General features: G+C 37.8%; 3 protein-coding genes across 4 annotated transcripts; 2 read left to right on the top strand and 1 right to left on the bottom strand.

Annotated features, from left to right (window-relative positions):
- Positions 1-28,892: 28,892 nt before the first annotated feature.
- LOC104247009 (vesicle-associated membrane protein 711-like) lies at positions 28,893-34,007 on the top strand. Its single transcript, XM_009802938.2, has 5 exons — positions 28,893-28,999; positions 29,335-29,581; positions 31,489-31,679; positions 32,866-33,029; positions 33,633-34,007. The coding sequence occupies exons 2-5, from the start codon at positions 29,365-29,367 to the stop codon at positions 33,721-33,723; spliced, it is 663 nt and encodes a 220-aa protein (XP_009801240.1). The 5' UTR covers positions 28,893-28,999; positions 29,335-29,364; the 3' UTR covers positions 33,724-34,007.
- A 1,366-nt stretch (positions 34,008-35,373) lies between these two features.
- Positions 35,374-40,755, bottom strand: LOC104247010 (protein FAR1-RELATED SEQUENCE 6-like). 2 transcript variants are annotated; one of them, XM_009802941.2, is made up of 3 exons: positions 40,487-40,755; positions 38,363-38,514; positions 35,374-38,248 (listed from the first exon to the last, which is right to left on the bottom strand). In XM_009802941.2, exon 3 carries the CDS (start codon positions 37,546-37,548, stop codon positions 35,527-35,529), a length of 2,022 nt encoding a protein of 673 aa, XP_009801243.1. In that variant the 5' UTR covers positions 37,549-38,248; positions 38,363-38,514; positions 40,487-40,755; the 3' UTR covers positions 35,374-35,526. The 2 variants fall into 2 exon arrangements, with proteins under 2 accessions (XP_009801243.1, XP_009801241.1); XM_009802939.2 differs by having other exon boundaries at positions 35,374-37,539.
- Positions 40,756-50,276: 9,521 nt separating this feature from the next.
- LOC104223171 (ER membrane protein complex subunit 7 homolog) lies at positions 50,277-55,198 on the top strand. Its single transcript, XM_009774544.2, has 7 exons — positions 50,277-50,398; positions 51,032-51,075; positions 52,013-52,121; positions 52,644-52,707; positions 52,799-52,915; positions 53,010-53,118; positions 54,774-55,198. Exons 1-7 carry the CDS (start codon positions 50,325-50,327, stop codon positions 54,866-54,868), a joined length of 612 nt encoding a protein of 203 aa, XP_009772846.1. The 5' UTR covers positions 50,277-50,324; the 3' UTR covers positions 54,869-55,198.
- The last annotated feature ends 16,891 nt before the right edge of the window (positions 55,199-72,089 follow it).

The raw sequence follows: 72,089 nt of genomic DNA, 5'->3' as shown, positions 1-72,089 counted from the left end.
GTGCCACGTCTAGATCAAGATTTTCACCAAGCTGATACAATATGGGGAATTGCAGAAGAGGAAGCATTAGCTGGGCTAAAGAATCTATTCTTGGAGGATGAATACATGGACTGCGGTACAATAATTGAGGAGGAAAAGGAGGAGGAGGAAGAAGGCCTCACTATTCAGACTGTGAAGAAAGGAGATGTTCTCAGGAACTAGACCACCACACCATCCCGGGCCCACCGATCCCTAGGTAGCTTGGTAGATTTTATTCCTATAGCCATTTTAGGCATTTAAGATTTTCAATAATTTGTTTTTAAGATTCACTTATTTCAAAATAAATGCTCGATTCATCGAGTTGTACTCGTTTGGATATTAATCAAATGCATTGCTCTTTATTATTTATTGTTATCTTTCATATTTTTCTTTCTACAGCATTATTGTTACTTTTCCCGATGAATCGATGACTGTGACATGTAATGAGGAAACTAAAGATGAGAATAGTGACTCGGATGAAGAAGATGAGATACCTGAGAAAGTTATCAGGGAGTTTAAAAACTTTGAGAATAAGCCTAAGTCTAACCTGGATGAGACCGAAGCAGTAAATTTAGGGGACATCGAGACCGTCAAGGAGACTCGCATCAGCATTCACCTATCACCGACAGAGAAAGATGAGTACATTCGTTTCTTAAAAGAGTATAAGGACATTTTCGCATGGTCATATGATGACATGACCGGTTTAAGCACGTCCATAGTGGCTCACAAGTTGCCTACCAATCCCATGTGTCCTCCAGTGAAGCAGAAACTCAGAAAGTTAAAATCAGACGTGAGCCTGAAAATCAAGGAGGAAGTTACCAAGCAGATTAAAGCCAAAGTTCTCAAGGTGGTTGAGTACCCAACCTTGTTCGCTAACATTTTGCCAGTTTCAAAGAAAGACGGGAAAGTCAGAGTATGTGTTGACTATCGAAATTTAAACAAAGCAAGTCCCAAGGATGACTTTTCACTGCCAAACATACATTTCCTAATCGATAATTGCGCGAAGCTTGAACTCCAATCTTTTGTAGATTGCTTCACAGGTTATCACCAGATCTGGATAGACGAAGAAGACGCGGAGAAAACATCTTTTATTACACCATGGGGGGTATACTGTTGCAAGATGATGCCATTTGGTCTAAAGAATGCTGGGGCTACCTACATGAGAGTCATGACAACCATCTTCCATGATATAATACACAAAGAAATAGAGGTGTATGTGGACGACGTCATTATCAAATCCAAGAGGGCCGCAGACCGCATAGCGGATTGAGAAAGTTCTTTGACAGGTTAAGGAGGTACAATTTAAAGCTGAACCCCGCAAAGTGTGCATTCGGGGTTCCCGCGGGAAAGTTATTAGGATTCATTGTCAGCCGTTGAGAGATCGAGCTAGATCCGTCTAAAGTCAAGGCTATTTAGAAGTTACCACTGCCTAGGAGCAAAAAGGACATGATGAGATTCCTAGGACGTCTCAACTATATCAGTTGCTTCATAGAATAGTCCACGGTCATATGTGAACCCATCTTGAAGATGCTGAGGAAAGATGCCGAAACAAGCTGGATCGAGGATTGCCAGAACGCTTTTGACAAAATCAAGGAGTACCTGTCCACACCACCAGTTTGGGTCCCGCCAGAGCCAGGATGACCTTTACTACACTATCTATCTGTATTGGATGGAGCCTTCGGATGTGTTTTGGGACAACATGGCGAGACAGGAAGAAAGGAGCAAGCCATATATTACTTGAGTAAGAAGTTCACGCCTTACAAAGCACGGTACTCTCTGCTAGAGCGCACTTGTTGTGCTTTGACTTGGACGGCCCAGAAGTTGAGGCATTACTTCTGTGCCTATACTACATACCTCATATCTAGGATGGATCCTTTGAAATACATATTTCAGAAACCCATGCCAACTGGAAATTTAGTTAAGTGGTAGATATTGTTGAGTGAGTTTGATATCGTCTACGTAACTCAAAAGGCAGTCAAAAGGCAAGCATTGGCAGATCATCTTGCTGAAAACCTGGTGGGAGGAGAATATGAACCCTTGAAAATGTATTTTTCTGATGAAGAAGTGTCGTTCGTAGGGGAAGACATTACCGAAGCATACGACAGTTACAGGATGTTCTTTAACGAAGCTGCAAATTTCAAAGGAGTGGGCATTGGAGCATATTTGGTATCAAAAACCAGTCAACATTATCCGGTATCTACTAAACTCAGATTTCCCTGTACCAATAACATGGCAGAATATGAAGCCTGTATACTAGGACTCAACATGACAATCGACATGAATATTCAGGAGTTGTTGGTAATCGGTAATTTAGATTTGCTTGTGCACTAGGTACAAGGAGAGTGGGCCACCAAGAATTCCAAGATATTGCCATATCTGCTCCATGTACAGGAATTGAGAAAGAGATTCACGAAGATAGAGTTTCAACATATACCTAGAATTCAGAATGAGTTTGCCGATGCATTGGCTACCTTGTAATCTATGATACAACATCCAGATAAGAATTTCATTGATCCCATCCCAGTAAGAATCCATAATCAGTGGGCGTATTGTGCTCATGTTGAAGAAGAAACAGATGGAAAACCTTGGTTCCATGAAATCAAAGAGCATTTGGTAAAAGGAGAGTATCCGGAGCATGCAAACCACACTCAAAAATGCACACTCCGGAGATTGTCCAATCACTTCTTTCACAACGGAGGAAACTTGTACAGAAGAACTCCTGATTTGGGATTGCTAAGATATGTCGAAGCAAAGGAAGCTTCTAAGCTACTTGAGGATATACATGCTGGGACCTACGACCTGCATATGAATGGTTTTGTCTTAGCCAAGAAGATACTCAGGCCCGGTTACTTTTGGATGACCATGGAAACAGATTGCATCCAGTACGTCCGCAAATGCCACCAATGTCAAGTGCATGCTGATATGATAAAAGTACCGCCAAACGAGCTCAATGCAACAAGCTCACCTTGGCCATTCGCCGCCTGGGGAATGGATGTCATTGGTCCAATAGAGCCCACTGCTTCAAATGGGCACATGTTTATTCTAGTGGCCATTAATTACTTCACAAAATGGGTAAAGGTTGCATCTTACAAAGCTGTGACCAAGAAAGTCGTCGCAAATTTTGTCAAAGATCGTATTGTTTGCCAATTCGGAGTTCCCGAGTCCATTATTATTGATAATGCCGCCAATCTCAACAATGATCTAATGAAAGCCTTGTATAAAACTTTCAAAATCAAGCAGAAGAATTCCACAGCCTATAGACCTCAAATGAATGGAGCCGTAGAAACCGCCAACAAAAATATCAAGAAGATACTAAGGAAGATGGTAGAAAACCACAAATAATGGCACAAGAAGTTATCCATTGCTTTGTTGGGATACCGCACCATGGTTCGCACATCAACCGGCGCAACTCCCTACATGCTGGTTTATGATACCGAAGTTGTCATCCCAATAGAGGTAGAGATTCCTTCTTTAAGGATTATACAGGAAGCCGAACTCAGCGATGTAGAATGGATAAAAAGCCGCTATGAACAATTAGCCCTTATCGATGGAAAAAGAATGAACACAATATGTCATGGTCAGCTTTATCAGAATAGAATGTCCAGAGCTTTCAACAAAAGGGTCAAACCAAGGCAATTTGCACTAGGACAGTTAGTGATGAAGAAGATCTTCCCCCAACAAGATGAAGCCAAAGGAAAATTCTCTCCCAACTAGCAAGGTCCGTACATTGTTCACAGGGTGCTGACAGGAGGAGCACTCATACTTGCAGAAATGGACGGAGAAATTTGGCCAAAACCAATCAATTTAGACGCGGTCAAGAGATACTATGCTTAGACTATTTGCATTTCCTCATCTGATGTAATTGAACTACGCTTGACCTGATTCCCGTTTAAGAGGGGATATGTAGGAAGCCTTATGGGTTCGGTCATATAATAATAAAATTTCCATTTCCCCCCAAAATCAGAAACTGGGGCAGAATTTTGAGGAGGACCCTCGAAATTCCGGAGCAAGTCCAGCCAACGCCAACATATGTTAGACGGTCAGAAATTGGTTAAGAAACTGAGGCAGAATTTTGAGAATCTCAAAATTCCGAAGAAGGTTCAACACGGCTCATTACCCGCAAACAGCCAAAGGATCATCTACCAAACTGGGGCAGAATTTTGAGGATGACCCTCAAAATTCTAACATGAGAAAGCTGCAATGTCTCTAAAATGTGTTACAGTCACTAGTTCATCTAAAAATTACTTAATATATCAATATGTTTCTAAAATGACTCTATTTTATCAATAATTGCATATTTTCAAAAACTCTATTTGTCAGGCGTTACCTAGGGAAACTTGAAGAGGCCTTTAGAATGGAGCAAAGCAAGGCTAGCGGACAGAAGCACGCACCAACCTTCCCTCATAAAACTTACAATTTTTCTTTGAACGCATGCACGTTTGACGTAGCGATAGCATTCGCAAACATGTATACACAAAGCAAATTCACTATCAATCCAGCCACCAGACACCAAATATATCTCCAACTAAGAAATATACTACTTTTATTTGTTACTCGCTCTTCGCATGGGACTAAGCCTTGTCCCGCATACTTGCATGAGGCTAATTTTTTCCTCCATATCTGCATGAGGCTAATCCCTGCCTCCATATCTGCATAAGGCTAATCCTTGCCTCCCTGTTTGCATGAGGCTAATCCTTGCCTCCATATTTGCATGAGGCTAATCCTTGCCTCCGTACCTGCATAAGGCTAATCCCTGCCTCCATATCTGCATGAGGCTAATCCCTGCCTCCATATCTGCACGAAGCTAATCCCTGCCTCTTTATTTGCATAAGGCTAATCCTTGCCTCCATATTTGCATGAGGCTAATCCTTGCCTCCATACTTGCATAAGGCTAATCCCTGCCTCTATATCTGCATGAGGCTAATCTCTGCCTCCATATCTGCATGAGGCTAATCCCTGCCTTCATATCTGCATGAGGCTAATCCTTGCCTCCATATCTGCATGAGGCTAATCCTCGCCTCCATATCTACACGAGGCTAATCTCTGCCTCCTTATTTGCATGAGGCTAATCCTTGCCTCCATACTAGCATAAGGCTAATCCCTGCCTCCATATCTGCATGAGGCTAATCCCTTCCTCCATACCTGCATGAGGCTAATCCCTGCCTCCATACCTGCATAAGGCTAATCCCTGCCTCTATATCTGCATGAGGCTAATCCTTGCCTCCGTGTTTGCATAAGGATAATCCTTGCCTCCATATTTTCATGAGGCTAATCCTCGCCTCCGTACCTGCATGAGGCTAATCCCTGCCTCCTTATTCGTATGAGGCTAATCCTTGCCTCCATATTTGCATAAGGCTAATCTCTGGCTCCATACCTGTATGAGGCTAATCCTTGCCTCCACACTTGCATGAGGCTAATCCCTGCCTCCACATTTGCATGAGGCTAATCCTTGCCTCCACATTTTCACGGGACTAAGCACTGTCCCTCCTTACATAAATATTGCTCTATTCTGGTACTATCTATTTGTTTTTCAATCGGGCTAAGCCTTGCCCTGCATTTCACAAGACTAAGACTTGTCTTGGTAGCATCGTATTATTGCATCTCATGGTATGAAATATCGCCAATCTATCCAAAGGCGTCATAGTCTAAAAGGCATCATCCTCATAGTCGGAAGACACTATGCCATGGCCTGAGGATCCCTCAAATTTGCATATCATTATTCAAAGGCATCATGGTTTGGAGGCACCATCTTCATGGCCCGAGAACATCATTTCATGGCCTATGAATCCCTCACTAAACAATTCATGGCCTAGGACATCATGGTCTGTGGACGTCATCCTTAACCGTCCGAAGACAACTTTCATGGTCCAAGGGGAATCTGCATCATATTTAAAATTTCGCACAAATATGTGTCCGTAGCATCATCTGCAGGTGACCAGCAAGAAACCACTATCCTACTAGGAGCGACCTTACTCCAGTTCCTTCAAACTATCTCAAACTTAACCGTTCACCATAACCACTTTTGCATCCATTCCAAAATCTCGCGTCCATTCTTGTAATGACTTCATCGGTATATTCCGCCGATGAATCCAAAACTACACATGGCCTGATTCCTATAAAACCAGGGATATGTAGGCAACTCAAGACCGGAGTCCGGCCTCTGTCTTTCAAAAATACCACTTTTGGTCAATATTGGTCATAATTTCTTTACCCGAAAACTCTTTCATCCTTTTCGGGTAAAGAGGAATAGCTGTTGATACCCAATTTTTTCTCACATATTTTAAACATGTATATATACTTTGAAAATAGTACATATGCAGTTATAAGCATGCATAAGTTTTTTTTATAATTTTTTCCATAGTTTTAAAAGCTCCAAATCAATTTATTTCTTCTCTTTTAATATATAAATATCCAGTAATTATCCTTCAAATTACTTTTGTGATTATTTAGCCAACTAAATTCATTATTTATGTCAACATAGTATTTAAATATTTTTAGTGCATTTTTAGTAATTACATTTACATTTTTTAGGCTAAATTGCACATCTTTGCAATAATAGTCCATACTAATGTATAATTACATTATTTATGCACAAAATGGTCTTTTATATTTTTAAAATGTTAAATAAATATTTTTAAATTATTTTAGTACACAAAGATATGTTTTGGTATTCATTTATTATTTTTATAAATTATTTAGTTATTAAAATTAGCTATTTAAAATTTGACCCTATTATTATTCAAATTTGACCCAATACCCAGCCTAATTTTTTTAACCTAAACCTACCCAGCCCAAAACATAATGCCCGAACCCGGCCCCAATCTCATTCAATCTCGGTCGTTGATCATAGAGATCAACTACCACAACTAACCCTTTCCTTTTTTAACCAAACGCCCCCCAAAACCCGGCCATTTCTCACCAACCGCCACCCTGAAATCCCTTTCCTCTCCAAAATCTCTCAAGCCCTAACCCTAATTTACCCACATCGCCGGTCATCTGCCGTCTTTTATGGTGTTTCCCCACCAGCATCAGGTCTGCAATGGCCCCTCTTATGTTGGTATTGACATCTCTAAGGTCCTCGAGGGACCAGGGTCAGTCCGCTTGCATCTATGGCCCTTTCTCACTGGTTTCAGGCTATTACGGTTTGATTCTGAGTAAGATCTTCCTATATCTATAGGTTTCTAAGCTTGCTTCTTCACCTCTATGTTGTTCTTCTCTAAACCCTAATTTCTTCCTTCTGAACTTCTTAGATCTGTACAGATTTGAGATGGTTTGGACCTATTTCATATGAGTTTTACAAGAACCTTTTGATTTTTTTACAAAAATCGTCTGATTTTTCATTTTCTCTAAACTAGGATTTCCGAAAATTTCTTTTTCGAAAACATTTGATAATTTTGAGTGTTTAATCTTCTGTTTCCTATATGTTTTAGAAGATTTCGTTGGGTTTGCTCTAACCTTAACTCGTTTATACTAAAAGCCCTAATTTTTTGGCATTTTTTGTTTGGTTTCTGAGCTACTTGTGTACTGACTTTGTCCTTGCTTTGGTTCTGTGATTTTTCTTTAGCCAATTAGATGTATTGTGATTTTCTTATCCTAATATGCCTCTACTGAGTTTCTTGGTTCAACTTGTTTAATGACTCTATATGTCTATGTTCATTCCGACTATTCATGGTAAACCAATATTTTTCTCCTTAAATCAGGGTTGTTTTGAATTTTGATTTACCAATTTGCTTAATTAAAAAACTATGTGTTGAGCTTGACTATTCCTTCCTTGCCTGTTTGGATTGTCTGCAATATTTGCTGACTCTTTACGTGATTTTCTCGTGAACCCTGGACAATTCTGAGGTTCTTATTTTGGTTTGATTGAAACTCTTTTCCTTAACAAAACCTTTGATTCTTAATTCTCTACTCAGTTTGATTGAACTTGTTGCCTTAATAGTTTTCTCTTGCCTTATTTGTTATTTGTTGATTCTTGCTAATTATTTCCTTAATTGAACTCATGTTCATTCACCCCTAGTTACCTACTCTATACCCAAGCCTTACTTGATTCCCTTCCTTAAATATCTATCATGCTTTTACCGTTGATTGATTATCCCTTGATTAAGGGGAAGACTTACTGATTTTACGTATGTGACTGATTCTGTGAATTTCCCTAATTGCTACATAATTGATCCCTTATCTTATTTTTGTTTAACTCTTGATTACTATATAACTCCCTCTTATTTTAACTTTAAGACACGAACAATAGTTCAAAACTACCATTTTTACACTCTAAAAGGCTCTCTCTGCTTTCCTTGCTACTTGTGATCTTTGTTGTTCTAGCCGGCTGCAAGCCAAGGCTAAAAATTGCACAATACCTTTCTCACATCTTGTGTTTTTTATTCTTTAACTAGGTATGCTTCTGATTAATTTTAAGAATCAAAACCTATGTGTTTACTTACTGATTTAGTCCATATGGCCTGAGTCCATTCTTGCCCCTGTTTACTGCTTACCCAGCATGCCTAATACTGCCTATTCAAATTTGTAATTACCATGTTTCCACTTTACTTGCTTGTTTGCTATCTTGTCTACATATGAAACTAAGCATGTTTGACTGACTACTGTTTATCTAGCATGCCTAGACTCTACCTTTGGGTAATTAGCATGCCTTTACCTGTTAATACTTGTCTAGCGTGCCCATCTAAGTCTTTGCCTGTTCTGTCTTCACTCCTGCTAAGTTAATTACTCTCCCTAGAATGGCTTCAACATGTTTCTGTTGTGATCTTTGCTGCATGACCTGCATTCTACCTACTAGTTCTATAGAATCCCTCAAAACTCTATGTATCCTGTTATTTGTGTGCTCTATTAAGGTGTACTCTCTATGTTCCCAATCCTTATTTCCTTGTGTGAAGGCTGCTTGCCAAAGTGCTCCCTAAAACTATTTGTTCTATGACTTGTGTTCTGATTGCAAATTGTTTCTTTACACTTTCCTCAAAATGTTTTATCACTAATGGTTTTCATAAGTTCTTTTTAGTCCTAAGACCTTTCTTTTAAACTCTTTCAAACCATTATGCACTTTTACTTACTCCTAGAATACTAGGTCATGCCCCTCTAGTAAGTGTACTGCTTAGAGACCCTTGAGATCTCTTTGAACTCTGGCATATTAGGGCTGGCACTTCCACACTGCACAATAATCAGTTTGTTATTTGAGAAAGTTCTAGGTGTGAGCACTGCCCAGGATCCTTGAGGTCCTTAGGGAACTCTGACACACCTAGACATGAAATTGGCTATGGAACTTTGGCATTTAAGACTGCTAGAGGCTTGGAAATCATTTGGGCCTACCTCAGGCTCCCTATAGATTAATTTCTATTCTATTTATGTATTTTTATTCAATTCATTGATCTATAATAATTATTGTAAACAAATAGTGGGATGACTGGTAAAAAGGGAGGGTAGTTATATACTGTGGGTAAAGTTTGTTAGATACCATGCCTATAGGGTCCATGTAGATTCAAATGTGTGTTAGATAACCTGCCTATAGGATCTGCTTTGGTTTAAATAAGTTCTGTTTGCTTTACTTCCACACAATTAGAAGTCATGTCTATAGGATCTAAATTAGCTTTTAATAATTAGGTACCATGCCTATAGGAGTTAAAATCAGCTTTAATAGAAATCATGCCTATATGGGTTTCACTTAGGTAAAATGAATTCTGCTTGCTTCACATTATGTTTGATTAGAAATCATGCCTATAGGATTTAAAACTAGTTTGGTTAGAAAAACAGTTTAATTCATGTTTATTCTAAATCGGTTTAGTTAATTAATCTGTCCGCTCCTTTAATAAGTTTTCAACGCTGCCTTAATTAATATTACTAGAGAACATGCCTATAAGATCTAAACCACCATTAAAAAAATGTTTACTATTTCGTTGCATTCTTAATCAACAATAGATATCATGCTCCCAGGATATCACTATTACGCATCTAGGCAAGCCTGTAGAGCGACTAAAACCCTGTAAACTATAAAACTGTGCCTTGTTATTTGAGACTGCTCACATTCAACAGGTTTAAAAGACCAGTAGGCAAGTATGATTCAGTTCTTTGACACTTTGGTCCTAATTCAATATTGTATACTCTCTACTCACCTAGATATCATGTTCTAAGGTTTTTCTCTTAAATCCCTGAAACTGTTGTTTGAGACGTGCACTTAGTTGCTCTATTTGCGGAGGTAAAAATATGAGCTTTTAATTGTTCCCTCTTTAAATGCAGTCCTAATTGTTTTAATTAACGCTTAGACTTTTCTCCTTTAAATACCTTAGGACGGTCTAGAACTAACTAAATTAGAGGTCCTAAATACCTCCAGGGCCACAGGGAAGGGTCGGGTAGTGCATGCACATGATATCTCTCAAGGTAGCTAGAACGCTTTAGGCTATGACCAAGGGGATAGAATTGGGTAGTAAGGATATGATGACTACGCGCTAATGTCACGTGTAGCCCCTCATTGAGGAGTGATTACCGGGCATTGTGTGGGTATGATCCTGTAGGCTAACCAACCTAGGACCCCTCTTTCCCAACTCCCGTTGTTTAAGTAAATTTACTTTTCTTTATATATGTGCAACTTGTTCAAACCTTTTCCCTTATTTCATTACTTGAATCATACATGTGCTCAGAATGTCAAAACTTGTCTTTACTTGCAAGTACGTGTTAAAACTATTTATTTGTTAAACTGGCTAATTCACATAGTTTAAGTTTGGCCGGGACCCACCATTGTGGACTGCGAGGGGTTCCTAACACCTTCTCCTCAAGGTTATTTTGATCCCTTACCCTAAATCTCTGGTAATGCAAACTAGTCCATGAGTTAATTGCTCAAGGTGCCCTAACGCACCATAATTCGTTAGGTGGCGACTCTTCAAATACCCAAATCCCAAAAGGAAACGAGTTATTTTCCCCATGAATGTCGCAATCCGTACTTCCCCGTCAAAAGGGAAAAAAGGGAGCGCGACAATCCTCTCCTACTTCCACTTCGGAATCTCTATCTGTTGAAGCAACCCACCCGGTCTCTGGTGCTCATACTTCACCTGCTAACAATTGAGGCACTGAGCGACAAACCCAACTATATCTTTCTTCATCCGCCTCCACCAATAGTGTTGTCTCAAATCCTAGTACATCTTCACGACACCCGGATGAATGGAATACCGCGAACCATGGGCCTCCTAGAGAATCAACTCCCGGAGCCCATCAACATTGGGTACACATACCTGACCCTGCATCCTCAATACCCCGTCATCACCAATAGTCACATCTCTGGCATCACCGTGCAGAACCTTGTCCTTGAGGACAAGCAAATGAGGGTCATCATACTGACGCTTCCTGATTCGATCAAATAAGGAAGACCGAGAGACCACGTAAGCTAGGACCCGACTGGGCTCCGAAAGATCCACTCTCACAAACTGGCTGGCTAAGGCCTGAACATCCATCACCATGGGCCTCTCCGCTGCTGGTAGAAAAGCCAAACTCCCTAAACTCTCCGCCCGACAACTCAAAGCATTGGCCACCACATTGGCCTTGCCCGGGTGATACAAGATAATGATATCATAGTCCTTCAGCAACTCTAACCACCTCCTCTAGTGCAAATTAAGATCTTTTTACTTGAACAGGTGTTGCAAACTCTGATAATCTGTATAAATCTCACAAGGAACACCGTACAAATAATGACACCAGATATTCAAGGCGTGAACAATAGTGGCTAACTCGAGATCATAGACAGGATAATTCTTCTCATGTACCTTCAACAGTCTGGACGCGTAGGCAATCACCCTACCGTCCTGCATCAATACCGCTCCAAGGACAATCCTTGAGGCATCACAATAGATAGTATAAGACCCCGAACCTGTAGGAAATATCAAAACTGGGGTTGTAGTCAAAGCTGTCTTGAGCTTCCGGAAGCTCGACTCACACTCTTCCGTCCACTGGAATGGAGCACCCTTCTGGATCAACCTGATTATAGGTGCTACAATAGATAAAAAACCCTCAACAAATCGACGATAATAACCCACCAAGCTAAGAAAACTGCGGATCTCTATAGCTGAAGATGGTTTGGGCCAACTCTGTACTGGTTCCACTTTCTTCAAATCCACTTGTATACCCTCACTCGATACCACATGACCCAAGAAGGCCACGGAATCCAATTAAAACTCATATTTTGAGAACTTTGCATATAACTTCTTTTCCTTCAAAGTCTGAAGCACTGTCCTCAGGTGCTGCTCTTGATCTTCCCGACTCTGAGAGTATACCAGAATATCATCAATAAAGACAATGACGAACTAGTCAAGATATGGTCGAAACACACTGTGCATCAAATGCATAAAGGTTGTTGGGGCATTAGTCAGCCCAAATGACATAACACGAAACTCATGATGACCATACCGAGTCCTGAAAGTAGTCTTCGGGATATCTGGCTCCCGAATCTTCAACTAATGGTAACCTAAACGCAATTCAATCTTAGAAAACACTCGTGCACCCTATAACTGGTCAAACAGATCATCAATACAAGGCAAAGGATAATGGTTCTTCACTGTAACTTTGTTTAACTGGAGATAATCAATGCACATATGCATAGAACCATCCTTTTTCTTTACAAACAAGACAGGAGCACCCCAAGGTGATACAATAGGCTGAATAAAACCCTTATCAAGCAATTCCTATAACTGCTCCTTCAACTCCTTCAACTCAGGAGGAGCCATACGATACGGAGGAATAGAGATAGGCTGCGTTCCCGGCAATAAATCAATGCTAAAATCAATTTCTCTATGGGGTGGCATACCCAAAAGATTAGCTGGAAACACATCAGAGAAGTCTCGTACTACTAGAACTGAATCAACTATAGGGGTATCAATACTGACATCTCTCACATACGCTAGGTATGCGTCATACCCCTTCTCAACCATACGTTGAGCCTTAAGGAATGAAATAACTCTATTGGAAGTATGATCTAAGGTACCCCTCCACTCTACTCACGGTACACCTGGCATAGCCAGTGTCACAGTTTTGGCATGACAATCAAGAATAGCATAATTGGGCGACAACCAGTCCATGCCCAAGATAACATCTAAATCTACCATGTTGAGCAATAACAAATCGGCTCTGGTCTCAAAACCACTAAGAGCAATCAAACACGACCGATAAATGTGGTCCACAATAAGAGAATCTCCCACGGGAGTAGAAACATAAATAGAGGAACTCAAAGAATCCCGAGATACGCCCAAATGCGGGGCAAAATAAGAGGACACATAAGAATAAGTGGAGCCTGGATCAAATAAAACCGATGCATCTCAATGACAAACCATGACAATACCTGTGATGACAGAATCGGAGGCAACAACCTCGATACGGGCAGGAAGGGCATAATATCTGTCCTAGCATCCCCTTTAGGACGACCTCCACCTCCCCGAACTCCACCTCTAGCTGGCTGAGTGGGTGGGGTAGCAATTGGTGTTGTATTCATAGCCTAAGAACTCTGCGGGGCACTCTGTGGCTGAGAAGCCTATAGAGGTGCACCTCTCCTAAGTCTAGGGCAATCCCTCACCATATGGCGTGTGTCACCACACTCAAAATAAGCTCTGGGAGGACGTGGTGGCTGTGACTGGATCGGGCCAAGTCTGCTGGACTGACCACTGAAAGCACCCCGTGCAGGAGGTGTACTAGATACCAGAGGTGCATAATAAGGCTCGTGAGGTCTGGAAGGAGCTGGAATACCACTGGCTGCTGGAAGAGCTGAATGAACAGGGCGACTTATATAACCCCTACCGTGATGAACTACAGTTGGAGCATGGGCACCAGAATAATGGCTCGACTCTCGAGACCTCTTGGCCTCCCTCTCCTCTCTATCCCGAGCATGCATATGCTCCACTCTCCTAGCAATGTTCACCACCTGCTGATAAGAAATATCCATCTCCAACTCACTAGCCATGCTAGACCTGATGCTAGAAATGAGTCACTCAATAAATCAACGAACTCTCTCACGAACTGTAGCAACCAAGGCTGGGCATGCCTAGCCAAGTCAGTGAAACGGACAGCATACTCTGAAACAGTCATGGTGCCCTGGCGCAAATGCTCAAACTCTGTATGCCACGCGTCCCTGAGGCTCTGAAGAACAAACTCTCTTAGGAACATATCTGAAAACTGAGTCCAAGTAAGGGATGCTGCCTCACTTGGACTGTCCAACTCAAAAGTACACCAGCACTGATAGGCAGCTCCTCGAAGCTGGAAGGTAGAGAAAGAAACACCACTCGATCCTGATATACCCATAGTGCGGAGGATACGGTGGCACTCCTCCGGAAATTCCAGGGCATCACCTGATGCTAAACCACTGAATACAAGAGGCTTATACTTTTTGAACCTCTCAAGCCTCCCCTGCTCATCCTTGGAAGCCGCTGCCCTATCCTCGCGCTGATCTGGGACTACATGCGGTACAGGAATAATCTCTGGGACCTGATTAACATGCACTCGCTGCTCAGGAGTACGGGCGGTAGGAGTCTGTGCTCCTCTCCCGACCTGAGATGTGGCTGCAGCAAGGGGAAGCAACCTTATCTGAGCTAGAGTGGTGTACATGCTCATGAATTGTGCAAGAGTCTCCTGAAGAGCTGGAGTGGTAGTAGCAGTAGACGACGGCGGGAACTGCTGATGGCTCCTCGGCGGTAGCTCGTACGGGTGCTTTGGTTGTACCACGGGCGCATCCTCGGCCTCTACCCAGCCCCGACCTCTAGCGACTCTAGTAGGGGGCGTGGGTGCCTGATCATCTCTGGTAAAACGTGTCCTCACCATCTGTGCGAGAATAGAAGACATAAGTTTAGAGTTGTGATATCAAAATCTCGCACGACAAGGAAATCAAATGAAGTGGAACTTTCCTAACAGTTATATAGCCTCTCGTAGATAAGTACAGACGTCTCCATACCAATCCGCGAGACTCTAATAAACCGACTTGTGATTCATGACTCCTATGAACTTAGAGCTCTGATACCAACTTGTCACGACCCTAATTCGCCCTCTGTGAACTGTCGTGACGGCACCTAGTCTCTACGACTAGGTAAGCCTAAAAATTTGCGGAAAAAGAAAACGAAAGATAAAACCAATTAAAACTGCAGAATAAAATATAAATAGAACGTTTAAGATGTCGCTCGACATATACAATAAAAACTTTCAAACTGAAATAACTCCCAAAACCCGAAATCTCATGAAATCACAAGCTAAGGATATTACATAGTGTTCTAACTCCAGAATATCTAAATCAAAGTGAATACAGAAGGGCTATAACTACTAGAGAGAATGTAAAGGGACTCCTCGGTCTGCGGACGCCGCAGATATACCTCAAAGTCTCTAGAGAATCACCTCGCCTCAAGGATGATAGGGCTAAGCCGAAGAACTTGGATTTGCACATGCAAAATATGCACAGAAAGGGCATGAGTACACACAGCGGTACTCAGTAAGTGTCAAGCCTAACCTCGGTCAGGTAGTGATGAGGAAAGTCAGGGCCTTACTGATTATAAATAAAAAACAAGGTAAAGCAGTATAGAATATGACAGTATAATTAAGTGCTAACAGTATGAAGTAACACAAGGTAATAAGAATAACTACAACTACAACAGAGTGAGACAACACAGAGAGAATATAACTCCACACAACAATAGCAACCTGGGATCTCCCAGGATACCGTCCTGTAGCCCCTAAATGTAAATATCCAGTGGATCTCCCAGGTGTCATCCCGTAGTCCAACTCAAAGTGCGCGGGGATATACCAGAATCCCAATCCGTAGTCCTAAATATAAATACTCAGTACTGGGGGAATCTACCGGGTGCAATCCCGTAGTTCCAATATAAATGTGTAGGGGATCTACCGGAATACAAATCCGTAGTCCCAAAGTAAACATGCAGGGGGATCTCCCGGGATACCGTCCCGTAGTCCCAAAGTAAACACACAGCAACAACACAAAGAATATTCAATTCAATCCAAATTTTGTACCAAGGTAAAACAGGTATTTCTAGCCTAGCATGGTGTACAGAATTGAATTAAAGCAGTTGAGCAAGTAAGGCAATTAAGTCAATTAGACATGCTTCACTAAGCTAACAGTAGGCAAAATTGAAAGTAGTCTAAACAGGGAAAGAAAACACAGTTATAGTTACTTAATGAAAACAGGATTTTCAACAAGCATAAGTACGCACTCGTCATGTCACGTACAAGGCATTTCACATATCAACAATACCAAATCCTAAGGGGAGTTTCCCCCACACAAGGTTAGGCAAGCCACTTACCTCGAACCAGCTCAATCAACTCGAAACCACGTTCTTGCCACGAGTATCCAACTCCAAATGGCCCAAATCTATTTAATGTAATTGCATAATATAAATATAACTTCAAGTAACTAATTCAACAAATTAATTCTAAGCTAATATGCAAAATTAGGAAAAATGACCAAAACGCCCCCGGGCTCGCATTTCGGAATCGGGTAAAATTTACAGATTCAGAATCCTCACACTCTCACGAGTTCAGTCATACCAAAAGTACCAAAATCAGACATCAAATGGTCCCTCAAATCACCGCTCAAAACTCTCCAATTAACCAAGCCCTAACCCCAATTTACCACTGATTTTCCTTCAAATTTCACGCTTACAATGATAAAAATCACCATAATAACAAGCTTATGAACCAAATATCTTACCTTAATGAATCCCTCTGAAAATCTCCCTTGAAAATGCCCTCCAAAGCTTCACCCCGAATGAAAAATTGAGAGAAATGGTCAAAAATCGCGAAGGGTGGAATTTATAGTTTCTGCCCCAGCAAAACCACACCTACGGTTAAATTGTCGCACCTGCGGACTTCACTTAAAACACCAAGGCCGCACCTGCGCAAGAAATCCCGTATCTGCGCAATCGCAGGTACGACCAAGACCTCGCTTCTGCGATCCCAGCCTGCCCCTCTCTTGGCCACATCTGCGGCTTCTTATCTGCTTCTACGTGCCTGTACCTATGGTCCCCTAGCCGCAAGTGCGGTTATGACAGAAATAGAACTCCTTCAGCTGCCAAACTTAACTCAAATCATCCGTTAACCACCCGAAATCAACCCGAGGCCCCTGGGATCTCAACCAAATGCATGATCAAGTCATATACCACCTTCCAAACTTGTACCAATTCTCAAAACACCTAAAACAACATCAAAACATCGAATTAACCATGGATTCAAGCCTAAAAACTCTAAAGACTTCTGAATTCTGAATGACCTGAAACTTTGCACACACATCCCAAATGATACAAGGGATCTACTGTGACTTCCGGAACTCTATTCCGACCTCGATATCAAAATCTCACTACCGAACCGGAAACTTTAAAAATTTAACTTTCGGTATTTCAAGCCTAATTAAGCTACGGACCTCTAAAACACAATCCGAACATGCCCCTAAGCCCGAAATCACCCAACAGAGTTAATGGAACCAACGGAATTCCTTCCGAGGCCGTCTTCACCCTGTTCCGACTATGATCCAAATTCTAAAGCTTAAACTCTTATTTAGGAACTAATTGTCTCAAAACACTCTGAAATTCAAAACGAACCTTCCCGACAATTACAATAGCAGAAACAAACATGGGGAATGCAGTTTATATGGGATCAGGGCATTAATTCTTAAAACGACCGGCTGGGTCGTTACACTGGGGTAGCGATGAACCCCTCCAAGAACTGAGTTGGTCTGACAAGCACAGTCTGGGATGGAACCTCCTCATCAAACTCTACGTGAGGCTTCACCGCTGGTGCTGCTGCTCGAGCTCATGGCTGAGCTCTAACCCTGCTTCGGCCTCGACCTCTGCCCCTCATAGGAGCTGCTGTCCAGCTGAAGATGTTGTGTATGTTCTTGCCATTTGCGAGAGAACAAGAATAGAAGGATTCAATCAGCAATGATAGAATAAAATCGCACGACAGAGAAGAATAGAAGTAAAATTGCCCCTAACTTCATAGTCTCTGGAAGATAAGAACAGACGTCTCCGTACCAATCCTCCAGGCTTTACTAAGTTTTCTCATGACTCGTGAGACCTATGTAACCTAGTGCTCTAATACCAACTTGTCATGACCCAAAATTCCCACCGTCGGGATCGTGATTGCGCCTAACATTTAACTTGCTAGGCAAGCCAACGTTAGAGCAGTTTATCCATTTTTAACAGTTTGAATTAAATACTAAGAAAGAGCTGAAATAAATGAAATAATCTAAAGTATAAATGCGGAAGCTAAAACTGCCAAACATCTGCTACAAATCCATGAACTCAGTGTCAAAAGTACACGAGCTATTAGAATAATACATACAAGGGTCTGAAATAAGTACAGATCTATCTAAATAAAAATATACAGCTAAATAAAAACAAAGAAGAGGACTCTAGGAGCTATGGGCGCTGAGCAGTTGTACCTCAAGTCTCCATTGAGCTGATCAATCTAAGCACGCTAATAGCCGCCGCTGGGACCGAATCCAAAATCTACAATAGAAGTGCAGAGTGTAGCATGAGTACAACCGACCCCATGTACTCTATAAATGCCGAGCCTAACCTCGATGAAGTAGTGACGAGGCTAAGGCGGGTCACTGATACTACAACCTGTATGCAGTATATAATAAAGGCAGAAAAAGGAAATACATAACAAGATAAGTTAGTCAACTGAAAATAGCATCTACAACCTCAAGGAATAAACCGGTGTCATACAGAATTACCAATCCTTAGAGTTTCACATAACAATACCGAAAACCAACACAACTTGAGAAAATAGAAACACATAGGTTGTTGCAGCGCGTAACCCGATCCTATTGGACAACACAGAATCCTCCCTTCTTTCACCATAATAACATAAACAACAACAAATAATATATAGATATATTGCGGCGTGCAACCCGATCCTACCATATAACGATATCAGCATCATAACTCACCCTTATTTCACCGTAACAATCCATCTTTATTCCACCTGTTGCGGCGCGCAACCCGATCCCACCTTACAATACGAATTCACTCTTATTCCACTATATCAATCCACCCTTATTACACCTACTATGGCGTGCGGCCTGATCTCATCATGTCAGTACCAAATACTCAATGTGCACAGTCAAATCAACAGTTCAAACCATAAAAATCATTACGATCAATAAATACCAAACTGAACCAATAAGGAAACCTTGTACAATATAGGAATCTACACAAGTAATACTACACAATGAGACCAATCAAGTAATTGACAATTAGAAGGTGCAAGTAAGTCAATTTAAGCACATAGAAGGGAATCATGAATCTATGAAAAGAGCTAACATCATTAATAGGAGAAGATATTGATTAACATATAGCAGTTAAGCATGAAAAGCATTTAGAGCAAATAACAGTTAAGGCAGGAAAGGAAATAATTAAGGAAAAGCAAAAAATCAGGGAAAACAGATAATTTGGCTGTGTATATGCACTCGTCACTTCTCATATACGCCGCTCACATGAGAATCACAGAGTACATAGTTCGAGGGTTCCTAATTCCCTCAAGTCAAGGTTAGACACAACATTTACCTCACTCCGCAGTCAATTCAAAGCTCTACCGGGGCCTTTCCCCTAGAATCCGCCTCCAAACCACTCGTATCTAGCCACAATTAACTCAATACTATCAAATATTGCTAAAAGAATCAATTACAATGCATAAATTTAGAGTTCCCAAACTTTCCCCCAAAAGGTCAAAAATCAACCTCAGGCTCACTTTGTCAAAACTCGAGGTTCGGACCAAAATTCAATTACCCATTTACCCCCGAGCTCGATTACGTAATTAGTTTCGGAATCCGACCCCTATTTGAGGTCTAAATCCCCAATTTGCAAAGCCCCAAATTCTTCCTAAATCCCTAGTTTTTTACCATGGAAGAACAAAGATTAGGGCTAAGAATTAACGAATGATGTTAGAAATGGAAGAAAATGAGTTAAAGAGTACAAACCTATGAATTGGTATTATGTTTTTTCTTCAAAATTGCACCTAGGCCGAGCTGTAATGGAATGGTTATGAAAAATGGGAGAAATCCCATTTTTGAAATGTTTGAAGGTCTGGGCATCAGGCCTTCTTCGCGTTCGCGAAGGGCCTGACGCGTTCGCGATGTGTATCAGCCTAAGTGGCTTTTGCGTTCGTGAAGGCTACTCACCCCTAGCCTTCGCGTTCGCGAGCCAGTGCTCGCGTTTTCCTAGAAGAAATGACTAACCCTCCCCTAGGTCCCTAACGCTATGCATCCGCCAGATGCTAGTCGTGTTCGTGAAGGGTAAAGACCCCATTGCTCTGCGTTTGTGACCCAGCTATCGCGTTCGGATGAAAAAAAACACCCAGCCCCAGTTCACGAGAGTACCTTCGCGAACGCGAAAAAGGAAACCAGAAGGTGCAGAAAAACCATATTTTTTAAGTCCTAAACCACCCGTAGCCTATTCAAAATTCACCCGAGCCCTCGGGGCTCTAAACCAATTATGCACACAGGTTCAAAAGCCTCATACGAACTCACTCGCGCGATAAAAATACTAAAACAACGCCTAGAACTACGAATCAGACACCAAAGCAAAGAAAATTTTCAAGAAAATTTTAAAACTTCTATTTTTACAACTGGACGTCCGAATCATGCCAAACCAACTCTGTTTCTCACCAAATTTGACAAACAAGTCATAAATATTATAATGGACTTGTACCAGGCTCTGGAACCAAAATACGGACCCTGTATCAATTCTTAAAAATCATTAAACTTTCAATTTTTAACAAATATTAATAACTCGAGCTAGGGACCTCCGAATTCGATTACGGGCAAACGCTCAGGTCCCAAATTACGATATGGACTCACTGGGACCGTCAAAATACGGATCCGGGTCTATTTTCTTGAAACGTTGATCGAAGTCAACTCAAATAGATTTTATGGTAAAAATTTCATATTTTCTCAGTTTTAACATAAAAGCTTTCCAGAAAAACACCGGACTGCGCATGCAAATCGAGGAGGGTTAAGATTAGGTATTTAATGCTTTGAAATACAGAATTACGTTCTAAAATATAAGATGACATATTGGGTCATCACAACTATTTTGATACATATGCTCTTGTTGCAAGAATAACATCCATTAGAGTCCTTTTATCCTTGGCCTCTATTTATGATATTTATGTGACGACCTTTTTAAATGAAAATCTTAGTGAAGAAATATATATGCAACAACCTGAAAGGATTTGTTCTTACAGGAAAAGAGAAGAAAGTTTGTAAATTGATAAAGGCTCTCTATGGTCTCAAACAAGCGCTTAAACAGTGGCATGAAAGGTTTAATAGTGTAATACTATCAAACGTGTTCATACATAATCATGCAGACAAGTGCATTTACTCTAAATTTACAAAATAATATGGAGTTACAATTTTTTTATATGTCGATGACATGCTGATTTTTGGTACGAATCTATGAGGAATTACTGAGACCAAAAGTATCTAACTTCAATTTTTAAAATGAAGGTTTTAGATGAAGTTGATACAATTTTGGGAATCAAGGTCAAAAGAGATAACAACCGAATGAATTTGTCACAAGGACATTATATTGATAAAATCCTTATTAAATTCAGTCATTTTGGAATAAAGGAATAATACTCCTTATGATTCTAGTGTTAAGCTAACTGCAAATACTGGAAGAGCAGTGACACAATTGGAGTATGTAAGTGCGATAGGTAGTATGATGTATGCAATGCATTGCACTAGACCCGACATAGCATTTGATGTTTGTAAACTTTCAAGATTTACTTGTAATACAGGTAATGATCATTGGAAAGTAATAAGTAGAGTACTTGGATATTTAAAATATACAAAGCACTTGGGCATTTGATATAATAGTTTTCCTAATGTATTAGAGTGATATTCTGATGCAAGTTGGATTAAAAGTGTTAATGATGATAAATCCACATCAGGATGGATATTTACTCTAGGCGGTGGAGCCATTAGTTGGGCATCCAAGAAACAAATATGTATTTCCTATTCTACTATGGAATCTGAATTCATTGCATTAGCAGCTACTGGAAAAGAAGCAGAATGGTTGAGAAATATGTTACTTGATGTAAAGTTATGGCCAGAATTTATGCCAGCCATTTTTATATTCTGTGATAGTGAGACTATAATGTGTGTTACTCAGAATAAATTATACAATGGGAAATCAAGACATATAAGCTTGAGACATGCTTATATAAGAGAATTAATTACAAATTGAGCTATAACTATAATATATGTGAGATCAAATAAGAATTTAGCTGATCTACTTATGAAGTCATTGGGTAGAGATGTAGTACAAACTTGTGAAGGGATGTGGCTGAGGCCCTTAAATTAAATACAAGTAATGGGAACCCCACTTTGAGTTAGTATATACTCTAACAATATAAGTTAAATGGGTAATAACAAGTTACTTGTGTTTTTTAAGCATTGATCTCCTCTTTAGGAGCCTTAATTCCATTATACTACTTACTGTTATGTAAAGAGTTAAGGAGTTATTAAATGCTTGTTATAACAGGGCATAAAAATAAACTCCAAAGTGCATACTGTTACATGAGGAGGTTGATTAATCTTAAAGGAATTATTAATGTCTAGAGTAACAGGGACATAATAACTAATTCCACCTATATGAATATTGAAGCGGCGCCGCTTCTAGAAAGATTTGAAGGGCTGATCTTGTAAATATTCATGAATTCAGGATGAGCACATGGCCGTAAACGTGCTAAAGCGAATACTGAATTTTCTAAGCTACTAGATAACACTGTGTGTGGTATTTTCGATTTTGGTACAAGGAGTTGTGGTTCAAATCTTAAGATACCAATAACTTCGTCAAAACTTTAAAGTACTTACACTAAAGGAAAAATCAAATCTTTATAAGATACTTTCTATTATTCACAAGTGTTATGAAGTGAAATAACAAACTAGTGGAGGATTGTAAAATAGTTTGGTATTTTAGAGTTGGAAAGTGGGATTATTCCCACATCGGAAGAGAGAAGGCTTTTTTTGGAGCCTTTTAAGCACTTGTCCCTTTCATGTCTTTGATTTAGGACACATACTTTTAAATATGTGCAGTTAAGTATATTATATATTTATATATTATATATTCAAAGATATGGACTTGGGCTTGGGCGCGGGCCGGGTCAGATCCTAAAGTTAATTATTATTTTTTGTGACAGAAAAATCAATTTATTTAAATTTTAAATTCAAAATTCGAATAAACAGTTATGTCTGTTATGAAAGGGTCTATCCAAATATGTCTGTTTGTGAAACAAGACATCTTTTCTAAAAGGGTATGTTGGTTACCTATAAATACACAAGAATTCCCAACGAAGTGGTATAGAAAATCACAAGAATTATTACAGGTTTTGTTGTATCCTGAAGAGAATCATTTTGTATTTCCCTAAATTAATATACATGCGATAACTCTTTAAGGACAACCAATTTTAAAGCCATTTTTATTTATTATTTTCTAACGTGTAGTAGGCCGGAAAAGGTATAGGCAAACAATGATAGTTTTGAATAAAGAGTTTTAGAAAATCAAGAGAATGCTTTAGATTTTACACAAGTGTGCTCAAATATTGTGGCGGAACCAAAGTCGCATTTGGAAAAGATTTTGCTAATCTGATTTTTCTTCTTTTCAAGTTCTTTCAAAGTCTCAAAATAGCAATTATTCTTGATTGAGGCGGACCTACGTTGTGGGTTAAAGGATCACGGGACCCCGTTAGCCTCGGTAAAAATTCTGTATATATATCTTATATATATTTGGATTTCGAACCAAAAGATTGTAAGTTTTGACTCAAGAAACAAAAATAAGTGAAAAAAGTATTAAGGATCATATTATGTATCATCTAAAACGTGTGTTATACCTTAACGACAAGTTATCCCATTAAAGTATATCGCATGTATTACATGTGCTATACTCAGTATTTGGAACCATAATAATTCATTACATAGCGCATCAATTATATGCCCTATGTACAAAGATATTTTATTACTTGCACTATACTTGTACAAACATAAGGGGGTAGGTGGGAAAGGCAAGGGGATTGGGCATTGGGGGAGCGGGGGGGGGGGAGGGGGGAGGGCGTCTTGTGCAAAAAACCTTCCAGTCATCTTGAGTACGAAATGGAGCCACCAGGTTTGTCAGTCCAATATATTTCAGGGAGCAAAGTAGCAAGAAAAACTTTCGAGAAGCTTAGAGAGTGACTCAGAATTAGTTTATGTGGCACAATCATGCTTGTCATGGGAAGCACTTCATCAGAAGTACAATTGTACATAGCGCATATAATTGATGCGCTATGAATTGTTATGGCGCAAATACTGAGTATTACATGCATTATACCTTAACGGGGGTAACTGGCCGTTAAGATATAGCGCATGTTTTAGATGCACTATACATAAGATGGTCTTCAATACTTTTTTCACCTATTTTTGTCTTTTGAGTCAAAATTTACAACCTTTTAGTTTCGGACTCCATATATTTATACATACAATTGGGACCCATTTAATATTTTACTTGTGTCCCCAAACACAAAAAGGTAGATAGAAGGAGTGGTTATGGGGCGCTTTAGTTTTCTCCTTTTGCTGGATGACGAGGGTTCGAGACTATCTTCAGCTTTTTTCTCCTCCTTCTATTTTGTACGAATTTCTTTGAATTAGTGTACTAATGAGCTTTATTTTATTACTTTTATATTTTGTTGAATTCAATTATAGTTTAGTACCACATAATTAATTTTATTCTTTTTCAAATCCCGTTCTTGAACTTAAAAGTTTCAACTAGCAATTTATAGCTCCACAAATAGAAAAATACAAATTATTTTGCCACAACTTTTTTCAACAATCCCTGCTTTATTTATTACTTTTATAGTTTATTGAATTCAATTGTAATTTAGTATTTACACATAATATTCAACTTAATTAATTTTATTCTTTTTCAAATCCCTCCCTTAAAATTAAAAGCTTCAAATTGTAACTTATCGCTCCACAAATAAAAAAGAAAAAATGCATAAGTACCCCCGACTTATACACGGATTTCCAACTACACATTTTTTCTTTGCGGGAATCCTATTACCCCTCCCTAAACTTATTTTAAATGGAATTATTTGCACTCTTAACGCTGACAACCAAACTCTTGGTAAGTGGTGAGCTACACGCGCCCCCACATGTATTTTGAGTACGTTTTTTTATTCTTTCTTCTTTTTCTTATCCTTTTTTTCTTATTTCTTATTATTATCATTTTTTTGGTTATTTCATTCTCTTTCTTTTTGTTTTGGTCACCGGCGGCATAAAATGGTGGTCGTCGGAATTTCACAAACACCAATTTTTCCGGCAATTTTTTTTTCCGGCGATAAATTTTTATCCCGATCTAAGTGTGTTTTGTTTTATATATATATAAATTTTTCTTGAAGGTATAATTTATGTGTGGGAAGAAGAGCAAAAGAAATAAAAACGAATATGAGTTGAGAAAATATTTTTCTGTTAAAAATTCAATACATCATTTTTTTTTTCCGGCGTGGGAAGGTTTTCCGATGATGAATTTTTTCCCCCGAATCTGTGTTGTATTTTGCTTTGCTTATGAATAGATCTTTTTGAGAGTTTAATTTGTGTGTGAAAAGAAAAAATGGAAGAAAAATAATTAGACAAAGTCGCCGGTAAATGAATATCCGTTGAAATTAGAGAAGAAACGAAAAAAAGTAAAAGAAAAAAGACAAAGAAAAAGGAAAAGGAAAAGGAAAAACAAAAGTAAGAAAAAAATGGTAAAAAGGAATAAAAAATAATCTGAAAATTGTTTTTTCTTTCTTCTCACTCTTCTTTGGCATAGTGAAATACACACATTCTGTCACGTCAGCGTTAAGGGTGCAAATAATTCTATTTAAAATAAGTTTAGAGGGGTAATATGATTCCCGCAAAGAAAAAGTGTGTAGTTGGGAATACGAGTATAGGTCAGGGGGTACTTATGTATTTTTCCAATAAAAAAATATAGATCGTTCTACCAAAACCTTCTTTAATAATCACTTTGATAAAGTAGCGGATATCCGTTAACTCCGACTCGTCAATGGCATGAGTTGAGACTCTTCTTTAGTTCTTTGACTATTAATATATCTTTAATTTTGATTTTTTTCGTAAGTTTTTGATAATTTTTGAAGTTTGAACACTCTTTTGATCACTGCCCCATTTTTTATTTGAGAAAATAAAAAAGAAATTTAAAGTTTGAAACATGTTTAAATCAAACACTTTCCCTTCCTGTAGCATTCATTTTGCAAAAAAAAAAAAAAAAAAAAAAAAAATCTCTCCATCCTTTCGGTGCTTTCTCTTTCTTTAGAACTTCTTCTTTTTTATACATGAATGATTAATCATCATACTTATTAATATTTCAAAGAGTTGCACATCAAATTTTATTGCTAACAATTAACATACAATGATGTTCCTGTTGCGCTCAAATCCTAAATCCGCCTCTGTTCTTGAGAATATCGGTCTCATGACTCATTACAAGTATTTTGTGGTTAAAAATTCTTAAAACATTCCTTTTAAAATTGATGGCGAAATAACATCATCATTTTCTAGTTAAATATGCGGAAACTCTAAATACATAATATAAATTTTAAAATCTGCTTAGTTTGTTTAACAAAAAACACTAGTAAGTAAGACTAACAAATTTTAACTATAAACTCGTAATTTCTCTCTTTGTGGAAACATGCCCAATCCAACCAAAAACTTGAACTTTGAGAAAGTTTTTTAAAGGCAAAATACCTAATCACCCCTATAAATTTGTTACGGATTATTAGTTACAGTCTTAAACTATTCGTGGTCTTAATTACCCCCCTCAACTAGGTCTTTTGAGAGCCATTACCCCCTGGACATTGATGTGGCAAATTGTGTACGTGCACTCACCTGCCACATGGATTTTTCTGTATATGTGGCATTTTTTTGAAAAATAAAATATATTTTTACCTTTTTAAGTATGTTACTTTTTTAGATAATTTTTTTCGAATACAATTTATCATAAAACTTGGATAGAACTACATTATTTAGGCTAATTTTTTTTATTTGGCTAAAGATAATAAAGTTTTAGTTAATATTTTTTTGAATTTGATTTGAAAATAAAGATTTATACAATTGAAATAAATAGTCAAGGCATCTAAAAAGTTATAAAAATACAGAGTTTGAAATTAATTATTTTACCTATAATTGTTTATATAGCTCTAAATTATAGTGCTCTAAAAATATACTTTTTACATATTTTACCTGAAAAAGTAAAAATACACAGTTGAAATAAATAGTCATTGCATCAAATAAGAAATAAAAAGAGTGAACAATTGCAAGAAATAACAATATTGTACTCTCTTTTTATTTCTTTTTTTGATACAATGACTATTTATTTTAACTGTGTATTTTATTTTTTCAGGTAAAATCTGTAAAAAAAATAATATTTTTAGAGTACTATAATTTAGAGCTATATAAAAAATTATAGCTAAAATAATTAATTTCAAACTATGTATTTTTATAACTTTTTAGATGCCTTGACTATTTATTTCAATGGTATAAATCTTTATTTTCAGGTTAAATTTAAAAAAGATTAACTAAAACTTTATTGTTTTTAGCCAAATAAAACATTTAGCCTAAATAATGTAGCTCTATCCAAATTTTATTATAAATTGTATTCGAAAAAAATTATCTAAAAAAGTAACATACTTAAAAAGGTAAAGGGAAAATGCATAAGTACCCCCTGACCTATACCCAGATTCCCAACTACACAATTTATCTTTGCGGGAATCCTATTACCCCCCTAAACTATTTTTAAATGGAATAAATACCACCCTAAAGCTAAACAACCAAACCCTTGGCAAGTGGTGAAGTACACGCGCTGCCACATGTATTTTTAGTATATTTTTTATTCTTTCTTCTTTTTCTTATCCTTTTTTCTTATTTCTTATTATTCTCATTTTTTTGGTTATTTCATTCTCTTTCCTTTTGTTTTGGTCACCGGCGGCATAAAATGGTGGTCGTCGGAATTTCAAGAACACCATTTTTCCGACGAATTTTTTTTCCCGTGACAGATTTTTATTTCGATCTGAGTATATTTTGCGTTGCTTATGAATATATCTTTTTGAGAGTTTAATTTGTGTGTGAAAAGGATAGAAAAATAAAAAATAAAAACAGAATAAATGGAAGAAAAATGGTTAGACAAAGTCGCCGGTGAATGAATATCCGCCGGAATTAGAGAAGAAACGAAAAAAGAAGTAAAAGTAAAAGACAAAGAAAAAGGAAAAGGAAAAGGAAAAGGAAAAATTGTAAGAAAAAATTGTAAAAAAGCAAAAAGAAAAATTTGAAAATCTTTTTTTCTTGCTTCTCACTTCGAAGGAGAGTGAAATACACACACTCTGCCACGTCAGCTTTAAGGGTGCAAATAATTCTACTTTAAAATAGTTTAGGGGGGTAATAAAAACCCCGCAAAGGTAGAGTGTGTAGTTGGAAATCCGGGTATATGTCAAGGAGGTACTTATGCAGTTTCCCAAAGGTAAAAATATATTTTATTTTTTTAAAAAATGCCACATATACAGAAAAATTCACGTGGCAGGCGAGTGCACCCACACAATTTGCCACATCAGCGTCCAGGGGGGTAATAGCTCTCAAAAGGCCTAGTTGAGGAATAATTAAGATCACGGATAGTTTAAGGCCGTAACTAATAATCCGTGACAAGTTTAGGGGTGATAAGGTATTTTGCCTTTTTTCAATTTTAGCTTCAAAATTATCTTTTTTAACTTCAACTAAAATATTATGCAAATGCACACTAGTCAATTTTTTTTTTAAAAAAAAGGATAAAGCAATTATTTTATTTACAGAAATACCTCAAAAGTAACAAACCATGATTTGTCCTCGTATTAAAGTTGGTTACCAGCTCGAAAAGATAAAGCGTGGGTCCATCCAACGCCTCAGATCCCGCTTTCATCACCTTCTTCCTCCCCCAAAAAGGTATACAACATCATTCACATTCAATTCTCCTGTAAATTCAGCAAAAACAAACCCTAAATTCTGCTCCTGTTCATATTCAAACATACACATAGACATTAGAGACGGATTCAGGATTTGAAATTAATGTGTGCTTATACATATAATTTCATAATTTACAGATAGATAAATATATAGGCTACATATACACATGTAGACTCAGCGGCAGATCTAGAATTTGAATTACAAGATGCATAGTCTAATACATATACATATACATATACATATGTGCATCCAAATTTTACAGATAAATACATCATAAATATATAGTAATTTTTACATAATTGTGTATAATTCAGAGGAAGAAAGGTGCAGAGGGAGAGAAGGAAATGGCGATACTCTACGCATTGGTAGCGAGGGGATCTGTAGTTTTGGCGGAGCAGAGCGGAACGACGACGAATGCGAGCACAATAGCAAGGCAGATTCTGGAGAAAATTCCAGGGAATAATGATTCAAATGTGTCATATTCTCAGGATCGGTATATTTTCCATGTTAAACGCACTGATGGACTCACTGTCCTTTGTATGGCCGATGATGTTGCTGGAAGTAAGCCCCTTGCCTTTTCTGTTTAAGTTTGTTCATGTTGAAAGTCAAGAGGATTGATGCAATTACATGTTAGAATTTGTTTCAATTCATCTTAATGTTTATTCATCTTATAAGTTATTTACACTTCACAATTAATCAAGACATAGCTGAGATTCTAGACGAATAAATTAATCGATATACATATACATATAGCAGTCTTTCAAGTGTTTGTTTAGTAGTTTATATGATAAAATAGGTCAGACTTTCATGTTTTACGACGCTCTCTTTATGATTGTGGTGCAGAGTTGAAGTGCTTGCTCCCTCTGTTTCTATTTAGACGACACACTTTACTTATTGGTCCGTTCCAAAAAGAATGAAACATTTTAACAATTGGAGATAATTTAACGTTAAACTCTTCATTTTACCTATTTTACCCTTAATGACAAGCTTTTATACCTACACAAATGTCATAGCCACATAAAGCTTTTACCCCTTAAGCTTTTAAGACCACAAGTTTCAAAAGTTTTTTCTTTTCTTAAACTCCGTGCCGAGTCAAACTACCTCATCAAAATTGAAATGGAGGAAGTATATTTTTCCCTATCATTCATCTAAATTGAGAAAAATGTTCATTCACTTCAATATATAGTGTCAGAAAGACTAAATTTTTTTCTAGTGTTAGAATGAAACGAGCATGAATTGCATAGAGTGGAATATAACTCGTATTACGGACCCTAAATACAGTCGATTGCTCGATTGATTGATATTGTTGTATAGTATCAGAGAACACTTCATAGAGAAATATCTTATTTAGTTCCGCTTTTGGCTGAGATGAGCTTAAATGGAGCAACATGGTCAGTGGGGATTCATATAGCGACCTCAACTTAATTGGGATTGAGGCATGGTGGTGGTTGTTGTTGTTGTTGTTGTAGTTTTGCTTCTAGTTACCTTTGTATAAGTTGTGCTTGTCATCCTTGCAATTTCATAATATGGAACCTACTTCATAGTTTCTGACATAATGTGGCTTTAGGCATGGCAACATGTCTCTATAGATAGAAACAGGGAATGGGGATAAGCAATTTTTGTCCCGCTGCAGTGGTAGCCTGTAAATTTTCCCCTTAATGAATAGGAGAAGGTAATGAGATACTTCTACCCTGACTTGTACCTTTTCCTGATTTTAATTATATGTGCAAAATTACCTTAACAAGATTCCATGCTTACTAGGATCTGCTACCTATACTATTTGGAAATAGTGGGGCTTCAAATATCATGTGATACCCATATGTGCTTCATTGTCTATGCAGCTAATCCCAAATGTCATTCTAAGCTTTAACACAAAAAGATTGGAGTGATATTGTTGATGTGCAATACCGTCACCAGCAGCAAGTCGGGCTAAGTTAGCATGGAATTCATGCAGTTATCTTAGGATAACTGTACTTCAGTGAGTGAGTGAAAGGGTATATTGGAAAAAGGACTCCTCTCACTGGGACTCATTCCTTAGCTTTAAATCCATTTTATTAATCATAGAAAAACAAAATTGCCAAGTGAGTGTAGTCTTCGCAGCCTTGTGGTTTTTAGTTACAGAAATCTAACTGGATAATGTCCTGCAGCGTATTTTGCTCTTCTTACAATATACTTGTACTTTAGTTCTGTTTTTGTGGACATTCATTCTAATCTCTTTCTTCAATATTTTTTACATTGAATTTCGTTGGTTTTGTATCAAGTAGTACACCCTGTAAGCTCCTTTTCTTAATTTATTCTTTTCAAAAAGAACAAGATTTATAGATAGATGTATGTTGATTTCTCCTTTTATTTGGTTCGAATATTTTAGCTGGTGGTTTAGCTCTTATATTAACACCACAAAATTTCATTTTACATTATTGATCTGTTGCCTTGAACATTGTCATATATTTGGATAAACTCCTTTGCAGGGAGAATTCCTTTTGCTTTTCTTGAAGAAATTCATCAAAGATTTGTGAGGACCTATGGCCGAGCAGTTCTCTCTGCACAAGCTTATGGCATGAATGATGAATTCTCAAGGGTCCTTAGTCAGCAAATGGACTATTTCTCTAGTGATCCAAATGCCGACAGAATAAACAGGCTAAAAGGTGAAATGAGTCAGGTCAGTTCTCAATGTTGTTTAGGAAGCTTATGTCTAGATGATGGCTTGTGCAAGAATCCACAGTTTCTCAATCTAAGAGGCATGCACCTTTCGATGTAATTTCCTGCCACTGAATGTCACGACTGAATATTTCCATAATTACCTCATCAATATGGCAACATGTTTCCCTTGATATCATCAATAGTCCTTGTGCATTTATTTAATGAAGCTCTTATTGTATTGACTATTTGCGGTGATTAAAAGCAGAGGCGGATCTAGGATTTGATGACTACGGGTGCCATTGTCTACCATTAGTGAAGGAGATTGGATTAGGGTATACATTTAGTAGGTTTGATCCGTTTTGAATTGATTCGGTTCGGTTGGTTACTTTAAATTAATTCATTTTTATTTTACAAGATTTTTGGCGCATAAAAAAATATATGACCACCAAATTGAATAAGTTTAGTCCGATTCGATCTAATTCTCTCGATTCAAATTCTATTAAAAATGTGATTAAAACGCAAAATAAATATAAACTTTTAAATAGCAAATACACCCCTTCAGTCTTCATATAGCTAGATTAATATTATGTCTATTGGAGCAATCATTTTAGAAAATTTTGGAAATCACATTAGATGGATAAAAGGAGAAAATAACTAAAGTCACATTCAAATAAATTTTTGAAGATTTTGAAAAATACGGAAGGAAAAATATAATTTAATAAATAATAATAATCAGGTTGTACAGAGAGAGGAAATACAAAGATGAAGAAATTTATAAAAATTGAGCAAAGGAGCAGAAAGAAAATGGAACATGTAACAACACGGATTAGAAAACTAGTTTTGGTGGAATCTAGTGGGATTCGATCTTGCATCCTTCACTTAGAGGTTTAGCTATTTAACCATGGCACCTGGAGTCTATTTGTTTCTTCTTGTGCCAAGCTTCAAATATATACTCTTGTTAATGTAAAATACAAGTACATACTTAAAATTTTATCCGAGCGACTTGGTGGCGTTCCACCCCAAATCTACTACATAGATCCGCCCCTGATTAAAAGCAATTTTTACAGCTTCACTTGTCTGCTTTTACAAACTAGAAACTTTCAGCTAATCATATGTACCAGCCATTATGTTTTTCGGATAAAGTTACCACCCACTATATTTTGGTATTAACTAAGAAGTCTGAAGATGTATGTGCCATGTAACAGGTGCGCAATGTCATGATTGAGAATATTGATAAAGTTCTAGAGAGAGGTGATCGTTTGGAGTTGCTGGTTGATAAAACAGCTAATATGCAAGGGAATACTTTCCGCTTCAGAAAGCAGGCACGCCGTTTCAGAAGCACTGTATGGTGGAGAAATGTCAAACTCACGTATGTTGCTTCCTTTACTTGGACTAAAGCTCATTCTTTGTTTTGTCTTTACTCTTTACTTTGGGGTGGTGTTCTTTCAAGAGTTGGATAGATTCATAATAAATAGATATCTTCTGTTGGGTAGCATTTAATCTCTGATTCAAACAGTTAGGTTGTTACATGTGAAGATCTCTTATAGTTGTAAGTTATATGGCCTCAGGGAAGCTGGTGTGCTCTTTTCCTTATTATAAGTTTCACGATGTTTTAATATGCCTCTATTCTGGGTTGAGTTTGGAGTTGGTGACACAATTATTCTTTCACACTGCAATTAAATAAGAGCCACTTGTCATATTTTTCATGGCTCCTGTCCTTTCTCCTTATGATGATGTGTTCTTAAACAGTGTGAATGTTGTGAAGATTCTAACAGTGGAACCATGTATACAGAAGATCTCATAGTTTTATGCTATACTCATTCTCTCAAAATATTTTTACTTTGTTCCTGATGGTGGTTCTAGCTCGATTAGATTAAAGGACTCGCCAGCTTCATGTTATTTTCTTTTTCTTTTTATGTTTTATTGTTTAATCTTTTTCACCATGCTTCATTGTGATGTTTGATTTTTACAGGGTGGCGCTGATATTCCTCCTCCTTGTGATAGTTTATGTTATTTTGGCCTTCGTTTGTCATGGGCTTACACTTCCAACTTGTTTGAAATGAGGATTACTCGATCAGTGTTACATCAACTGTTTTGTCCTGGAACATTTTATTGTAGTCCACCAATGTGCAAATCGTTGATCTTAATTCATCTGGAGGTAAAGCTTAGATGCGTCTTTTGGTATGGTCTCATGCTTGAAATGTGGCATCTATATTAATTCTTGAATTTCTTAAGCTTATAAGCAAGCTAAAACTCTTGGCTTGAGAATGTATAGTGAATTTTATCATTTCGGCTCCTGTAAAGAAAATGAAGGGGTCAAATAATACATGATTGAATCTTGGCTTAATATCTGTGTTGAAATACATCTTGATCTTATTCGAATATGCAATCTTTTGGTGAAATATGTTCTGTTGCTTGCCCTATGTCTCTATGTATTTACTTATACAAGGCCAAGGAAGGTTGTCAGGTGGCGTTTATTAAAGAATATTTCAGAACATTTTTAGGATAAGTAATTTCAATTTTTTGCAAACTGTTTTTCAAGCCCTTGCCCTTTCCAGCGGTTGACAAATCAAAGATGAATCTCAGTCTGCTGATGTAGGAGAGTCGTTTAAGATTCCACAGTAGGACAGAATTCTCTATTTGTAGCCACAAAATAAGCAAATTTCTCTTTTCAATATCCTTCTTGCTTATATATTAGGTTAATAAAAATTTAGCTGCCTTTTTTTCTTCTTATTTTGTTGGGAGAAATTCAAAAATAGCTAGATTTTCAACTGGTCGTTAAAAATAGCCCAGTTTCAAAAGTAATTGAAATTTAGCCACTTTTCATGTAAAGATAAATCTGAGCGAAAACACTGTTCAAAACTCGAAAAATACGGCAGCATAAGTATGCTTGAACTCCAGCATATTATACTGGAGTTCCAGCATAAGTATGCTTGAACTCCAGCATATTATACTGGAGTTCCAGCATAAGTATGCTAGAACTTCAGCATAATATACTGGAGTTCCAGCAAGTATAATTGTCCATTATAATATACTGGAGTTTGGAGTACCGGTGCTCCAGTCTTTAGTATATTATACTGAGTCAGCAAAGTATATCAGTCCAGCATAATATGCTAGAGTTCATACACAGGTGCACCGAACTCCAGTATATTATGCTGGACCGATCTCTGTTGCAGCAAAATAATGACTATTTTTCATTGACTTCGTAAACGCTGGCTATTTTTGAATGACAAGTCCGAAAACTCGCTATACCGTGCTATTTTTACTATTTTGTTTCATTTTTGAGAAGTCTTGTGAACTATGATGAAGTATCTCATTTTTTATTTTCCTTCCACGCATGGTTGAGTATAACAACACTTTCAAGATGTATACTCTATTTGAATACATAAACAACAATTTTCTAGTAGTATAAGTGATAAAAAGTTTGACAAATAGATGAAAGATTTACCTTCATCTTTAATCCTAAACAAATTATTTGACTTCAAAGTCCAACATAATTTTAAGGGATTGAATAACCAACTATTTCGTTTTCTTCACATCTAAGACGTCACAAATATTGATGACGGTATGCATTTATTACTCTGCTTCCAGAAAACATTCGACTCGCCAGTAAAGGGTATTCGCGAAATATTACCTGTCATTCGTCTTTGTTTATAGAGGAAATATACAAAAATGTCATGCAAAAACTCTACCCATTTAATCTGGCCTTCCACTGCCTGTATAACAGATAATTATGCAATTTCAAAATACCTCAATTCCATTCTTGAGTATGTATAAAGGGGCAAAGCTCATGATCAGGACATGTGATGTTTATATTATGCACACAGATGCACTCTAATTCTGTATTGGATGTTCTATGTCAAATATTACAGTGAAACCAAATTGTTGTCTTCAAGGGAAAACCTGCTCAAAAGAGCTTCTACTTCTTGGAGTACAGCTTTGTAATGTTCTTCGGATTGTACCCCTTCTTCAACAACTTGCATGACATGTTTATGTAGAATATTATACAATTCCACAGGATTATTCACATCAATATGACAAAGGCCAGAATCTACTGGAAACTTACGTTTGTAATCTTTATCCCAACGTGGTAGGATGTATTGTGATGGAATTTCTTCCACACCATTATAATTCAGTACATTCAATGCATGCCTGCATAAATAACCTTTGAAATTAAACAAACTGCAAATACAACGTATTTCCGCTTGTGTTGTCTCATAAAGAACCTCAAACAGCTTGACCTCCACCTCGCTTCCCTCAGATTCTACTCTTTCTTTCACAACAAATGTCATTATTGGCCCATTAATGTTCACTTGCCTTGTATTGAAACAAGAGTAAATTCCTTCAACTTCTGCTTGGAACTTCTTGAATATTTCCTTTGTGAATATCTTTGAGAGCTTCACCTCAAAATTGCAATTTGTTTTCAACTCAAAGCTCAAACTTCTCGACTCCATATCTGCCATTGCTTCTTTCATGTGCTTCCTTTGCATCGCTAAATCATACTTATCAACAAATTCTTTGAATGAAGTGTGTTTATGTACATAACCATCAAAGTATGCATTCAAGCTCTCATTTTCTGTTATTGGTATGATTCCCATGAAGGAAATATCTTTTAAGTAGACTGGTACCCATTTTTCACGATCTTCGTACAATGATTGAAGCCATTTATTGTCCTTGAGTCCATGCTGACTGATCATCTGACCCCACGAACTTTCAAACTCAGTGATCTTCAAGGAATCATAAACTGCTTTATACAGTTGCATCTTAATAGACTCGTATCCGTCCAATCCTCCCAACTTCTCTGGAACACGCTGCATGATATATGATAAACAATAACAATGACGAGCTTGAGGGAACACCTTAGAAACCGCAATTTGCAATGGTTTTGACTGATCAGTTACAATAACTTGTGGATGTCTTCCTAGCATAGACGTATGCCATGATTTGAACATCCAAATAAAGTACTCTACTGACTCATGTCCAAGAAAACCACATCCCAGCAAAACAGGTTGTCCGTGGTTGTTTACTCCAACGAAAGAAATAAGAGGAAGTACATATTTGTTCCTCAAGCTTGTTGTATCAATTGCAACTGCATCTGAGAAATAATTAAAAGCAGCCCTAGACCTAGCATCAGCCCAGAACACATTTCTCAGGCATCCTTGATCATCAAGATCCAACAGATAAAAGAAGTTTGGATTTGTCAACTTCATTCGACAAAAATAATTATACAGTGCATTGGCATCCCCCTCTTTAAGCTCCAAATGCTTTGAGGTATCAACAGGAAACCTACTATCCTTGTCCTTGATTTTTTGCAATCCATTACATGCAGCATCAATAGATGTGCGGTATAACTTAATGGTATGTACTTCTGTAATAGGTATGGATTCCTGCTGCTTTTTGTCAGCGAGAATCATTTTCTTATGCGACTTATAGAACCGCCTGACCTCTGGGCTTACTGGATGATTGTGCTGAAGCTCAACTTCAACAATTCTCCATCTTTTTGAGTCCGCAAGCTTAATTACTAGCATTGCAGGACAACCAGTTCTTGTTTCTGGCCTGGGATGATTTGCTCCACTTTTCTTCTTGAAACCTGCACTACTGCAGCTGAGTTTTGCTCGATATCTTTCTTTCCTTTTTGATCTAAACCAAGAGTTGCTCACTCTAATACCAAATCCTTGTTCCTTGCCATACCTGTTATAAAAATCATATGCTTCATCAAAAGACCCAAATTCCAGACCGATAGTTGGTTGTGGGGACTCCTTTTTGGAATCTTTTTCATGAACTCCATCATCATGTTCCTCCACGGAGCAGTCTTCTTCGTCCTCATATTCTTCACAGTCATCAAACACTGGGTCACTGTTAAGACAAACTGCCTCCATCTGAAACATGGAATTGAAACCAGCATGGCGATGATGTTGACAAGAAGTAAATAAAGAAAACAGCTTCTTTCTGAATCAGTTGCAACCTTCTTTTAAAGTATCCAATTTGGGAGGGGAAATTTCAGATATAGTAAAAACGTCACCACATTTGAAAAACTCAATAGACTGAGTTCCAAATTACGTGGTATATGGGATTTGAAAAGGAGATCAGAGTTAGACAGGTTTACTTAAAATCAAGATAAAGGTGGCAAGTAGTAAAACTGAAGCGTATGAGGACGGATAAAAGTGCAAGAGAAAATGACAGCAGGCACATTTAGAGAAAAAGCTACATGGAAAAGAGGATTTTCCTTTATAACAAGAATTTCTTTTCGATACGAAATGCAGGAACCAGTTAAATTTCTTGAGAAGAAGCATCCTTCTTTAGCAAACTTGCTTCAACTTATCTGAGCATGAGAACACCAACAACGTGTCCCAATGGACATGCATATGCACTAGGAAAAGAAAATGCAAAAGAAACCACTCTTTCCACATCTCCAAAGGAGACTCTCGAAAAATATATATGCGCAAACACATCCTTATATTCTTTCTCATTCAAGATACAATATAATCAAACATATTTTCTCAATTTTTCCTCCAGGCTTTGATCTTATTACTTGAACCAAATGTATAGTCAGTAGGCGCATTTTATTTCGTAAAGAATCCACCCATCCTGCCAGCATAAGCTAGAATTTAAATAAAAATAAAACAGGTCCAAAGAGAGATATTGAGAGCCCAAGAAAATTCTAACGATACACAAACACAGTCGTCTTAATATTAAACATACCTGTTTCAGATTCTTCATCATCCACTATGATGGAGTGCAAGATAGAAAAGCAGCGAAATTCTCATTGATTTTAATATTTGATTTGTCATTTTGGAATACTCAGAAGAGAGTGGCTACCATCTTACCCAGAGAAAACAGATCTCCATGTCAATCTGAGGCAGCAGATAAAACACAGAAGCACACACTATAAAATCTTATGATTTGACCAATTTGGCACATGCACGGATAAAGGGCACAGAAAATAAGCATGACTAATCTGCTAGACCCATAAAAGTAGCAGTGAAAATAAAACATGTAATTGGGAGACAAGAATGGTCTAAAAGAGTCAGAGTAGCATGAAGAAGAGAACCAATGGTGCTTTTCGCGCTAAAGAAAATGATCTTTGAGGTACACGAGCCAATCTCATTCCTTTTGGTCTTCCAAAAAGCACACTACAATAGCAGCAGTAACACCAAACAAACATGATATTGCAGCTTTCACAGTAGAAGCCTGAAAGTCTTTCACTCCAATGAAACTACTCCGCTTTCTTGGGAAGAATTTTGCCTCAGCATGATCACTCAATATCCTATCTTTTTCTTTCTCTCTCGCTTTTTCTTTTTTCTTTTTTTTACAGAAAAAGACTGTCTACTTCGTATAATATTATCTAATTTAACGGCTGATCAGTCGGTTTTCATAGCCCACTTCCCCTGTCCGCAATCAATCCCTATGCCTCAACCCCAAGCTGCTCCTGCTTCGACCCTCCAAAGTTAAAAATAGGCTCAAAGATGGTCCACTTAAAAGCACCACTTTAGTGAAAATCATACATTAACAGAATGGTAAAGCACATAACGAGACATAACTCAAGTTAGGTTTCCATAGCTCCACGATTATCGAATCGGGTTGGCTGAAGAAGTACTTTAACTCATATCTCATAGAACTCTGCGCTATGTTTCTGAGGCCATCTCCAACCTTACCCCCATTCCCCATAATGGGGGCAATTTTTGGGGTAATTTAGCTCCAACCCTCCCCCATTTTTGTCCCCAAAATGGGGGATGAATAGTGTTCCCTCAAATATGGGGTACACTATTCATCTCTCCCATTACTATTCATCACTTTTTTATTATTATTTTATTATTTAATCTTTTAATTTATCTTTTTATATATACCTAATTATGTTTATGTAATGTCTTTATAATATTAATTTTACATCTTAACTTTGGTGTATAATTTTGATAAATTAATTTTCGTGCATTTATTATTTTTGTGTAAAATTGTAAGTTAGTTTTATTATAAGTTATAATTGTACAAAAAATATATAATTATCTCAAAGATGCTCATTTTGCACATAGAAGAATTAAGGACAAAGATGCTCATTTTGCACTTCGTAATGCATTAATAGATCATTTATGAGAGAATACTAGAAGTTGCAGTTGAATATTTATCTAGTATTTCGAATGAATTTTATCGTTATGTAATATGTATTTAATTAATCTTGTATCACAATGATTTCACTTTTATTTGAATTATTAGTTAATCTATAATAATTGCTTACAAATTATATTATTTAAAATTTTATGAAATTGTTTTAATGGAAATTGCAAATTAATAAAAATAAAAGATGGAATTTGTTTAATGAAAATTAAAAAATAAAATTGAAATGAAAGATAATAATATAATATAGAAGAGAGATAAGAATATAAAAAAGTTTGGGAGAAACAATGGGGGAATGGTTGGAGTAACTTGTTCCCAAAATGGGGAAATCCCCCAAAACTCATTTTGGGGACCAAAAATGGGGTAAAGATCGGAGATGCCTGAGAAAACTTACCATGAGATCAAATATTCTAGGCAGGTTATTTAATAAAACCAAAAATCTGAATTGAACGATAACCAAATATAAGCGTACTAAGTTAATCCAACATAAACAATAAAACAATTCAAGCAACAGAAAAGCTAAAACTCACTTAACTTCAAACAAGGCCCATTTTTATTAATTGTCACTAATTCTCAGAAATTCCAGCAATAAAATGCTTCTAAAAAAAACTCAGTTAACCATATCAAACTTAAAATTTCTAGGAAATAAAGTACTACCCACAAAATAAGAATACGATCAGCAGGAAAAATAAAATTAAATTAAAAAGCTTGTACCTTTAGTAGCAAACTGGACAAAAATTCACTTAATCATCAAGAATTCATCTTCAACTGGATTTTTTTAGCTCAGCTATTGACCAGAAACTTATCAGTTTCCTAATCAGCCTAGTAGTAAGCGCCGGAAAACACGAGGAGAAGCTGGTGGCGGAGAATGGTGGGCGACGGAGGTGGAGAAGGTTGATTCGTACGACGGCGAGCGGCTATGATCGAGTGAACCAAAATCGGGTTAGGGGAGCCTGGGAGGGCATAGAATTTGGGGAAATGTATATTTACAACCACATCCTTGAAATTTATCTATATTGCGATATTAACCTCAAAGCATTTCAATTTGTGTATCAATGCCCTCAAAAAACTTATTTTCCTGCACCAGGGTTTAAACCAAATCAATTCAACTAATCATAGTTAAATAAAGTAAAAATATGCATTACTTAACCATGGTTAACTAATAGTACAGTAGTATATGTTCAAATATATATTATGCATTGATTTAGTGTAAACACCCGGTTCGAATTAAAAAAAAAATCATCTAAGATGACTTCCTCTTTTGTTTTTGTTTTTGTTTTTTTTCTTTTTGTTGTGAAAATTGCTCAAGGAAACACTATTTTTAGAGACTCAGAGAACTGAATTTTCAAAGAGACTATACGTTTTTTCATGTCTTAGGCCTTTTGCTTATTGTTATTCCTTTTTCACTTTTGTCAGAAATTCTAGTTCTGAATTTGATTGCTTAATTAGGCGCGTCATTTCTGTTCAGTTATTTGTTTAATGACAGTCCCAATGGCAGTTGGATGCTACCTCAGTTCTTCTTCTTACTTATGCTCTTTCACCTTCACACTATATGTATATATTACCATACATAAGCGTGTATATGAAAGAAACTACAGTAAAGAAGCAACACAGTTTAATTTGTGATAAGCAGCAGAATGATATATAGAGATTTTAAATTAAAAGTACAAATGCAGAAATAGTTATAGACCATGCCCAACTCTTGATGTAAGATCCAGCCGCAGCCACATTGTCCTAATCTTAAATAGGGTCTATTAAAAATAACTTCTCTACCTCCACAAGGGAGGTGTAAGGTCTACGTATATACTACCCTCAGGCCCACTATATAGGATTACAATATTGGGTATGTAATTGTTGTTAAACAAAACTGAAAAGGAGAAAAAAAAGGCCGAAAAGAAAAGACAATAAGGAATAACACACAAGCAATATCTAATTTTCATTTTTAGAAGCAGCTAGCAGAATTCATGTGGATCGAGTTGATCCCTTAATTAGGAGGTATCGCATGCGTTGGTGTGTAAAATACCATCATTGCTACATTGCCTACAGAACCAGCCATCAGTGCAGTCATGGTCAGAGCTGCATTTTCTGAAGCAAGTTACTCCACTGGGATGAGCTGCTAGTTTCATTTCCAGTCTTCCTATATATATCATGCACCACCTCTCTCATACCAACTACTTTTGGAGCCAAATAAACTGTATACATAGTAGTATTTCATAGAAAAGACAAATGTCATAATCAATGTATCATTATTCTTAAACGTAACCAAAAATGCACATAGATATATATTCCATGCTTAATATGTACTAAAAGAAAACACCAGAGACAGTCAAGAAAGAAATAATTAATGGCTGCAATAATGTGGGGTGCAATGATTTATTATACATGGTAAGCCAGGAATTGGAAGTTGTTCAGGAATCCTACTGTAAATACCAATTTTGTCATAGCACATATTTAGAGAGAGAGTCAGAGAGATTAGGGAAAGGATAGATTTACTGCACTATTCAAAAAGAGCCTATATGCCAATGTTTGATTCAAAGATTATGTAATTAGTTTGATTGTTCTTTGCCAGTTTGAGGTCTAGAAGTTTTGTTGTTAATGGTAATATTCACAGGTTATTACCAGGGGCGGACCTACGTTGGGGGATGAGGGTCACCGGAATTCGTTAGCTTCGGCAAAAAAGACTCTAGATATATATATTTCTTTATATACACTGAGGACCCCTTAAATATTTTATGCGGCCCCTTAAAATCACAAAATCTGGATAGAGGAGCTGGTTTTGTAGAAGTGCTTGAAGTACCTTCACTCTCTTGATGACCCAGGTTTGAATCCGGGTTCCTACAATGCATAATTTTTTTATTCTTAAAGTGGTGTTCCCATGATGCTCAAATCCTGGGTCTGCTTCTAGTTATTATCAAAAAATATGTACTAAAATATTAAACATGTGTAAATGCACCATAAAGAAAGCAAGCGAGAGGTAGAAAAAAAATCATTTACCAAAAGCTATCAGTAGGGCAACAATGAAATAGAATACTACTATAGTGAGAGAGAGAGGGGAGAGATCAATCAATGTGTTCTTGTGTGCAATTATTTGCTTCATGAAAGGGCCATATTTATAGGCGTCTCCAGCTTCTCAACGAATTAATTAATGATTAATTAATCACATTATTCAGGAGCTCCTTCCAACTGGAGTAATATTTTAAAACACAAAAGTAAAGCGAGCTAAAAAAAAATAGAGACATCCAAGATTTCAAGAATATTTCTTCTCATTGTGCTTCTTTGTCCTTTTAATTAATTTCATTATTCTTTGCAGGTTTTCATTTCCATGACATCATTTTTAAAATTAATCAAAAATTCGTTTCATCTATACCTTCTTTATAATAGTTCCTTTTTCATTTAATAAAAAGATATATTGAAGTGGCTAGGCCCATAAATGCTGTGAAAGATGAAGGAAGAAGGGATAGAGCCGTGAGCATAGGTTGCAAGAATTAGTTGCGGTGGGATCTGGCGGGATGGATAAGATTCCTTTATTTTTAATTAGAGGTCTCGAGTAGTTGAGTCATAAGTATATAAAAATCGTGGTTGAAGGTACTTTTCCCTTTTAATGAACCGTATTATTACGCAAATTTAAATTAGTTGATGCTTGAGTGCGAGTATGAAAATTGTCTAATGTCGATTACGAAAAACGAAGGTCGCAAGTTTGGAGAAATCATTGCTTGTGATAATATATTGAAAATTGATTGCATTTACGTGTCCGTCATTTAGTGGAGAAAACAGTTATGAAATAGAAAATCGAACGAGATCAAATCAGCAATGTGACTTAAATTTTATTTTATTTTTGTTAGAAAGGATCATATATACGCAAATGATATTTATGAGTTATCCTTAATTTAATATATCATCACATGCATTTGTCAAGCAATCTCTTAACAGGAATATCCCTTAGTTCAGAAACAAAATATAACTGCATTTAATTAACAGTTTAAGAAGAGATTAACAAATGAGTAAAAATGTGATCTGCTCTTATTTTGATTATCTGTGAACTCAGAGAAGCACGTGTTGGGGTTGCGTTGACTAATGATTAGTTCTATACAGGATTAGATTGAGTCAAATTGTTATTTCTTTTTTAGCGTATAAGCGATTTTATAGGAGCAAGTTCAGGGCGCCATTATTAGTAATTTATTTATGTGTTATTATTGTTGAAGTTTGGCAAAATGCCAAAGTCCCACATTGGTTGGGAGTTAAGTTTGGGGGGATTTTTCCCCTATAAAAGAAGGCCTAATGTTTAGGATTGAAACACACCTCTCATTTGCCTTCTCATCTGTTTAAGGCATTTGTATCTTCTCTTTTTAGTATTATTTCACTTGTATTTTTGGAGTGAAATAAAATATTGGTTGTGTCCGAGGAGTAGGCAAAATTAGCCGAACCTCGTAAATTCTGGTGTTCCCTTTATTGTTGTTTTATTGTCTTATTTATTATTTGGTGGCTGTCATAATTTTTGGTATAGTAGTTGTGACTTATTCACACTATATACATTTGGCTTCCGCAACAATTGGTATCAGAGCCAAGGTACTGTCTAAGTATGCTCTGTGGTTGCAGCATAGTCTGATCTTCCACATCAGAAAAGATTTATCTTGGTAACTGAGTCAAGGTTCTGTCTGAGTATGCTCTGTAGTTGCAGCTTAGTCTGATCTTCTACATCAGAAAGGAAATAATCTTGATTTGTGTCGTCAGCTATTAAATAATATTTGTGTCAAATATGGGGGACAATAAACAAGAAGAATCTACATCAAGTGTCAACAATACGTCATCATTGGCATCTTCGCTTATGACAAGAATTGTGTCAAATGCGAAATTTGCGGTAGAAATTTTTGACGGGTCCGGACATTTTGGGATGTGGCAAGGCGAGGTTCTAGATGTCCTTTTTCAACAAGGGTTAGATCTGGCCATTGAAGAAAAGAAACCAGATGTTATTGGAGAAGAAGATTGGAGAATTATCAACCGTGTTGCTTGCGGTACCATTCGATCCTACCTTGCTAGAGAGCAGAAATATCCATACACAAAGGAAACTTCTGCAAGTAAATTATGGAAAGCACTGGAGGATAAATTTTTGAAGAAAAACAGTCAAAATAAATTGTACATGAAGAAGAGACTGTTTCACTTCACCTATGTTCCTGGTACCACGATGAATGAACATATCACCAGTTTCAATAAGTTGGTCACAGATTTGCAAAATATGGATACAACTTATGATGATGGTGACTTGGCCTTAATGTTGTTGGCGTCACTTCCTGATGAGTACGAGCACCTTGAAACTACTCTACTCCATGGAAATGACGAAATTTCTCTCAGAGAAGTTTGTTCAGCTTTGTACAGCTATGAACAAAGAAAGCGAGAAAAACAGAAGGGCGGAGAAGGAGAAGCACTGTTTGTGAGGGGTCGTCCTCAAAATCAAACGAGGACAAAGAAGGGAAGATCCAAGTCAAGATCCAGACCCAGCAAAGATGAATGTGCCTTTTGTCGAGAAAAAGGGCACTGGAAGAAAGACTGTCCGAAGTTGAAGAATAAGGCCAAACATAACAATGGAAAGGCTATTATGGATTCAAATGTAGCTGATTGTGATGATTCAGACTTCTCATTAGTTACAACAGAGTCATCAACATCATCAGACATATGGTTGATGGACTCGGCTTGTAGCTATCATATGTGTCCCAACAGGGACTGGTTCGTGGAATTTCAAGAAGGAGAATATGGAGTCATCCACACAGCGGATAACAGCCCTCTTACCTCATATGGCATTGGTTCAATACGATTAAGGAACCATGATGGAATGATCAGAACATTGATAGATGTTCGATATGTACCGGATTTGAAGAAGAATCTCATCTCTGTGGGAGCCCTAGAATCAAAAGGGTTCAAAATCATTGCAGAAAATGGAGTGATGAGAGTATGCTCCGGTGCACTAGTGGTAATGAAGGCTAATCGGAAGAATAATAATATGTACCGCTATCGTGGCAGTACAGTTATTGGGACAGCGACAGTAACATCCAGTGACGACAAAGAGGCAGAAGCAACCAAGCTATGGCACATGCGCTTGGGACATGCTGGAGGAAAATCCTTGAAAACTCTATCAGATCAAGGATTGTTAAAAGGAGTAAAGGCTTGCAACTTGGAGTTTTGTGAGCATTGTGTTAAAGGGAAACAGACAAGGGTTAAATTTGGTACAGCGATCCATAATACTAAAGGCATTTTGGATTATGTACACTCTGATGTTTGGGGTCCTTCCAAAACACCTTCATTGGGTGGGAAGCACTATTTTGTAACCTTTGTTGATGATTTTTCCCGAAGAGTATGGGTGTATACAATGAAGAGCAAAGATGAAGTGTTGGGAATTTTTCTCAAATGGAAGACGATGGTGGAAAATCAGACAGGCAGGAGAATCAAGTGTATTCGCACAGACAATGGAGGTGAATACAAAAATGATCATTTCAATAAGGTCTGTGAAAATGATGGCATCATCCGACACTTCACTGTTAGACATACACCACAACAGAATGGAGTGGCAGAACGTATGAACCGGACCTTGCTGGAGAAGGTACGGTGTATGTTGTCCAATGCTGGCTTGGGCAAAGAATTTTGGGCTGAGGCAATTACATATGCATGCCACCTCATTAATCGTCTACCATCTGCTGCTATTGATGGCAAAACACCATTTGAAAAATGGTACGGAAAACCTGCTGTAGATTATAACTCTTTGCACGTGTTTGGCTCAACTGCATATTATCATGTGACGGAGTCAAAATTGGATCCAAGGGCAAAGAAGGCTATTTTTATGGGAATTACTTCTGGAGTCAAAGGATATCGCTTATGGTGTCCTATGACAAAGAAAGTAATATTCAGCAGAGATGTTACCTTTGATGAATTTGCTATGGTAAATAAGGTAACAGAAGATACCAAACAAAATGAAGGTGCTTCTAAGCAGGTGGAGTTTGAGGGAAAATTTATTTTTCCTACACAAGAAGCAGAGGAGGAAACAAATGAAGATTACCCTCTGGAAGGAGAGCCAGTAGAGGAGATTCCAACTCAGGAATCTCAACAACAACTTGAATCAATAGCAACCAGCAGGCCAAAAAGAACAATAACGAAACCTGTTCGTCTCATAGAGACGGTTGCTTGTGCAACCTCAATTGTAGCTGATGATGTTCCTACTACTTATAAAGACGCTGTCCAAAGTTCAGAAGAAGATAAGTGGAGGATTTCCATGAATGATGAAATACAGTCCCTTCATCAGAATCATACATGGAGATTGGCCAATCTCCCGAAGGGAAAGAAAGCAATTGGGTGCAAATGGGTATTTGCAAAGAAAGAAGGATTTCCTAACCAATTAGATGTTCGCTACAAAGCAAGATTGGTGGCCAAAGGATATGCTCAAAAGGAGGGAATTGATTACAATGAAGTGTTTTCTCCAGTTGTAAAACATTCCTCCATTAGAATTATGTTGGCTTTGGTAGCACAATTGGATTTGGAACTAGTTCAGATGGATGTAAAAACTGCGTTTTTACATGGAAACTTGGAGGAGGAAATCTACATGACTCAGCCAGAAGGATTCAAAGTTGCTGGAAAAGAAAATATGGTGTGCAAACTTGAAAAATCATTGTACGGATTGAAACAATCTTCTAGACAATGGTACAAGCGATTTGACGAGTTTATGTTGCGGCAAGGGTACAAGAGAAGCAAATACAATCATTGTGTGTATTTGCACAAGCTTAAAGATGGTTCCTTTGTATATCTTCTCCTATATGTTGATGATATGTTGATAGCTTCCAAGAATTTGGAAGAAATTGATAAGTTGAAGATTCAACTGAAGAAGGAGTTCGAGATGAAGGATTTGGGTGAGGCAAAGAAAATTCTTGGCATGGAGATAATTAGAGATAGACGTTCAAAGAAACTCTGTTTATCTCAAAAGGAATATTTGAAGAGAGTACTTCAACGTTTTGGCATAGATGACAAGACTAAGCCAGTTAGTACTCCACTTGCTTCCCATTTTAAGCTAAGTACTACTATGTCGCCAATGGATGAAGCTGAACGAGAGTATATGTCAAAGGTACCATACGCAAATGTTGTTGGTAGCTTGATGTATGCAATGGTTTGCACAAGGCCTGACATTTCACAAGCTGTTGGAGTTATTAGCAGATATATGCACAATCCAGGGAAGGAGCATTGGCAAGCTGTGAAGTGGATTCTACGGTATATTCATAATACTGTAGATGTCGGGTTAGTTTTTGAGCAGGAAGACAATCAGTCTGTAGTTGGATATTGTGACTCAGATTTTGCGGGTGATATGGACAAACGAAGATCAACTACTGGTTATGTGTTTACTTTTGCAAAGGCACCAGTTAGTTGGAAGTCTACTTTGCAGTCAACAATTGCTTTGTCTACAACAGAGGCAGAGTACATGGCTATTACAGATGCTGTGAAAGAGGCAATTTGGCTTCAAGGATTGCTAAAGGAGCTTGGTGTTGAACAAAAAGGTATCACAATTTTTTGTGATAGTCAAAGTGCTATTCAATTAGCGAAGAACCAAGTTTATCATGCAAGGACGAAGCACATTGATGTTCGGTATCATTTCGTACGAGAAATCATAGAAGAAGGTGGAGTCACGGTGAAGAAAATTCATACTACAGAGAATCCTGCTGATATGCTGACAAAGGTGGTGACTGCGGTCAAGTTTCAACATTGTTTGGATTTGATCAACATTGTTGAACACTGAAGATTGAAGATGAAGACACAACCAAAATTTGTTATTGAGAGAGAATTGAAAATGTGGAATTTTGCCAAGGTGGAGATTTGTTGAAGTTTGGCAAAATGCCAAAGTCCCACATTGGTTGGGAGTTAAGTTTGGGGGGATTTTTCCCCTATAAAAGAAGGCCTAATGTTTAGGATTGAAACACACCTCTCATTTGCCTTCTCATCTGTTTAAGGCATTTGTATCTTCTCTCTTTAGTATTATTTCACTTGTATTTTTGGAGTGAAATAAAATATTGGTTGTGTCCGAGGAGTAGGCAAAATTAGCCGAACCTCGTAAATTCTGGTGTTCCCTTTATTGTTGTTTTATTGTCTTATTTATTATTTGGTGGCTGTCATAATTTTTGGTATAGTAGTTGTGACTTATTCACACTATATACATTTGGCTTCCGCAACAATTATTACCATTAGTAGTATGGCAACGCCACTGTTTAATTAGCAATAGGATACAACAGATAGACACAATGATCATATGAGAAAATCAACTAAATTAAAATAAAGATGTGTTAAAGACTATTTTAACATCCAGCATATATCTGTATTAAATAACCAATATTTTCGTGATTTCTAAATTCGTCATATAGTATACATTCTACTGTCCATTTAAGTTATTTTTTGACTTTTTTCACACATATTAAAGAGTTTACTTTTTTGCATTAATTAACAAGTCACTGAGCATTAAACATAGAAAGTCAACAACTTGCAGTATATGGATCTTGATTCTTGATTAATGAAGCAGCATATGTTCAAAAGTTTCTTAATATATACTCCCTATGATCCAAAATAAGTGATTTTTTGGCCTTTTCTTTTTGTGGTCCAAAATAAGTGATTTTTTCAGATTTTTAAGAATGAATTAATTATTTTTTTTCCTACATTACCCTTGAAGTAAATAGTGTTGGAGTATGTGTTAGAAATATTTATGTGAAGAGATAGTAAAGGTTAATATGGTCAATTTCATTGCTAATTAATGTTAAAAGGTGGATTTCTTAATATGTGTGAAAACAGCTAAAAAAATTACTTATTTTAAACCGGAGAAAGTATTTTCTAAGAAAATCAATTTTTTTTTGACGTAGACCATATCCAAAAGCAGAAGAAATATGTAGAAACACATGGCAATATGATCTCATTAGATAGTTTATAGTGGCCTGGTGCCTAAATTTTCTTAGCCAACATGTAATTGGACAAATTTTAATGGAAAGTAAATATTTGAAGCTCTATATTGCAAAGAACCAAAATCCTAGTTAGACACGGTCACTTGGGTAAAAACTTGTTTAAACCAAACTAAATATGATTATCATGAAATCATAGTCAATGAATATATTTTTACCTTGATTTATTACTTAACAATAATAAATTAGTATTGTAAATATCCTCTGCGGGTAAGTTTTATGGTCACTTGAGTAAGATGCCCTTCCTGCTTCTCAATCGTTTTCCAAATAAAACTTACTACATGGTTTTATAAGAAAATTAAATTTGCATAAGCTTTGTATTTACCCTCTTAGATCAGATATTAGGAACATAATCTTGATGATTTGCACTTCAGAAGCGCAAAAAATGAAAGAATTAATTTTTTTTTAAATTATAGTATTAACAATATCCATATCTTCTAACCCTATAAGAAATTAAAAACATTTTTTTTATTTTTCTGTTTTGTCAAAAATTCTTGCTCTGAATTAATTCCCCCTTTTTCTTTTTCCTTGCTTAGGGGACATTCTTGTTTAGTATTTGTTGGCACAGAAAGAAAGCCCCAATGGCAGTGACACGCAATTGGATGCCACCAATTTTTACTCTTAAGTTCTTCTTCCTATGCTCTCTTATTTCTGGGTAGTTTTTACCTTCACATTATACGTACCCATAAATTTGCATGCATGTAAAATAGACTTAATTCAGAGAAATTTTACATCTTGGATCCTCAATTCCCATGATTTGTACTATTTATTAAGCTTGTTAATAAAAAAAAAAAAATAACACCAATTTGATTATTTTCCCACATAGCATGTCATGATGTAAATTTAATGGGATTTAATCTCCATTTGAATATTTGGTGCTTTCCCTTTTTGGGTGTTAGAACATGTCAACTTTTCTAAATCTTGGATCTTCACTTCCCCTGTTTTTCAAATTATCAAGCTTAAACACTAAATTAAGGCTCATTTGATTATTTTCTAGCTTCTAAGTTTAATCTCCATTTAAAAATTTGGTGTTCTCATGGGAAAAAATATCAAAATTTTGGAATCTTAGATCTTCAGTGCCCCTGTTTTGTATTTTTTATGGCTTGTTAACAGAAATTAAACCCCAACTGATTGATTTTTCCACAGCATGTGAGCAATGAATCTGAATATTTCAAATCTTAGCCTGTTTTGAATATTTAAAGATTATTACATCATAGTAACACCATTTTATTATTTTATCCACATTTTCCTTGTTATGTTTTCATTATTAATTAATTTTAATTTGCAGGAATACTGATGGTTATACTGTAACGGCTAGAGTAAAAATTCCTGGTACATACTTGAATTTTTTTCCCACCTTCCTCTTCCTAGTTATATTTTCAGAATACATAGAACTGTAGTCAGTATAAGCTTCACATTGGATGACATATCATTTATATCCTATTTATTGGCCAGTTTGACTAATCTGTTAGCTGAATATTTAATTTTAAGGAAAGATGGGCTCTTTTAAACTAAAGGTATATACTACATAGTACAATCAATAGTGAATAAAAATCCATCCAAGGAAAGTAGAAACTATTTGGGATCACCCAACGTACTAATTAAACAACCATTTGGCAGAAAAAGTTATACTACTATTTTTGGTCAAATTTTCAAACTTTTTGTTAAGATAGATAGAGTTTTTCGTGCAAATGAGGTTGCTCTTTCCTTAACCAGAGCTTTTGGGTTCGAGACCTGGGTATGAAAAAATCCTTGGTAGGGAGCGCTTTCCCCTGAATGGGGCCCTACGCAATGCGAATCCGGATATAGTCAGGCTCCAATGTGGGTACCAGACACCGAGTAGAAAACCCAAAAAAAAAAGATAGAGTTTTTCTACCTCTGTGTTCTATTAATTTCAGATTCTAGTGCTAAAGTTCTCCTTTTGTTGTAGAGATTCACTTTGCTTCACCACTGTCAGAGGCCGATTTAGGATTTCTAGAACATGGGCGTATCACTAAAGAAAAGAGAAAAAAATTATCAAGTGGGAATTGATCCGTGTGTTTGTTTGAGTAAATAACTCAGTATTCAACCAAGTACACCATTTAATCCTTTTGGAGCATGAGTGCCAACAAATAATATAAGCACAATTTTAGAAAATACATATATAAAATACCTAGTTTGACGAAGAGACTATGGATTTACGTGCCCCATATTTAGGCTATAGGTCCGCCTCTGACTACAGTTGATGTTTTACCAGGTTATTAACTTTTATAACTTGGTTCTTTTATAGGCTTTAGCTTGAAAGGATCTGGTTTGTCAGCTAAAGCTTCATATGTAAAAGTCATACTCAATGGTGGCCAAAAAGTTACTTTCTTGAGACCCGATGGATATTTCTCGTTGTATCCTTCCAATGACTCCATGTCTTAAGTCAGTCTTCAGATTTGATATCTTAGGTTATGTATCTTGAATAGACTCTATCTATTGTTATGAGCGTTGTGCTTCCTCAACTGAATGTTTACTGCTGCAGTGCTCCACTCTCCAAGAAAAAGAAAAAACTTGCATAATGTATTTTCATTGATTTTGTGCATTGTTTTCTTGTATGATTTGTTTGCAAAATGTTTGGCTAAATAAAATGGAGCTTAAATGTGAGTGGTTCATGTGATAATTGGTGTTTTCAGCGCTATACTTTTCAGATATGATTGAGTAGACTTCATTTCCTAGCAACAGCAAAATAACATTGTGATTTATATTATCTATCACATATTTGCTGTTAGCCATACACTTAAGCATGGCGAGATATTTGCCCTCTTGTCTGCTCTGTAGCTTTTACTAACCTTCTGGTCATAATCCGGGGTCTATTATTTTTTGATGTAAGAAGTGAATGTTGTTCTCTATGTACAATTCCTTAACCGTAGCAATAGCCATAATGTTTCAGCTGGAACACATCTCATAGAGGTGTCTGCAATTGGCTACTTCTTTTCTCCAGTGAGCTTCTCTACCACCATCTGCTTAATTCTTGATCAATTTTCCCTTAAAAGGATTTATATGCTTATTCGGATCCATTTCTGGATATTAGGTGCGAGTTGATGTTAGTGCGAGGAACCCAGGTAAGGTTCAAGCAGCGTTAACCGAGAATAGGAGGAGTCTGATTGAACTGGTTTTGGAGCCATTGAATGAGGAGCAGTATTATGAGGTCGGACATTGATCTCCTAGTTTCCCTTTAATTTCCTTCAGCCCTCCTTTTCTGTAATTTTCCTTCCAAACTACTGAGTGAATTTCTCTTGCAGATAAAGGAACCATTCTCCATTATGTCACTGGTGAAAAGTCCAGTGGGCCTGATGATTGGATTTATGCTGTTTGTAATGTTTCTGATGCCAAAATTAGCAGAAAATATGGGTGAGTGCTCTAAGTTTCACCAAAATGAAGTGGCTACACATGCAATTCCAATTATCCGTCCAAAATGCTAAAGTTTTGTACGCTTCACGATGACTGCACTAAAAATGTGGCTCACTAGGGATTAACTATCTGATGTAACTGATCAATTTCCAATCTATGTGATGGTATCCATTTATACATCAATCTCTAATTCTCTATAGAATTGAATTATGCAACAAAAAAGAATATCAGGCACACATTCATTTTCATGAGTTAAATGGGGATTTAGCATGGATGTCTAAATCTAACTAAAAGATGGAAAAGGTGGCAAAGTTCCCAAAGTAACAAGCATCAGCTGTTAATCATAATATATGAGTTTAACACAAGTTTCACCATCTCCTGATGTTTACTGTGCACACATCACACTTTTCTTTCTGTCTGAAAATTCTTGACTCTTTCCAAGTACATGTGTGTTCTTGTATTGATGGATATCAATGTTTACAGTATATATAACTATAACTACATATTGTATACCTACAAACATGCTCCACACACATATAAATACACACATGAGTGTGTGTGCGCACAAACATACTCCCCCAAACACATACAAAATAATATTTCTCGACTATATCTATAGATGCTTGTATTTGTCTAACATATTGTCTCAATTAATTTATCCGTGCATATCTGTGTTTCTAGTATATTTCTTTGTGTGTCATTCTAAATGCATCATCTATCTAACAGATTAATATATCTCACTTACATATAGATGTTTATATTAGTATTTCACCTATAGGATTACAAGAAAATTGCTTAAGCCAGAGCCCTCCAGATGCATCATTAGTGGCTCTATGCTGTTTATGGCAGCTTGAGATATCTTAAATTTTGGAATCAGCAGTTATTACCTAGCTAGCTTGCTCCAATGATTTAATAAACATTTATTCTTCATATTTTTGTCTCACAGTCTGTCTTGAAAAACAAAGATTCGCAAATTGAATGGGATGGCTTTAAGATATTTTTCTTTTCTTCTTTCCTACGTTGATAAGTGATTACCTTATTTAGAGTTTCTGCAGACTGCATTAGATGAGATACGGTCAAATTTGTATTGAGTGCAGTAGTATGTGACAAGGTGAAAGAAACAGAATAACAAAAACACGGATATGGAGGCATATTGACATGAGAGGGAAAAAAGCTTAAAAAGTTGTGTGCATTACTATAATGAACTACCTTTTCTAGCTGTCAAAAAGTTCCTCCAAAATTGTTCCTGGATCTTGCTCACCTTGGATTAACTAAATACTAATCGATTTTTTTTAAAATCCATATGGTGTGGATGAATTACTTTCATCCACATTTTTCCTCAGTTTCATCCATTTTCAATTAATCCTTTTGGTCTGTAAAAATCCATCATCCTATTTGCACCCATTGTTTGCAGATCAAGTGTTACATTGATTCATTAATTAAGAGCTAGACTCTGTTGGTAAACGGTAAACCTATATTCTCTTCTGTACAACATAGAGTTAAGTGATCATGAGGCATCAGGGAAAATTCTTGCTTGCCTTTCTGGAAGTTACTTTACCTTTTTGGTTCGTGATTTATTGCCATTTTGCTGCTAGATCAAACAGACATTACATAAGATTTATCGCACTAATGTGCTGATTTTTTTTATGTGGCAGATCCTGAAGAAATAAGACGAACACAAGAGGAAATGAGAAACCAAGGAATTCCCACTCTTTCAAGTTTATTGCCTGGGGCTCAAAGCAACAACTAGAGAGTCGAGACAGGATTAAGAACTTCGAAAATCCTTTGCTAGAAAAGGAAGTTCTTCGTTTCCATTCTATGGAAAAGCTAAAAACTCATAAACTTAGTACTATCATTCTGAACTCTCTGAGTACCATCATTAGTATCTTTTATCACTTGCAAAAATCCTATGTTTCCTTTTTGGTTAAGTTTTAGGTCTCTGTTATCAGGTTTAAGCGTTGATTATCCTTAGAAATGTTTAATATTGAATTGCCTGTAATCCAATGTCAATATTATTGTGCTGTGAAGAAGTAGTCTCACCATCCTTTTATCACTGTATATGCTTTGCCTTATGCAAGTTTATTAGGAGTATCAGCTACCAGTTCTAAGAAAAAAAGAAATCCAGAACATGTAGTGGTAGTAGCTGTGAGAGTTTGGAATTAAGCTGCAAGGCAATATACTCTCATTCTATTTCTGTTCTAAACGAACTGTTAGTTCGATGCAACTAGGGTTGTCAAATTTGGCCCAGGCCCAAATGACCCGCTCTACCCGTCCAAGGTTGGGTTCGTTATTAACACGCTCATTTATTGAACTCAGCCCATTTTGATCGAATTCATCTCAACCCATTTAAAGTTAGCTAATTTTTAGGTCAAATTGATCCATGAGTAACTTTGTCAAAATATCTTAGAAACAATTTTTTTTATTTTATATATTATATATGACCAGAAAAAAAGGAAAAAAAGTCTTATTTTGTAGTTATAAAATTAATAAAAAATATAACACATAATTAAAAAGCTTGGTAAGATTTGGGGGGGGGGGGGAGGAGGTTGTGCTATGACCCAAATTTTAGCCCATCTCAGTCCAAGTAACTTTTGGACGGGTCATTTAACCCGTCCATTGTTGACTCAACCCATTTTTACCCATCCAAAATCAGCCCAACCCGCCCATTTGACACCTTTAGATACAACTAAACATAAGCATTGTGAAACTATTGATTGCAGGTAGGGGTGTTCATGGTTCGGTTTGGATCGGTTTTTCCGTAAAAAGAAACCAAATCAAATAAGCCGGTTCTTCAAATATTGGAACCAAACCAAACCAACTAAGTCGGGTTTTTATCGATTCGGTTTTTGTCGGGTTTTCGGTTATTTATCGGTTTTTCTTAAATATGAGACATACACTACCAAATACATATTCCGGTGACTGCATTTTCAACATAATACTATTTAACCAATTGTTCTTTGAAAAATCTATCATTTACCAAGATATATTGAGGATAATTGAATCAAATAGTGATGAATAATTTAAGTACTCAATTAAAAATTGATTATTTATAACATGAAATAAATTCTTGTACTTAGCAAAAGAAAACTACCAGCAAAGAATTATATTATTCTAATAGCAAAGAACTAGACTAAAAATACAACTCATATGTACCATAAAATTTTAGAAACTTTACATAAAAATATACATATATATAGGTGTAATAATAAATTTAAATATCTACTCTATAGTCGGTTTGCTTTGGGTTTTTTTCGGTTATTTTTTTATTAAAATCAATACCAAACCAAATTTGACCGGTTTTTAAAATTCGAAACCAAAACCAAACCAAACCAAACCTAAGAAGTATCGATTTTTTTAGTCGATTTGGTTTGATTTTTCGGGTTTTTATGAACACCCCTAATTGCAGGTTATGTTCTTGTAGAAAGTATAGTGTATCACTTGATAAAATCTCCTTAAATCGAAATTTGGTAAGCTAATAAAAAATCACATGACAGTGTAACAATATTAAGTAATGAATAATGCATAACTATAAGCAAAGAACAAAAAAAAAATAAATAAATAAAAAATATTCGGTGTAAAATTTTAAAGGATAAGGCGTATTTGAACTTGGGATGAAAAACAAATTGGTAGTAAGAATTTTATTATTCTTTAATATTGACCATGAAACAAAATGCAAGTACTAAATCAAGGGATCAAGTTGTTATAAATATGGAAAAAGACAATAGGCTATCCAATACGAGATTTGAGACATGATTTTACGCTCTGCTTCTTAATTAATATCTAATAATTATTTATAATTTTTTCTGGATATTTTAAATTTTAAGATAATTTGCACATAATGCAAATAACACAAATCATAATTTGACATTGTTTACCCTAAAAACGGATAACAATTGAATTTATATGTGATTTTAAGGATATGCGGATTAATTCAATACAAATGATAAATTACGTTAGATTAAACAGATAAAAGATATAATAAATTATCAAACCACTTAAGGGGGTGATTCCCGGCTCAATAATAGCCTTAATGAGATGCCTGCCCTCGATCCCGGACTCACAATAACGAAGCACTGATGAACAGGAATAAGAACTTTGAATAACAGAGTAAATAAGAGTATATTGCCTTGATGTGCATGTTACAGTGTCCCTAATGAATAATCAGACCCCCTTTATTTACTTGGGTAATTTTACCCTAAGTACAATTCCATAAAGGTAAATATCTTATGTTTAACTAAACACTAGTTCTCTGCTGATATGTGTCGAGATCCACGCCACGATATCCGGCTGGTCGCGGATATCACAACTTTTTATTGGTCGTGATCGATTGTCTGGTGATGCTCTCTGAGGCCTTTGGGGTTTGAACCGGACCCGGGGCCCATGGCCCTAATACTCCCGAGTGCATGGGTTTTACTCGGACCCCGGATCAAGGGGCTCCTTGCCTCGACTCCGGTTCCTCACCTTCATATTTCTTGCTCCGTTTACTTCATTGGAAACCGCATCATCCCATAGGCTCGGTTTTTACCCGTATACATATAGTCCCCTCGTTTCTCGGAGAGTAAGTTTATGGAGACGACGAGAAACGACATGAGCTCTTCGATTCCTTCTTCCATACGTCATGACAGAAACGACAAAGAATCTGAAACATCCCATCAGTCGCGTCATAATGACTTCAAACGCGTGTCAGCCATCGGCAAGCCGTCTCGGGACGCAAAATGGCGCAGAGCCTCTATAATTACCCCCTCCTTCGATCATTTTTCACTTTTGACCAAGCTTCTACCTTTGAATCTTCAGTATATCACTACCTTTCTTCATACTCCAACATTTTTACCTTCGTTCTTCAAGATTTCTCAGCAAATTACAAGCTTTTATTTACTTTCTACAATGCACTTGATCCTCTCTGCGAAGCTTTTACCCTTCATCTCCCAACCTTTCTCTATATTTTCCAAACTTTTCCCATATAACAATGGCGAAAACCTCCAAAACTGTTCCCTAAAAAGTTGTTTCCTCTTCTTTACAATCGGCCACCGAAATCAAAGAGACCGCTCCCGATGTGGTCGTCTTAGAGAGGTTTGGTGCTGACGCGGCTACCGATGAATCGACCCTAAACCTTCCCTGAAAATGTTCATTCTCGGGTGTTGTTCGGTTGTCAATGACTTTATGGTTGAGAAGCCCTCGCGGTGCAGGGTCGGTGTGAGGAGACATCAAGATATATATGCTCAATCACCGAAAATGTCCTCCCTGAATTCCGAAAGGACTGCAACTGGGCAGGCAATGACATAGTGATCCTTGACCCGAGGAGGCCATTACTACCCATGTCGAGGGATATCTGAGTATTTACACTTATTCCATTACATTGGGCCTGGTGGGCCCGGTCTTCTTGGACTTCTATAGGAGGTATGAAGTATGCCTCGGTTAGATCCACCCATCGCTGTGGAGGATCATATTCCTCCTCTTATTCTTTGTGAACAAAATTGACTCTTGCTTGTTTACCTTCAATCATCTACTCCACCTGTACAGTCCCCGAATCTTTCAGGGATGGGGGGAGGTGAGGGGGAGGGGCTGATAAAGCTCGTATACCGGGCTAGCAAAGCCCCATTCTTAAGCATCGATGAGGACCAGATTGGGGTTGGTAGGGACGCTTTGTCCGGGTGAGGACCGCAGACTTGATCCCTGCCGAGTGGAGGTCACTCCCCAAAAAGTGGAACGTATCACATAAGTATAACCTCATTTTAAATGTTGATTTTATGTTTTATCTTCCTTTTTCTCACTGGTATTTATTGTGGTGCAGCCCTTGCTCGAGTCCCAAATGCCATCCCTCAGCTCAAGGAGTGGATCGAGGGTATTTTCCCACAGATGCCTTATTCTGAGCGGTCATGGTGCAAACTTTCGAAGGGCCGCTGGGAAGCCTGTTCTCACGGCAGAACCCTTCTTCAAATAGGTAACCTCTGGCTTTTCCCTTTAGCATCATACTTACCTTCTTTCCTTTGTTTTCCCATTTGCAGGTTTGCCTAAGACAATTGAGCTCAGACTTGCAGTATGGGGCGAAGACCTATCCGTTGATCCCTCCACTTTTGCGCAACTCGGGGCTGCAGCAAGAGAGAAGAAGAAAAGGAGGGCTCCGAGTTCCTCGAGTCCAGAGAAGAAGAAGCCAAGTAGAAGGTTGGCTCGTAAGCCAAAGGAGAGTTCTAGCTCCCAAGCGCCTGACTCAGACTTACTTTTCCGGCTCAGGGACGAGCCCGAGGAAGATGATTCTTTTGTGGCCCATGAACCGCCCTTCCTCGAAGAGCAGGTAGCTGTTGAGGGGGAAACAACGAAGGTTGATCCTCCCCAGGTTCAGGAGGTCAATGTAGATGTGAGGGCCGAGATCTCTCGAGACGTCGGCTCCGCTCCGCCTGGTGTCATAGAAATTTCGGGGTTGCCTTCGTTTACCGAGTCTATGTTCGACGAATCCCGAGCGGCGAAGGAGCGATACAATGAAGGGGCCCATGGTGTGGGCCATCCCTTACATTTCTTTTTTGAAGGTGTGGACTCAAGTGTCCTGGACGAGTTCTCCGCTTTGGGCGATTTGGAGGTACCAAAGAAAGACCCATCTTCGGAGGTCGGCGGGCTGAATCAAGCCTAAAATTAATCAACCGGTTCCCTGCCCCGAGCATGGATCCAATCAAAAGAAGTCAATAACCATTACCGTCCCGGAGGATGCCCAGATTCTTTCTGCTCCGTTAGAGTAGCGAGCTACCTCCGGTGCCTAGTAACCGAAGAAGACTAGGCGAAAATGAACGAAGTGGGCGTTTCGTGTCTGTTTAACGAAGTGCAGCAGGCGTTGAACTGGCTAAGGTGTCATTATGCTTTTGGGTGGTCAGACTAAGTTTTAAATGTCCCTCATGACTTCTCTCTTTTAGCTTTTTGCAGGCCTTGACTCTTCACCATGAAAGCTTTCTCAAGTACCAGGCTGAGGTTAACTAGCTCGAGGTAGAGGTCAGGGAGTTCTCCGAGAAGAGGGACTCGTATAAGCTTCTCAGCGAGCAACATGAAGAAGTTGTCAAGAGTTTTCAGGACGAGTTGGATGCGGCTTAGAAGGAGCATGCCAACTAGTGGAACAAGTAAGGATTTTTGAAGTTAGTGATAATGATTTAGCCATGGCGACTAACGGCCAAACCTCGTAGGTCCAACAGAAGATTGACAGGTTCGACCAACTTCGAGCCGAGATGAACGAGGTCAAGGCCATGGACGAAGAGTGGAAAGGAAAAATGAACCGACTAGCTTCGGAGAAGGAGGCCGCCTGGGAGAAGCTGGCATCGACAGAGTTCCAACTCTGAGTGGAAAAATGAGAAAGCCGAAGTACGAGCTCGTAAAATCAAAGACCTCCAGTCTCAGCTGGGCTCAGCCATTGCTGGACGGGATGCCCTTGGCAAGGAGCTCGAAGTAGCGAGGTTCGTATCGGAAGTAATCAAGGCTGATGCTGAAGAGATGGTGGCCTAGTATAGGGTTGATGCTGAGGCAACCCAGGATTGCCTAAAGTTACTATTGAGTATGTAAAGCGGCTGTCCCGAAGGGAGACTCTCGAGGAGGTCCATGCCCGGGGTTTTTTCCTATCGGTCAAGATTGAAGATGCGAAAAGGCTCGACGCTGAGGCCAAGAAGCTGGCTAAACCCGAAGGTGAGGAAGGCTCTAAGGATTTTAGCGAACCCAAGGACGGAGAAGACCCCGCCGGTTCCGGTGACGAGGTAGGTTCTGGTGAAGATCAGGCTTAGGTGCCTTAGGGATTCTTCTTTGTTTTTGAATTTTGTTTATTTTGTTGAGGCCGTTATTGTTGGCCTTTGTAAATACTTTTATTGGGATATATATAAGACTTTTTTCCCTTTGGTAATTTTCGAGTTCGTTTCTTTTGGATTCCTCTTTATGATTGCAAAGATTTAAAATGCCTAAGCATGGAATAAATCGTAGTGATAAGGTCCTATTCGGAGGTTCGAACAAAACTCGTTCTTGATGTAAATTTTGCTGAAACTTGTGGGGGCTCGGTTTGACCAGAAGCTTTCCCCAAAATGCTCGTTTAGATGTTTTTAGATTATAACTTTGCCGAGGGTAGCCTTTGAACCGGTTTTGAATTTTGAAGGCCTTATGTTTAATTACAGACTTCGGTGACTCCGAGCCGTTTCTAGGGTGGCCGTAGCCTTTTAAATTTAGGTACTACCTAATAGGTGTTGTACCTTTGGGTTTTGATACCCGATCAATCTAAATTTGCCTTGGATGACAGTCCTCAAGTGGGGATGGCCGTAGCCTTTTAATTTTAGGCACTGCCTAATAGGCTTCTGAGCCCCAGGGCTTCGATAGCTCCCTGGGCTGTTGGATCATCGGTGTGAACCTCTGATATCCGTCACATTTTCATACGAATTCCTTCGCATCTTTCTCCGTGTTGATATAGTAGTAGCCATCTCTGATTATCTTACGAACCAATGACTTCGCACCCGAATGGTTCCTACAAGTGCCTTTGTGAACTTCCCTCAAGACATATTTGGTATCTCTCGATTCCAGACATATGGCAAGTAGGCCATCGAATGGTCTTCTGAATAGGGTGTTATCTTCGAACAGGATAAACCTGGTCTCCTTCGTACGTAAAACTCTTGATTCTTTAGAATCCGAGGGTAGCTTCTCGGTCTTAATATAATCTATATACTTGTTTCTCCAGTCACATGTTAAGCTTGTCGAGTTTATCTCGGTATTGCCTTCTTCTACTACCAATTTCATGAGTTGTACGCCTGTTCTCGAGTTGAACTCATCATCATCAACGGACGACCCCAAGTTAGCTAGAGCGTCGACTTCGTTGTTTTGATCTCGGGGTACATGTTGCAGGGTTCACTCCTTGAATTGATGTAACGTTACCTATATATTATCCAGGTATCTTCATATCCGTTCCTCTTTTAGTTCGAATGTCCCATTGGTTTGATTCACCATAAGGTGGGAATCACATTTAGCTTTGATTACTTTGGCCCCCAGGCTTTTTGCCAATTCAAGACCTACAATCATGGACTCATACTCGACCTCATTGTTAGTCAATTTCACAGTTTGAATAGATTGTCTAACTGCGTTACTTGTGGGTGGCTTTAACACGATGCCAAGTTCGGGCCCTTTTACATTCGAGGAACCATCCGTAAAAAGGGTCCAAATCTCCGAGAAGGTCCCCGAGTTCAATAATAATTCCCTTTCAACTTCGGTATTAGGGCCGACGTGAAGTCAGCCACGAAGTCTACCAAAATTTGGGATTTAATGGCGGTTCGGGGTCGATATTCGATACCGTACCCGCTAATTTCCATGGCCCATTTGGACAGTCTTCTCGAGAGCTTGGGTTTATGCATTATGTTTCTTAACGAGTAAGTTGTTACGACACATATGGGATGGCACTGAAAATACGACTTTAACTTCCGGGAGGCTCTTAGCAAAGCGAGCGCCAATTTCTCTAGGTGAGGGTACCTAGTTTCAGCCTCGCCTAGAGTCCTACTGACATAATAGATATGAAATTGCGTACTTTCCTCTTCCCAGACTATGACTCCACTTACCGCTTTCTCGGATACCGCTAAGTACAGGTACAACTGCTTGTCTATCTTCGGAGTATGAAGCCAAGGCGGGCACGAAAGGTACTGCTTGAGTTCTTCCAAAGCTTGTTGGCACTCCGGGGTCCACGAGAAGTTATTCTTCTTCTTTAATAACAAGAAGAACCGATGGCTCTCATTGAAGGACCTTGAAATGAACCAGCTCAAGGCAGCTTTGTGCCCGGTTAGCCTTTGAACGGCCTTGACATTGTCCACGATAGTAATGTCTTCTATGGCCTGGATCTTGTTGGGATTGATTTCGATTCCCCGATTAGACACAATATATCCGAGGAACTTTCCAAATACGACTCTGAATGCGCATTTCTCCGGGTTGAGCTTCATATTATATTTCTTTAGAATGTTAAAGTTTTCCTGCAAATGTTCCAAATGGTCCTCTGCTCGCAGGGACTTTACTAACATGTCATCAATGTAAACTTCCATCAATTTACCTATTTATTCGAACATCTGGTTTACTAGGCGTTGGTAAGTGGCACCAACGTTCTTTAATCTAAACGACATTACATTATAATAATAGATGTCGTACTTAGTGATGAACGAAGGTTTTTACTGATCGCCCGGGCCCATCCAAATTTTGTTGTACCTGGAATAGGCATCAAGAAAGCTGAGGGTCTCGTGGCCGACCATCTGTCACGATCCAAAATCCATTATAGGTCATGATAGCGCCTAACGCCGCCGTCAGGCAAGCTGATAATGATTCACTTAATCATTTTAGTATTTTGAAATAATAAATTTTCCTTAATTAAGAAGTATAAAATAGATTTTACGGGGTGATTGATAAAATTTACACGAACCACAATAACGAACAACCCGAAGGAACCCCAAAACCCGGTGTAATAAGTGTATGAGCATTTTCTAAGGAGTACCATAATAATACAATATCTGTCAAGAATGTAAATAAGACAGGATAAAATAAATAGTACAATGGGGACTCGGTGGACTACGGTATGTAGCCTGAAGTGCATCTCACATAAAGTCTCCTCAATAGATGTGCCTACGCGCCAAGATGATCACCAAGTGACCTGTCAAATCTTGCACATTTAGTGTAGAAGTGCAGCATCAGTGAGTAAATTAACTTATACCCAGTAAGTATCTAGCCTAATCCCGGAGAAGTAGTGACGAGGGGTCGACATGGACATTTACTAGAAGTCCAAATAAATGAATGATAATTCATAACAGGTATGAAGTGCACAACAAAAGTGGAGTAAATCTGTAACAACATAATGTTCCAATTATTCCTTTTAAAGCATAAATTTCCCGATCTTGTATTCTACCGTAATATCTCAAAAAATGCCAAGTATCAATACCAGATAAATAAGAGATACAATAAGCTCAGGAATAATCGGTCTACTAGCGATATAACTCACGATTTATACCGAGGTCGTTCGGCCTGATCCAGAACAATGTTGTTTACGGTAAAATTGGGGGTGTCCAATTTCCTCATCATTATGGTGTCCCGCGAACGTGATTTTCGAGGTTCGAGACCGAGATCGAGGTTCACTGTCAAGGGTCATCGGGGCCCGACTCGGGGCAGTATAGGCCAACGGCTATATTAGAAAAGAGGAAAGTTCACAAGACGCTTGGCTAGGACTGACAGAGCCTAGCGGACTATTCTAAACCCAATATAGGGCGTTAGGACATCATATCTAGTTGTCCCATCCCCGTATCCGAGTAGTTAATATATTTTGTACTATGTTATTATTACCCTCCTATATAAGGGGATTTCCTACCATTTTTGTAAGCCCTGTTGCTCCATCCGCTCTATAAGAAATATAGAAGAACATTCTCTTTGCTCTCTCATACATTCTCTTGATATTATTGCTTTCATTTATTGTCTTGATTGGCCATAGAGAGCCTTCATTGATTATTTCATAACTGTTAGCCCTACCCCGATCACCTACGACAACCCGAGCCTCGGAATCAACCTCGAGGCCCCAAATCGATAGGCTCGAGGCCTCGAATAGCTTACTTGGTGGTTTGTTATCACCTTATTCCTAACTCTTATCTCGTTTCTAAGTCTCACACATAGCATCAATTGCTTAACAAACTAGCATAAAAATAGATCACGTATTTTTAGAGTCACATCAACAAATTTAATTATTATTACCATTTTCACGGTAAACAGTTTGGCGCCCACCGTGGGGCTGAAAATAATAGTGATTATTTTCTTGCTGGTTTTGTCACACAACACAAGTTATCTTTCATACCTGTTCTTGTCCAAGATCTTCAAATTTCAGGTTGAAATGCCTAACTCATCAAATAGAGGTGAAAACAACTACCTGGAAGACCGGGGAGAAAGTGTTGTGGCTGTTCTAGCCTGGGCACAAAAAGAGACCCCTTAGCACGTTGTTCATATGATTATTGGAGGGGCTGACATTCCCTAAGGGCCCATGATCATGGGGATAAAAATATCCGCCACAACAGAAGGGCCAATCTGAGACCACGTGGCCGAATACATCCTCGCATTCAGCGAAGAAGATCTCGAGACCTTGACAGAACCACACAATGACGCACTGTAATCTCATTCTTTTTAAACAGTGTACGAGTTAAACATGTGCTCGTGGATCCAGGAAGCTCGGCCAACGTGCTCAGGTCAGGAGTAGTAGAGCAACTTGGGTTACTCGACCAGATCATACCCGCCTCCTGGGTCCTTCACGGCTTCAACATGACCGGTAAAGTAACAAAAGGAGAAATCACCCTCCCAGTCGACACGTCCAACACAGTTCAGAACACAAAGTTTCAAGTCATCAATGGAGACATAAGATATAATGCATTGCTTGGCAGGCCGTGGATATATAACATGAGGGCAGTACCGTCAACCCTGCACCAGATGATTAAATTTCCGACAAAGGACGACATAACGACCATATATGGAGAACAGTGTGCAATGAAAGAAATGTTTGCAGTTTATCGAGGGGAGTTGACCCCGGTACTCCTGACCTCGGACGTGTCTGGGAATATATAGACCCCCGAGGATGACGAAGAAGATTTCCTCGCTCCTCAAACTTTTGTTGCCTCCGAAGAGTCGGATGCAACGAAGTCGATAATCAAAGATCTGGAGCAAGCTGTTTTGATCGAGCACTCCCCCCGATCGTAAGGTATACCTGGGAACAAGATTAACCCCCAAACTCAGGAAAATTTTTATTCAATTTCTTATCGATAATATCTACTATTTTGCATGGTCCCACTTAGACATGACAGGTATCCCGCCAGAAATAACCTCCCATCGACTGAGTGACGACCCCAGGTTTAAACCAGTGAAGCAAAAAAGAAGATCCCAGTCCGAGATAAAACATGCATTCGTCAAGGATGAGATAACGAAACTTCTTAAAATAGGGTCCATTAGGGAGGTAAAGTACCCGAGTGGTTGGCCAACGTAGTAGTGGTACCCAAAAAGGGAAATAAGTTAAGAATGTGCGTAAACTATAAAGACTTAAATAAAGCATGTCCCAAGGATTCGTTCCCATTGCCTAACATCGATCGTCTGATCGATGCTATGGCCGGCCACGAGACCCTCACCTTTCTCGATGCCTATTCGGGGTACAATCAAATTCAGATGAACCCCAAAGATAGGGAGAAGTCCTCGTTCATCACAAAGTATGGTACCTACTGTTACAATGTAATGCCTTTCAGACTGAAAAATATAGGGGCTACATACCAGAATCTAGTAAATAAAATGTTTGAAAGTTAAATAGGCAAATCCATGGAAGTTTATATTGATGACATGCTAGTTAAGTCATGTGCAAAGAAGACTATTTAACTCATTTGCAGGAAACATTTGACATCCTCAAAAGTTACAACATGAAGCTTAACCCTGAGAAATGTGCCTTCGGAGTAGGTTCGGGCAAATTCCTAGGCTTCATGGTATCAAACAAGGGGATCCAGATTAACCCCAATAAAATCAAGGCCATCGAAAAAATCACGGTGGTAAACAATGTAAAGGCCGTGCAACGGCTAACATGTCGGATAACGGCTCTAGGAAGATTCATATCTAGGTCATATGATAGGAGCCATCATTTCTTCTCATTACTCAAAAGAAAGAACACCTTCGAATGGACTCCAGAGTGCCAACGCGCATTAGAAGAGCTGAAGTGATATCTGACTAGCCCACCTCTTCTCCACACACCAAAAGTGGATGAAACACTATATCTATACCTGGACGTATCCGAGATAGCGGTAAGCGGTGTGCTAGTTCGAGAAGAGCAAGGTATGCAATTCCTTGTTTATTACGTAAGCCGGACCCTAGGGGATGCTGAAACTAGGTATCCTCACCTCAAAAAATTGGCTCTCGCATTAATAAGTGCATCGCGAAAATTGAAACCCTATTTTCAATGCCATCACATTTGTGTTCTAACGACATACCCCCTCCGGAGCATATTGCACAAACCCAAACTATCGGGTCGATTGGCCAAATGGGCCATCGAGCTCGGGGGTATGATATCGAGTATCAACCTCAAACAACCATCAAGTCCCAGATTCTGGCAGACTTCGTGGCCGATTTCTCGCCCTCCCTCATGCCCGAGGTAGAAAAGAAACTTTTACTGAAATCAGGCACGTCTTCAAGGGTATGGACCCTGTTCACTGACGGTGCCACAAACGTGAGAGGTTCCGGACTAGGTATAGTCCTAAAGCCACCTAGGGGTGGCGTGATCAGGCAATCCATAAAAATTGCAAAATTGACTAATAATGAGGCCGAGTACGAGGCTATGATTACATGTTAGAACTGGCCAAAAGCTTGGGAGTCAAGACCATCGAAGCAAAATGCGATTCACTCCTAGTAGTGAGCCAGGTGAATGGGAGCTATGAGGTCTGAGAGGACAGGATGAGAGATATTTGGACAAACTCCAAGTCGCATTATGCCGCTTCAAAGAATGGACTTTGGTCCATGTACCTCGAGAGCAGAATAGCGAGGCCGATGCCCTCGCAAACCTGGGATCATCTGTTGAGGAAGACGACCTACTGTTGATACCCAATTTTCCCTATATATTTTAAGTATGCATAAATACCTTCAAAATATCATATATCTGCATATATAAGCATGCACAAGGTTTTTGTAAATTTTTCCATAATTTTAAGGATTTAAATTGATTTATTTTCTCCCTTTTTATCCATAAAATCCCCAATAATTATTTCCTAAATTATTATTATAATGATTTATTTATTTAATTTCTATACTTATGCCAAAATATAGATAATGTAATTTTTATGCATTAGGTTTAGTATTTTTTAAGCTAAATTGCATATAATTGCAATGTTAGCCTATTTTAAAGTATAATTATATTTTATATGCGTAAAATTGGTCCCTATATTTTTAAAATGATAATTATGTATTTTAAATCATTTTTTCACATTAAATTATTTTACAGGAATTACCTATTATTTATTATAAATTAAAATATGGAAAGCGGCTATTTAAATAATAGCCAGATTTGGCTTTCAATTGTAGCCCAAATTAGACCCAATCCCCAACCCAATTTCCTATTAAATAACCCAACCCAGACCCTATAAACCCTTACCCAAACCCGGAACCCACCTACCCGGTTGAATCTTGACCGTTGATCTCCCAAATCAGCGGTCTACACACACCCTTTCCTTTTTAATTCCTAAACGACCCCCTAACCCTACTCATTTCCAAACGCCCGTCGCCTTCAGATGCTCTCGTCTCTCTTCTCTCTCAACCTAACCCTAATCATTCTTCAACCACCACATCCTTCTCCGGTAATCTCCAGCGACTACCTTTCAACTCCAAGCCTCCAATGGTCACTCCACCGCCTTGCTCATCATCTCTAAGGCCTTCAAGGGTCCTAGGCCATGCCGATTTGGATATAGGGTTTCTATTTCTGTTATTCATGGCTTCTCCAATGTGATTTTGGGAAAAATTACACCTTATATGTTACGATCGGTGAAGTTTACAACATGTTCTTTCGTTTCTATCTGGGTTTCCTTTGAAACCTTAATTCTCGTATGAATCTCTCAGATCTGTGCTATTTTTATGCTTTAAGTCTGTTTGTTCCTATGTTTTGCACTATTCTGGAACCTCTTCTGAAAGATCCTCAACTTTAAACCGTTTTACTTTCTTTAAAAAATTAGGGTTTCTCGGAGTTCCTTCTACACTTGTTTTAACCGATTTTCTTTATGATTAAACCTCTTTCCTTGCTTGTTTTGACTGATCTTATATTCCTACTGCTTTTTAACTCGCCTATGTTAAAAAGCCCTAATTTTTTAAGACCTTCTTTGCTTTGGTTCTGTGTGTTAGCCATGACTACTTGATTTTGTTAAGTTTCTGTTGGTTACCATGCTTCGAATGGGTTTTCTACTGAGTCTTCAGTCTACTCATGTCACTTCTGTATGATTTTGTTCATTTTGTTTGTTCATCTCTTGCTTCTTTCTGTCGATATGGCTGACCTTGCCTGTTGCTACGCCTATTTATTCTTCTCTATTTATATGTTGAAGTACAGAATCATGACTCCCTCTTGATTGATTCTGATTTCCTTAATTTATGGTTTGGTTGCAAGATTTTATTTCAAAATCCTAAAATTCTACTCGTTTGTTTAAATTGAGTGATTCCATTTCCTTATTTGCTGTGATACTTCATTCTTACTGAATCCTTTCCTTAATTGGTATATTCTGTGCCTAGACTCAATCATATGCTCTATACTTTTACTACCCCTTATATGGTAAAAATCAGTCTTTCTCAATTGATTTTCTTTCCTTGGTTATCCCTGTTGGTATCTGTTTAAGCTGTGATTCCTTGATTAAAGGGGAGTACTTGTATTAATTGGATTCTAATTGTGATTACTTCCATAATTGCGCTAAACCTTTACTTGTTACCTTATTTTCTACCTATTTTCAAAACTATAAATACCCTAAGTCTTTCATTAACAGACGAACACTTGGTTTTCAAAACTACCTTTCTTATTAAAAATCTCTGCTCTCCCCTCTCTCTTGTGCTATTTGCTGCTATTAGCCGGCTGCAAGGCAAGGCTAATCATCTGTGCTCTCTTGTTATTTCATTCTTCTTACTTCTCTCTTCACTAGTATGTCCTAGTTTTAATTTAAAGCCTCAACAACAACATGCTTCCCTTATTGTTTCAGTTTCTCTTATTTCTAGTCTGCTTCTACTTGTGGTTTTGTTGTGAAACTTGTAGTTAAGTTACATTATTAGCATGTTGTTATGTCTCCCCTTCCCTTTAGATTAATGTATTCCCTTATGTGTGTTTCAAAGCATGCCTTGTCATTTATCTTTTACTTACTGTGTACTTACCATCTTATGAATCCCCAAATCCCTATCCCCATCTATGTGTTTATGTTTTTCCTGATTGGTTTGTGATTATGCCAGTGTCAACTATTTCTGGACATGTCCAAACCAGTCCTAAGACCCTTGTTGGGTTATGTGTTTGCAGTCAAATGTCTATGTGTCCCAGACCCCTTGACCCTATGTGACTACTGAATTCATTTGGATTCTGTAGACTAGCTGTGTGTGATCCTATCTTAAGGTGTTTGAGCTTTGTTCACTACTCCAATTTCTTTTCAAACAATCTCTGTTGCTTTACTAATTGCTTTCAAAAACACACTTTCTGATCCAGTCCTTAATAAACCTTTTTCAACTTGTGTCATGCACATCCACTTTACTCTTAGTTAATAAGTTCGGCCCCCTCTAGTGTGTGTACTGCCTTGGGATTCTCTTGAGAGCCCTATGAACTCTGGCATACTGAGGTTGGCCTTTCCACACTGCACTGGTTCAATTCTTGGTTGCTAAGTCTAAGTGTAAGAATTGCCCGGGGTCCTTGAGACCCTTAGAGAACTTTGATGCACCTAGACTCTGATTTGTCTATGGAATTAAGGCTTGTGAGACTATTGGAGGCTTCAGGGAAACTTGGGCCCAATTGTAAGCTCCCTATAGAATAGCTTCTTGATTTTATATTTTACTTATGTAATTCATTCATTGGTCTGTAACAATTTATAAACAGCTATTAGGGGTATTTAGTAAAAGGGTGGGAAAATGTATACTTTATGGGGTAATATGGGTAGAAATTCTGGTCTTAGGATCTTATTTTTAAAATCTGCCTGCTTTACTCAATAAAAAACATGCTCATAGGGTTTTACTCTTTTAAAACTGATTGCTTTGCCTAATAGAAATCATGCCTCTAGGATCTCATTTCTAATTTCGTTTGCATCAGGTAGAAATCATGTTCATAAGGTTCTGCACTTTGTCATGTTAGAAACCATGTTTATAGGTTCCAAACAATCATGTCTTAAATCAGTAGATGCCATGCCTATAGGACTCAATCCCAATTTAGTTTTAATGAGCATTCTTGTATGTTGCTGCAAATCGATTAAAAGTAGTAATCCACCTAGATATCATGCCTATAGGGATTCTACTTGTAATACTGTCTAATAATTTAGTTCGGCCCAATAAATCAATTTCAGTATGCCTAGTTCATTTTTAAAACTGGTCTTAGTAAGTGTTAAACATTTCCTGAAACAAGTTCTTTCAAAATTGCTTTAATCTCATTAGATATCATGCCTATAAGTATTAAAGGAGTCTATTTCGAAAACCTGTTTGCTTCTGCATTAATATAGACACCAGTATTCTGCATATAGGCAAGCCTTAGAGCGTTTTCAAAAAAACTGCATTTCCCTGAAGCTGTTTCTGTCGTTTAACGTTTCTAATCCTAATAAGCTTTTAAAAAGAGTACCTAGGCAACTACTAGGTTATAACTTCTGGGTATAAAAGTTTATGTCTATTTCTGTATATTCAATTAGATATCCTGCTTTAGGACATTAATTAATAAAGACCTTAATTGTGTTTGAGTCGTGCTGCTTGTATGTTTACTTGCGGAGGAAACTGTGAGCCTCTTATTTGCTCCCATTATGTGTAAAATTCCTAAATGTTTTGACTGTTGCTTTAGAGTTTTTGCCTTTCTAAACCTTAGGGGTAAGTCTAGAACTACCTATAGGTAGAGGTCTAATCCCTTCCGGGACCATTAAGAAGGGACGGGTAGCAGCAAGCAGTAGGAATCAGTGACCAAACACTCTCTTTGCATGACCAATAAGGGGATGGGAAGGGTAGACATGGGATATGATAACTACGCGTTAATATCACGTGTAGACCCTCATTGAGGAGTGTTTACCGGGCATTGCATGGGGCGATCCTATAGGATAAAAAACCTAGGACCCCTCTTTACCAAATCCCCTCTCTCTATTTAAGCTTATTCAAACCTTTATCTTGCCACTTGAGTTATCTAACATGCTTTACTTGCAACTTATTTGATTTAACTGTTTATATGGACTAATTTGTAAATATAAGTTCGGGCGGGACCCACAGTTGCGGACTAAGAGGGGTGCCTAACACCTTCCCCT

Source organism: Nicotiana sylvestris, chromosome 6, assembly GCF_000393655.2.
Source record: "Nicotiana sylvestris chromosome 6, ASM39365v2, whole genome shotgun sequence".
Taxonomy (NCBI): Eukaryota; Viridiplantae; Streptophyta; class Magnoliopsida; order Solanales; family Solanaceae; genus Nicotiana; species Nicotiana sylvestris.
This window is presented reverse-complemented; position numbering and strand designations above follow the sequence as displayed.

Coding starts and splice junctions, on each gene's coding strand:
- LOC104247009 (XM_009802938.2), top strand. CDS start 29,365: ATGGCGATACTCTACGCATTGGTAGCGAGGGGATCTGTAGTTTTGGCG. Junction 29,582..31,488: donor GGCCGATGATGTTGCTGGAA/GTAAGCCCCTTG, acceptor ACTCCTTTGCAG/GGAGAATTCCTTTTGCTTTT. Junction 33,030..33,632: donor TGGAGAAATGTCAAACTCAC/GTATGTTGCTTC, acceptor TGATTTTTACAG/GGTGGCGCTGATATTCCTCC.
- LOC104247010 (XM_009802939.2), bottom strand. CDS start 38,383: ATGATGAAGAATCTGAAACAG. Junction 37,540..38,362: donor TGATGAAGAATCTGAAACAG/GTATGTTTAATA, acceptor TCCATGTTTCAG/ATGGAGGCAGTTTGTCTTAA.
- LOC104223171 (XM_009774544.2), top strand. CDS start 50,325: ATGGCAGTGACACGCAATTGGATGCCACCAATTTTTACTCTTAAGTTC. Junction 50,399..51,031: donor CTATGCTCTCTTATTTCTGG/GTAGTTTTTACC, acceptor TTTAATTTGCAG/GAATACTGATGGTTATACTG. Junction 53,119..54,773: donor AAAATTAGCAGAAAATATGG/GTGAGTGCTCTA, acceptor TTTATGTGGCAG/ATCCTGAAGAAATAAGACGA.